This window comes from Panulirus ornatus, chromosome 14 (assembly GCF_036320965.1).
Source record: "Panulirus ornatus isolate Po-2019 chromosome 14, ASM3632096v1, whole genome shotgun sequence".
In the NCBI taxonomy this organism is placed as follows: Eukaryota; Metazoa; Arthropoda; class Malacostraca; order Decapoda; family Palinuridae; genus Panulirus; species Panulirus ornatus.
The window spans coordinates 58,008,027-58,080,115 of NC_092237.1; the positions used below are offsets into that span (position 1 = coordinate 58,008,027).

Sequence of the window (72,089 nt, forward strand, 5' to 3'; positions counted from 1 at the left end):
TTCGTCTAGCAGCACACCAGACGGATTCTTTATCTCTCAAACATACATTTTTGGCTTACATTTTTATCATTTTTTTATATTTCTTTTTCACTTTTAGCTAAAAAAAAATGAAGTTGAAGTGTTGTCAGAGGAGGTGTTCATATTCTTGGGGAAATGTTGTGTGTGTGTGTGTGTGTGTGTGTGTGTGTGTGTGTGTGTGTGTGATGTGGTGTGGTGTGGTGTGTGTGTGTGTGGTGTATGTGTGTGTGTGTGTGTGTGTGTGTGTGTGTGTGTGTGTGTGTGTGTGTATGTGTGGTGTGGTGCGGTGTGGTGTCTGTGTGTGTGTGTAAGTGTTCGTTCGTTCATCTGTCTGGCTCTGTCCTCTGTCTACTGCCGTCCCCCCATCACATTCCTCCGTCTGTCCCCACACATATCCGAGACGTGTGAGGACTGGCCTAGCGTACGAGGTCTTCATCACAGTGTCAACAACACAGGTACATAGGAGTGACCTTATCAAACACACACACCTCACCTCCACCTCCCTCCTCACCTCACCCACCTTCCCCTTCCCCACCCAAATCCACGTTACCTCGTGAGGTCAAAAGGTCAGAGGTCAAGGTCCACTGTCTCAGAGAGAGAGAGAGAGAGAGAGAGAGAGAGAGAGAGAGAGAGAGAGAGAGAGAGAGAGAGAGAGAGAGAGAGAGAGACGCCCCCAGAGTTTGGGGAAAGGCACCAATGAGGTCAATGTCCACTGTCTCAGAGAGAGAGAGAGAGAGAGAGAGAGAGAGAGAGAGAGAGAGAGAGAGAGAGAGAGAGAGAGAGAGAGAGAGAGATAGAGAGATAGAGAGAGAGAGAGAGAGAGAGAGAGAGAGAGAGAGAGAGAGAGAGAGAGAGAGAGAGAGAGAGAGAGAGAGAAACCCACCTCCCCCCCAGAGTTTGGGGGAAGACACCAATGGGATCCAGCCACCAGCAGAGGTTCAGCTTAAATGGTAACCACAAAGATACCTCAACTCCTGTCATCCTCTTGATGGCTATGGCTCATCCATTGTAGGTAAGCGGATGCAGGCGCTTCACTAATCTAACGTCAGTAGGTAGATGCAAAAAAAAAAAAAAAAAAAAAAAAAACCCTCGGCTCATCCATCTCAGTAAGCGGATGCAAATACTTTGCAGCTCATCCAACTACCAATGTGTAACTCCATGGCCCCTGACACGCGTGTCTATCCCAACAGAATGCAATCCTCTTATCACTGTCTGTGTACACACTGGAAATAGTGACTTTCGGCCGTTGAATAGAATTCGAACCAAAGTTCATATCGAAAATATAAAAAAGAAATATTTTCTTTTTTTTTCCTTACATTACTGACAAAGGTTCGTGTCTAACAAACTTCACGTAAAGGCAATGCGCTCAGCTGGATTCCTTTGACGTGAATAGGAAAAAGACACATGCAATATGGGGGGAAAAAAATTCTTTATCCCTAAGGGGATACAAGGAGATATATAGATAGATAGATAGATAGATGGAGAGAGAGAGAGAGAGAGAGAGAGAGAGAGAGAGAGAGAGAGAGAGAGAGAGAGAGAGAGAGAGAGAGAGAGAGAGAGAGAAATGTTGTGTGTGTGTGTGTGTGTGTGTGTGTGTGTGTGTGTGTGTGTGTGTTTGGTGTATGTGTGTGTGTGTGTGTGTGTGTGTGTGTGTGTGTGTGTGTGTGTGTGTGTGTGTGTGTGTGTGTCTGTTTACAACTCACCAGTGGTGCTTACAACCCAACCTTTGTGCTTACAACACACCAGTGGTTCACACAACCCAACAATAAGTTCACTAAACCTACAAATGACATCGAACAACCCTACCAATTGGGCTCAGACACCCTTCTTCTCCACTTAAGATCTTGAGCTAGTCACGCGTTCGATCCCCTATTACGCCACACACACAGACACACAGACACACACACACACTCACACACACACACACACACACACACACAAACCTTTCAGTTGCTCAGGTCACGCTAAACTCATCTCTTGCGTCACTCGGCCTCTTGCGCAATACCCCAACTCGTCCGTAACGGCAGAGTCAATACATAACTTGGCACGATGGATGGACGCGGGAAGCCCTTTGGAGATAATGGGTCTGCAACCTTTCTGTATCCCATCTTGCCACAGCTTAAGACCTCATCTGTCACAGTAAGCGGTGTAGGAGGGGGCGCCAGCACGCTCCTAGCGGTAAGGGAGGGGTGAATGGAGCCGTGGGAAGGGTAGGAGAAGAGAGTAGACATGGGGAAATGAAGGATGGGGAAGACATGGGGAAGACATGGGGAAATGAAGGGATGTCATAAGCCCCTTCACTGCTGCCATACAACTCTATATCCAGGCTAAAGATCACCCCAAGCAGTACTATCCTCCATGCTCTGTATCCCAAAACGAAAGAGCATGAGCAGCAGAAGGGAGGGGCAGCAGCAGCAGCAGCAGCAGCAGGGGCAGGACCAGCAGCAGGGGCAACAGCAGGAGGAGCAACGTGCTAACATTTTACCCCACCGCCGCTGGCCTTTAGATCAGAGCCGTTGTTTTTAGTTGCACGGAGGGGATCAAGAGCGTCCTCTGATGTCTCCATAGTTCACATTCCTCGTAGCTCAGACACTGAGCAAGTGTGTGTTTCAGCGCGTCCGCGAAACAGGAAGGAAGGCCCCCGAGCTAACTACCACGACCAAGCATGTTCTACTTGCTCGTTTTCCTCCTTTTAATGCCCAGCGATGGGGCCTCGGTCGGCCACTCTCTTCTCAGCGACAGGAGGGAGCAGGGTTAACCTCCACACAATGATAGACAGAGGGTCTTCAATAGCAGGAAAGTTTGCTTGATTAATTACTGTACGCTTACAGTCTAATGCCCAGTTGTACATGGAATTTAATGGACATATACGATCATTATATAATGTAATTCATTGATTATATCATCAGCCAATCATCAAATTCCTCCTTACGCACTCACAGCCAATACCTGATTTCCGAAAGGTGACGTCATTCTATTCATTCCATCGTGCCACGAATCACAGACAGATTAGGGGATTGGTGGGAAGTTCGTATCCCGAAGCGATTATCATCTCTCGCTCGATTTGAAACAAGAGACGAAACACCAAGTCTGGTCGTCTTCCACGATCACAAACACCTTCGAGAGCACCCGGTAGTCTGCTGCTCTTTGCATGCCTTTGTGTTCCTTTACAACAGTAACCACGACACAGCCGAAGCTACAAGTGTAGTCGACGTGATCATAGCACCCACACAACCTCCTCATATTGTGAACATCTGTCTTGAAGTCCATAGAGAGACAGATATACCCACTGTTGTATCATCTAATCAACAGAGCTCAAAGCTATTTGACTGCATTTTGTAACGTTGTATTACACAGAGTCTGAACTCTATCTCTTCAGGCCGTTTAGTTATACGACACTGGGGATGTTTTTTGATTCAGCGAGTAGACGTCTTAATAGATCTTATATATCTTATATAACACATAGTTCAGTCAAAACAGGGGTAATCTACCTGGATCTACAACTTAAGTCATGAAGCCCGTAACGGCGAGGTTGTACATATTTAGTTCACATAACCTGCGGTTGTATAACGTAGGACATACAATGTTGTATAATATAGGTCATACAATTACTATATCTTCATTAATCTTCTTGTTCAACACGGAGGAGGAGGAGAGGTAAAACAATCGTAGCCCAGCTTCTAAATCCTCGAGTGTACCGAAGCATTGGATACCAGACGCGCAACTTGACTTGAAGCTTCCTCATTAATCTTCTACACTCGGAAAACAAAGCGAGTTCTCCCTCTCTCTCCTTCTCTCTTTCTCCTTCCCTCTCTCTCTCTCTCTCTCTCTCTCTCTCTCTCTCTCTCTCTCTCTCTCTCTCTCTCTCTCTCTCTCCCTCTCTCTCTCTCTCTCCATCTACCTCTCTTCCTCGCAATCCCTTCCTTGTTATACAATGGAAGCCTCGCAGTCTTCCGAGCATGAACAGCTGTAGTTTGAAAATAACTCTGGGGGAGGGAAGTGTCCTTCCGGCAGCAGGACTGTTGTCAAGGTAAGTCTCTTGCTGTGGCCACCGCTGGCTGGCTGGCTGGCTGGCTGCAGGTGCCACGCCAACATCAGCGCTGGCACCGGCAAGGAGTGGACCCCTTAGTGCACAGCCTCACTGCCAGTTTACTGGAATGGTTGGGAAGTTTTGTGGTGCAAGGTCACCGGTGGTTTGTTTCCTATTCCCTCTGCCGACTTTGTCGTTGCTTTAATTAAGTGTGTGGAAGAAGTGCCTCTTGGTTTTTCCCGTGGTGCTATTTACAGGTCTTGTGAGACGGGCGTCCAACACTTGCTTTCACAGATGCTTAGCTCCCTTGACTCCAGCGGTACGTTGGGCCACTTGATAACGACGGTGCGTTGACTAACAACGATGGTACAATCCTTAGCCATGTTGGTACCAGTGAGGGACGACGGTACGTACCCTTGAGCACGACTGTACCGCGGCCTTTCACCCTGACGTGTAAATGGTCAGGTCAAAAAGCCAGGTCATCCTACCCAAGGAGAGTAACCCACCATGTTCGAGGGTGGTACTGATGGCCCCGTGTGGGGAAGACTCTGAATTATAATTAGATAAATTCTGGCTGACAGCACGTGTAAGACTAGAAGACCAAGTAGCGGTCTGGACAAGGCAAAACATGTGATTAAAGTTAGGGAAAAAAGTACTCTTTCTCTCTCGGTAGGGAGGAGGTAAGTAGGTAGATAGGGAGGTAGGAAGGAGGTAAACAGGTGGATAGGTAGGTAAGCGGAAGGTTTTAGGTAAATAGGTTGGTAGGGAGGAGGTAAGTTGGTAGACTGGTTGAGAGGGAGGAGGTAAGTTGGTAAGGAGGAGGTACGGAGGTAGATAGGTAGGTAGGGAAGAGGTAAACTGGTAGATAAGTTGGTAGGCAGCTACCGACCAGGGAGGAGGAGGAGGAGGTCCATTACCGGTACTACCCCGCCTGGGTATCCGGGAGGTTTAGTGACGGCAGCGAAGTGAGCCAGCAACTTCAATTGCTGTCAAGTTACACTCCTCTGGCCCAGATTGCTGTCTTTTTTCTGCCTCACCCCACACGTGGGCAGCCGGCTCTCGCTCCACAAACAACCAATCCCTCCTTCTCACACTTCACACTTGACAACATGTAACCGAGACGACTCCTTCCTGACTATATTTTTCCTGCAAGCGAGCGGTGAGTTCCACGCCCCACCGGTAGCCCCACGCTCCGCCCCGCTCGCCCCCGCCTGCTCTTCAACGAGATGTCGCCTTCGGCAAATACTTCCCAGAACCTGAGAGACGATCTTTTCACCCACAACCAAAAAACTATAACGAATCATATTCTTAACATTTCCTCCAAGTAAACCGTAATTAAACGCTGGTGTCTGTTTGTACAAACACTCACATGATTGTCTATAGTACCAAGGAAGGAAGGAAAACACATCTTCTCGCAGACTGTAACACTTTTCGGTCTCGCTTCTCAACATAAAAGAGGTATAAATCTGGCAGAGGATCAACTCTAGCAAGTCTGGTATTCCTTCCCATTTGTCTGTGGCTTTAATTTGAATATGCAAATTCTTCAGATATACGGTGTAATCTTAGTTTATTTTCGTAGTGACCTACGCATTCTACTGGTTAAGAATAGATGTCAGAATCTCTACCATCTTATTGGGGTCTAGTTTTGCAAAAGTCGTCAACAGCATTGATGACAGCTTTTTATACATATATTTTCTGGAACTTAAGCTTTGGCCAAGTTGAGCATTTGTTAAGCTTCAAGTCTGTTAGGTTGAAGTGTCGGCATAGACTAAAACTTTGTGAATAAAAGATCCGATTGAGTTAAAAATCTAAATTGAATTTCTATTGCCTGTCATCTTAATTTGTAGAGTACTGAATATCTTTGTTCTTTTTTCTCTTTGTTAATTTGGGATTTTCAAAGATAGATTTCTTTGGAATTTTCGTTTCTATTTTCAACGTGTGTCTTCATACTCATACATTTAACTGGTAAGAATAAGTATCCATGCGCATTTATCTTATGAAATGAGCCACACGCTCAACCCCCAGATATAACTGCACAGTAACAGAGATTTCCGCACATTGCTAGCCACACCTGCACAGTACCAGAGACCACTGCACAGCCTTAGACACACCAGCACAGTACCAGAGACTCGTCTTAGCCACACCTGCACAGTGTCAGACACGTCTAGACACACCTACAAAAATCCGAAGACAAATGCACGGTTGTAGACGCCTGCACAACCAGAGAAACATGTCCTACCCCAGATGTGCATGTGCAAATCTCAGACACGCCCAGAAGGTCGTAAACACATCAGCCAGCGTTGGTCAGGTGTGCGGATAAAGGAGTTCGTCCACAGATCCAATGATGGAGAGGCAATAAGATAGATTTTACTCATGACAAAACTGGTGTGATCCCACGGCAAAATAGACTCACGTGGAACCTCGACAAGGAAGTATAATCCAGTAGGAATACAAGCACTGTGTGTACTTTGAGACGTATTGTTTGAGTATTCTTTTGAGACATTGATACTCCGTGATTTTGAGTAGCATCGAACGGTTCGTCCTTGTCCCACAATCACAGTTGAGAACTAAGGCCAATCAAGATCCATTCAATGAATGCCTGGTAGGCGTGCACTGCAGAGCAAACCTGCTTCAAAATAAGGTTTAATTCTTGGTGATCTGTTCCTCCTTTATTATCCACATCGGAATTACTCGTATGCATTTTTTTTTTTTTTAGAAATCTCTTTTATCCTTCCTTTTAGTCAGAGTTGATCCACGACAGCCCCGTGTTCACTGACTTCTCTGACGTACCTTACCGTTCTCAGGTACACAGTGTAAGTAGATGTTTCCCCACCTCCCTCCCTCGTCCTCTAGCATTTACGTGGCACATCCCAACTTAGAAGGGTTACCCACGTCCCGGCTCTGGGCGTTACGAGAGTCGTCGACCAGGTGGGGGGGGTCTAATCACACTACCATACCAACCAGCTCCCCTGTAATCCAAGACCCCCCCTCCTTTCCTTCCTCTGTTATGTAATCACCTCTGAGTCTCGTGGACTGCTGCATAATTGCTTCCCGTTATCCCTCCCTCCACCCACTCCACCTTTTTCACGACTCTTTGCAATGGAGATATGTTCAAATAGATAGATAGATAGATAGAGAGAGAGAGAGAGAGAGAGAGAGAGAGAGAGAGAGAGAGAGAGAGAGAGAGAGAGAGAGAGAGAGAGAGAATAAGAGAGAGAGAGAATAAAGAAAGAAATGAGACGTGTGACAGACATTACTATAAATATCTCGCATGAATTTGGCGAAGTGTCGGATGGTCTCCGAGGAGGAGGAGGAGAAAGAGCCGTCCACAGATATTGAGAATAATACATACACATGGGTCAGGGAAGGCGGCCCCGGGCTGTTCCTTCGACTGCAACGTCCTCTGGTCTCCAGGGATGGAGGACACGAAGCAGAGATGAACATTGTTGTATCTAATGCTGGGGTAAGAATCCCTCCCTCCCTCCTTCCTTCTCTCCCTTCCTCTTTCCCTCTGTCTCTTCCTCCTTCTCTCCATTCCTCTTCTCTCTCTCTCTCTCTCTCTCTCTCTCTCTCTCTCTCTCTCTCTCTCTCTCCCCCTCCACATCACCGTCATCCTGCCTCCCAGGACCTCTGGTCGAGTCGAATTGTCCCTCTTAATATGGAGAGTTTCCCGTTCATAGTGGCAGCTGAGGAACTTACTTACACACACACACACAAACACACACACACACACACACACACACACACACACACACACACACACACACTCATTTACCTATGGGTCCCTCATGAAAAAGTAGTTCCCTGGAAGAACGTGTTTTAAGAGAAAGACATACACACACCCCCCAAAAAGTAGACGACAAAGCATCAAGAAGGAAAATCATCAAAGCTGGAACACCTACATCAAGGTGGCAGATTGTGAGATGGAATTCCATAATTTGGGTATAGGGGAAGGTATCAAAACCCTATAAATCGACTACGTAACGAGCAGATAGAAATGTTCTCGACCGACGTAAGATATCATAGCAGGAGACTTACAGATATTCACAATGAACAAGATCATGTGAGACGAATATACTGGACTTGTATGACAAAGTATGAAGTAGTTCTCCAGGAAACAAAAGAATGTTTACATCAGTCTACTTTACCCACTTTGGAAGCAAGAAGAGCAAGGGTTGACATGATAACACATGATAAAGATACGATATTAAAGAGGCCATGAAAACGTTCACACAAAACAGTTCTTTGATATTAAGAGGGAGTTTAGGACATGAGATCACAACGTGAGTTTGATCAAGAGACGTGTACGTGGGGGATGTGAGGAAGCAGTTCTCCAGCATTAGGCCAAGCGGAGAAGTAAATTGCGATAACGATCAAATAAAAATACTGTAATGATACAAAATGCAAGGGTAAAAGGCGGGAACCCACGAGTGTCAAGTTCTCTCCCCGCATAGCAAATAGGCAATCACACACACACACACACACACACACACACACACACACACACACAACTATATATCAAGCAGCCATGTTCAAAGACGTGATAAAATCAGTATCCAGCGAACAACAAGAAAACGAGAGTCGGCAGCCAGGAGAAGGAGAAGGAGGAGGCGGAGGAGGAGGAGGAGGAGGAGGAGGAGGAGGAGGAGGAGGAGGAGTACTTGTGATGAGGTAGCCAAAGGCAGCTGTAAGCGTGTTGCTGTGGTCTTGGCAACGGGGTAGGGTTGGTCAGTTGCCAGGCCAATACCGGCCAGTACCAGCGACACTGGCAGGAGAGTGTCCTATTCCGCTGTAGTCGCCAGAAACTACCTATCTACCTACCTACCTACCTCCGCCTCCTCCTCTCCCTACCTACATCTACCCCGCCCTCCATCTCCCGCTCCCTCCCTCCCCTTCTCCTTCATTCCCCACCATTCCTCTCCCCACAACCACAAACCGACTATTCCTCTAACCTATCCATCTCCCTATCCCATCCCATCAATCCTCTTCTTTACAACCTATATTTCCAACCATTACATTCTACTTATCTTTCATTTTCCTTCTCCATTTCTACACCTTAAATTTTTAGCATCAACTTTCTACATTATATCTTAGAATTTTGGTTCTTTCTCTTAGTTTTTTTTTTCTTATGTTAGATGATCGATCAACCCCTAGGGGTGGATGAACAGCTGGTTTGACTTTGGACCGACTACCGTAACCAGGATTCGAACCTATGCGCTCGACCCTGGGCGGCCCGTGAATGCGCCAGGGTCAGGAACGCTAAACGCTCTTAATTTACTACCTACGCTGTCGCTTCTATATTCTTTATTTTCCACGTCTAGATTTTTATATTTTTGCTTACGATCGTTTAATTTACAGTCTTTTACTTTACCCTAAGAAAGCAGTCTATCACTGAGTCTAGGGCCTATGCCTAGGCCTAGTGCCTATACCCAGGGTCACTGTCCATACCTAGGCCCTATACCCAAGCCTACTTCTCTCTATTTGTCCATAGATGACAGTCACACTCACAGAGAGGCACAGACAGACAGCCACAAGCCATAGAGAGACACAGACATACACAGAGCACAGCCACAAGCGGGTTTAAACTAACGCAAGGATATATGTGTGATGAGAAAATATGAGAGGAGGTGAAAGATAAGTTTAAGAGTGTTTTCACAGTGGAGGACAATACTGCCCTTAATCATCAGGAAGGTGGGAGCAGAAAGAAGTCTTGGGAAACAACAAAGTCATCATGTTACAAAATAACTTGACCCCCTATAAGCCCCATGGCTCCTAAGACGTTTCCCCTAGTATCCTGCAGGAACCTGCAGGATACTAGGTAAACTACCTGAAATATTCTTCAATAGGTCACTAAAGGAAGATGCTGCTGATGTGGAAGAGGGCAAATGTCGTGCCTGTTTTAAAGAAAGGTGGTAGGGAAATCGTGCTGAATTACAGGCCAGTCTACCTAACAAGTATGGTCAGTAAAACACTGGAAAAGATAAAGTAACAGCAAAAGGATGGCTATATTTGCAGAGGAAAAGCTGTCCAGTTGGGTATCTACACATAGTGACAGAAAGGGGGTCATGCACTACGTCTTACTGTGCCAGTGTTAAGGTTCATCTATGACCAAAGAGATGGACGGGTGGACTGAGTGTGTAATCCTGGACTGCCGGATATTCTTTGACGCTGTACACCATCGGATATTGGCAAAGAAACCAGAGCCACAGGATGAAATGAAGGATAGACTCCCTCATGGGACAGAAGAGATTATCTTAGTGGAAGTGGAGCAGAAGGACGTAGGTTGAGAGGAGAAGTCCCAAAATGGGCTGAAGTCACTGCTGGTGTGCCACAAGGCTTGGTTTGGGGCCCACTTTTCTTTATAGTGCACGTAGATGGCTTTCCTGATAGACTACACTCTTACATGAACGTACTTGCGGATGATGTTAAGGTCATTAAAGTAATAATAAAAAGAAATGACAGGGACTGCATTTGCTTACAAAGGGACCTGGACAAACTTCCAATGTGTGTGAAAAATTGGTTGATGAGACTCGGTCCAAATACGTTCAAGATAATGAGTATGGGACACGGTGAAAGAAGGGCTTGGGGTGATTACTCTCCAGCGGACAACAAACTACAGGAATCTATGTGTGAAAGAGAACTAGAAACTGACGGTGAGCCGAACTTGTCACCAAAGATACATATTAGACGAATTTTGAAGAAAAGGGCAAACTGTTTTGCTGACAAATATTAGGATCATCTTCAAGTATATGGATACAGAAATAAGAAAGCTATTTACAACATAGCGACCAAAATTGGATGATTCATCTCAAGTGTCTGTACTTAAAGATGCGTAAAGATTTGAGTGAAGGAGGCCAGAGATGACCAACTAAGACCGTGCCACAATTAAGAACAGATGAGCTACCGTCAGAGATGAAGGCTACACAGATTTGCTCACTATGGAGGAGAGAAGAGTTATAGATGACTTGATCACAACCTTCGAGTTTGTAGATTAGCTAAACAACTTCGACACTGATGAGTTACCAACGTAACCAGAAGCCATGACACGTAACTAGGCAGTTGGCTTGTTAGAAAGGACGTAAAGATGTATGACTTCAGTGTGATGATGGTGGATGGTTGGAGAGGATCAAACAAGGGAACTGTCAATGCCCGCAGTGTGCAGAAGCTCGAAGGCCTTCTTGACGATAGGGGTAGTGTGCAACTCTCTCTCTCTCTCTCTCTCTCTCTCTCTCTCTCTCTCTCTCTCTCTCTCTCTCTCTCTCTCTTTCTTCTCTCTCTCCGGCACGCACGGTACAAACAGGTAAATACCATAGTCACGAGGGGAACAGACACAGACGACGGCCGGGGGGCGCGCGCGCACACACACACACACACACACACACACACACACACACACACACACACACACACACGCACGCCACCTGTCGCACCAGCGACAGCAACAGTTAATGCCGGGTGCTTGTAAGAGCTCCGTGACTTCGAAGCTCAGGGAAAATGGCCCAAAATTCGAGATAATTGGCCAATAAAACGCTGGAGATTTGTCGTGAAGGCTAGCGGCAGCCTCCCCCCTCCATCCCTCCTCCTGGCCAGACCTGGCATTCTTACCTGCTGCTGGAGTACGATCTCTCTCTCCCTCCCTCCCTCCCTCCCTCCTCTCTCTCTCTCTCTCTCTCTCTCTCTCTCTCTCTCTCTCTCTCTCTCTCTCTCTCTCTCCTCCACATTCTTACCTGCTGCTGGAGTACGATCTCTCCCTCCCTCCCTCTCTCTCTCTCTCTCTCTCTCTCTCTCTCTCTCTACTCCACATTCTTACCTGCTGCTGGAGTACGATCTCTCCCTCCCTCCCTCCCTCCCTCCCTCCCTCTCTCTCTCTCTCTCTCTCTCTCTCTCTCTCTCTCTCTCTCTCTCTCTCTCTCTCTCTCTCTACTCCACATTCTTACCTGCTGCTGGAGTACGATCTCTCCCTCCCTCCCTCCCTCCCTCCCTCTCTCTCTCTCTCTCTACTCCACATTCTTACCTGCTGCTGGAGTACGATCTCTCTCTCCCTCCCTCCCTCCCTCCCTCTCTCTCTCTCTCTCTCTCTCTCTCTCTCTCTCTCTCTCTCTCTCTCTCTCTCTCTCTACTCCACATTCTTACCTGCTGCTGGAGTACGATCTATCCCTCCCTCCCTCCCTCCCCCTCTCTCTCTCTCTCTCTCTCTCTCTCTCTCTCTCTCTCTCTCTCTCTCTCTCTCTCTCCTCAACATTCTTACCTGGAGCTGGAGTACGATCTCTCTCTCTCTCTCTCTCTCTCTCTCTCTCTCTCTCTCTCTCTCTCTCCCTCTCTCTCTCTCTCTCTCTCTCTCTCTCTCTCTCTCTCTCTCTCTCTCTACTCCACATTCTTACCTGGTGCTGGAGTACGATCTCTCTCTCTCCCTCCCTCCCTCTCTCTCACTCTCTCTCTCTCTCTCTCTCTCTCTCTCTCTCTCTCTCTCTCTACTCCACATTCTTACCTGATGCTGGAGTACGATCTCTACCTCCCTTCATCCCTCCCTCCCTCCCTCCCTCCCTCCCTCTCTCTCTCTCTCTCTCTCTCTCTCTCTCTCTCTCTCTCTCTCTCTCTCTCTCTCTCTCCTCCACTTTTTGTCACGACTCCGAACAACGATGCAGCATCACTGTGTGTCTATACATCACTCTGAACCCCTTGACTGCCCTGTGGATCCCGTCCTCCAAATCACTGATACAGATAAGGAGGAGAAAGAGGAGGAGGGGTCCCAGGAGTGGCGTCGTGTGGTACAGCCCACATCCACTATGGCTCAGCATCACTTGTCTAGCCGCCCCAGCTTCCCCGTATTCTGTTCATACACACACACACACACACACACACACACACACAGTCGATGACCTATGCCTTTTTATGTGATACTTTAACGAAAGCCTTTTTGGAAGGTCAAGTGTAAAAACATCTGATGGTATTTTGAAATTCCAATCCTTATATATATATATATATATATATATATATATATATATATATATATATATATATATATATATATATATATATATAAATATATATATATGACCGGAGAAATCCGCCCAGTTTATTAATCATGATCTTTTATAATGGAATCTATATTGATAATTCTTAACTCATTTCTCTCCCTAAGGTCAGATGATGTCGTCCCTGATCGCTGCTCTGTTCTTTCTTTTTCTTTTACCTCGAACTGAAATTAGACTGATGGACCGGTAATCTGAAATGCATACTCTATCTTCTCTTCAAGTACTGTGGTGCTTCATTCGTCAGCTGACAGAGTCATTCGGCATTTTCCCTTCTTGTAGCGAATATCACATACTAAGCTGTGGTCTTGTAGGAAGACATGACACTAAAGAGCGAGACTTGACCTCCTGGAGGTCTTGTACGCAGTCATGACTTGCTATGGCAAGACAGCGCGCCCCTTCTGCCATCTTCATGTGGCTCTGGGAGTTAGGGTAGGTTCCCTCAGCGTGGCGTAGATAGGGTCTCTTACCTAATTTATCTTCCTGTGGCAAAGAATAAGGCCTTGTAGTTAAGCCCGGGCTGATGTAGTAGTGGATAAAGCTATACAGATAAGGCAAGGGCTCTGTAGTAATGAGTGGAGTGTACAGCAGTGTCTGATGAACTGCTGTGGAGTTCCACAGTAAAGTGCAGAGCCCGGAAGGGCCCCAAAAGAAAAGATGGGTCACCGTTGCTGGACGCAAAACCCCTTTTAAAGAAGCATTGTTCGCTGTAAATAAAATGCGTTGGACCTACAGCAAGGCGTAGGCCACTGCTGCAGAAATGCGTGGTATCCTGTCGTTGGCGCCATCAGAAATGCATAGAGTCCTGTAGCAAAGGTAGGTGGTCACTGGAGGAAAGGAGAGGTGCTCATTACCTAGAAGGAGGGGAGATGGTGGGTCTCTGCACCACGGCGAGGACCCCCAGCAGCAAGACAAGGGTCGCTAAGCGAGGGTGTCCAGGTAAAGGCGAGGTCGGTTTGAGAACGATGTGGCACCAGCCAAAACACCCCTATTTTCCCCCAGACGTGTCAAAACGATCTTGTACCTCGCTAGTCATGGACAGTGTCCCTCCCTCGTCTCGATACTGCCTCCCATGACACGATAGATCTCTTCATTATCATCAGTTTCACTAAACTTCATATATAAACTTCATATCTAAACTTCAATATCCGAGTTTCCACATCGGCCACATCGCCATACCCTGAGTACCTCCCTATGACCAAAGTTTGGCCGCGCGCGTGTATAGCGTTCACCTCATATCCTTCTGGTGTTGTTAGGGCGTTTTCCTCCCTGCCGATATACAACCTCTGTTGGCATCACCAGTTTGTGGCTGATCTGGCGCGTGACTTAATAATTCCCTCTTTCACTGAGCAAAATATTCAATAGCCTCTCTATTTTTTCTCGCAGGTGCATTCACGTAATATTCTATTCCTCCAGAATCTTTTTTTTTTCTAGTCTGTTTTCAGGTATTCTTGCGGATTTGATCGCTCTGTTTCTCCCCATCTGTGGTGAGGTTTATGATTCTAATACATGAGTTTTTCGTCCCTCTGTCTACTGCAGCGACGCAGGAGTTATCGTATAACCATCTTGTCTTCTCGCCGGAGGGCACGACGATGTCATTACAGGAGTGGTGAAGGAGACGGTCTCTGGCGGAGAGAAGATCCTTCAGGAGGAGAGAGAGAGAGAGAGAGAGAGAGAGAGAGAGAGAGAGAGAGAGAGAGAGAGAGAGAGAGAGAGAGAGAGAGAGATCACCTCTCTCTAATCACCTACTTGCACTGTACGTGGAGGCAGTTCTAAACGAGAGGAGGCGTCCCCAGCCCTTGGATGATCTCTGCTATCGTTAAAGCCTTTCAAACCTCTGTATGCTGTCTGCATTTACCACGTCCTCGTTCAGTGTGTGTGTGTGTGTGTGTGTGTGTGTGTGTGTGTGTGTGTGTGTGTGTTGTGCGAGAATAGACGCGAGGCAGGAACGAGGTAGAACAGGTGTGCTGTGAACGACCTTCTTCTTCTCTTTTTACGAGTTGGTATCGAGGTAGGGTACAACAGGTGCCCCAACACACGAAGTGATATATAGACAGTGCTTCCCCGCACGCATACACACGCTACCTTGATCTTTGTGGGGACTAAGATTAATAGATACGTCTCTTTGTCTGTCCGAACTGTTCTACTTTTCAAAAGCAATAGATCATGTTCAGGTGGGAGAGAGGTAGAGAGAGAGGGGGGGAAAGAGAGAGAGAGAGAGAGAGAGAGAGAGAGAGAGAGAGAGAGAGAGAGAGAGAGAGAGAGAGAGAGAGAGAGAGAGAGAAATAGGGAGCTCTGTATTTGGGAAGCTGAGAGATCTATATGATGAGTGAGAGAGAGAGAGAGAGAGAGAGAGAGAGAGAGAGAGAGAGAGAGAGAGAGAGAGAGAGAGAGAGATAGAAAAAAGAGGAGGATTATATCTGTAGGTTACAGCAGAGTCCTTGAGACCAGAGATGGTGTGGTAGCGAACATTAATCAAATGACTCTGGGATCTATGTCTCTCCTATCAACCATTACCTTCTTCAATACTTCTCCTGCTGTGTCCCCATCCACCATCCTTTTTCAATCCTCATTGATCCCCATCCTTATCACTCCCGCCATCCTTTCTATATTTGAGGACTTTTATCTTCGTCCTTGTTTCTACCGCCTCCACAACCCTTGCCAGCCCTTCAACTGAGGGACGGTTATGTACAACAACGAGAGATAAAAACAACCACACAATCAGAAGTGCTACTGGAAATGTATCGTTCTCGAGCACATCCACTCTTGGGTCATCCTCCCATCCCTCTCTAAACACGGGATCAGGAACTACCCCCCATCTCATTCTCCCCAACAGGAAACAAGACCTTAATGGAGTCAGGTCCTATGAACAGACGAATGTAAGTACGTACAAACCATCTCTTTTCTGTCCACATCCGAGGACCCCTGCCAATCTAGATGAGTGTGGAGGAGGAATGCTTAAATGAACATATAAATTCACCTCGGTACCTTGATACCGGTACAACACGTTAGGCGGAGTACGCATAAAGATCCTGTTGTGACTCGTCTTTTTTGAGGTCTGAGACACAGAAGAGGAAAGAAAATGATAAACCGAGGGTTTCTGGGCTAAGGTTACAGCCCTTTGCTGAAGACAGAGTGAGGAAAAGATCTTTAGGACCTTCCCCTGATGTACAGTAAGGGTGAAAGTGAAAATCTGGTGCAAACATGATAACAATACGGTCTATATATACATATATATTGGAAAGGATTACAATTTTGCGCGTGATCAAGATATTCCTATGAGTCCACATGTTTACCAAATGGCGTCCTAGCTTCGTCTCTTCGATGTATATCAACTGACTGTTATATTTCTCTCTTGTGTCTCCCCTGATGATGTGATTATTACACGAAAGTGCACTTGGGAACTTTTCGTGTTTCATTTTCCCCGTGGACTCATAGGAATATATATATATATATATATATATATATATATATATATATATATATATATATATATATATATATATATATATATATATCCTATGTGAGGCTGCAGGGAAAATTCTGTTATGGTATTTCCTTCATGTCTACTTTCGTCTAAAGGGTGGCTATCAATGCCTCCCTCCCACCTCCCTTCCATTCCATCTTCCACCCCCACCGTAGACTCTCCCTTTTCCGTCCCCTTCCCTCCCTCCCTTCTCTCCCCTACCACCCCACTTTCTCTCTCTCTCTCTCTCTCTCTCTCTCTCTCTCTCTCTCTCTCTCTCTCTCACCAACGCCTTGATTGTCATACGCCACGTAATAAAGACGATGGGTCGTTACATACAGCGGCTGTTTCGCCTTACTTGTATCCATGTGGTACTGTATCTGCCTCACTGCATCACTGTATAAGGAACCATCTGTGTCACAACGGGCTTTCTGTGTCACTGCCTCTCTGTCTCACTGTTTCTCTCTATCACTGACAATCTTTGTCTCTGGCTGTCTGTACCATTGTCTCTTTGTGTCACTGTCTTTGTATATCAGTGATTATCTGTGTCACTAGCGATCTCTACCACTGTCTATGTTTCACCGCCTCTCTGCCACTATCTATAGGTATCATTGCCTTATCTGTGTCAACAGGTGTGTCATAGAGTCGAGGCTTCTGTGTCCAACTGCCTCACTGGATCTATCTATCCCTACGAATGACGACGTAACCTCTGACCTGACCCTTAAGGCATAGAAGGCCAGGGAGAGAGAGAGAGAGAGAGAGAGAGAGAGAGAGAGAGAGAGAGAGAGAGAGAGAGAGAGAGAGAGAGAGAGAGAGGGGAAGGGGGTGTGGCAGGCGAATGAAACCTACCCTCCCTCCTCATACTCTCTCCTTAAGCCCTTCGCTGTGCACCACAGAAGGGAAAAAAAAAGAAAAGAAAAGAAAAACAAACATCTGACAACACCCATCCTCCATTACCACGACAGTGGCTTTGGAAAACCACCATACATCACGGAGAGGAAATCCAAAAACCTCTGAGGAGCCTTGGGTGCATTTATTATGCAATTTGCATCTGAAGTAATATAAAACAGTTAACGTCAAAGCTAATAATTTAGAGTCTCAACCTTCGCTCGCGGGGGTAAACAGATAATTCACCTGAAAAAAAAAGAAAAAAGAAATAATCTTGGTATGGAGAGGAGTGGACCAATAGGAATTAGCTAGGAGGAGATTGATGATTCTCATTGGTTCAGCTGGAATTTTATTTACAGAAAGAGAGAGAGAGACGGCGTTTTTTGTAATAATCAATGACACTGTTTTTGATCAGGTCTTTGGGGGATATGTACGCATATATTACTCTAGATACGTGATCGCTGCTCTCATAACCTGGTATACCAAGTGCTATAAGGGTTATAAGACTCTGTGGAGGTCGTCCTTCAAGATTACAGCCTTGAGGCCTCATGTGAGAATGCTAATGGCCTGTTCTTAAAATGTCTGGATTGGAATTCAGAACATTTTTCTTCGATGGTCATGAATACAAGTCATATTTCGTGATTATCTATCTATTTATCTATCTATCTATCTATCTATCTATCTATCTATCTATCTATATATATATATATATATATATATATATATATATATATATATATATATATTTTTTTTTTTTTTTTTTTTTTTTTTTATACTTTGTCGCTGTCTCCCGCGTTTGCGAGGTAGCGCGAGGAAACAGACGAAAGAAATGGCCCAACCCCCATACACACGTACATACACACGTCCACACACGCAAATATACATACCTACACAGCTTTCCATGGTTTACCCCAGACGCTTCACATGCCTTGATTCAATCCACTGACAGCACGTCAACCCCTGTATACCACATCGCTCCAATTCACTCTATTCCTTGCCCTCCTTTCACCCTCCTGCATGTTCAGGCCCCGATCACACAAAATCTTTTTCACTCCATCTTTCCACCTCCAATTTGGTCTCCCTCTTCTCCTCGTTCCCTCCACCTCCGACACATATATCCTCTTGGTCAATCTTTCCTCACTCATTCTCTCCATGTGCCCAAACCATTTCAAAACACCCTCTTCTGCTCTCTCAACCACGCTCTTTTTATTTCCACACATCTCTCTTACCCTTACGTTACTTACTCGATCAAACCACCTCACACCACACATTGTCCTCAAACATCTCATTTCCAGCACATCCATCCTCCTGCGCACAACTCTATCCATAGCCCACGCCTCGCAACCATACAACATTGTTGGAACCACTATTCCTTCAAACATACCCATTTTTGCTTTCCGAGATAATGTTCTCGACTTCCACACATTTTTCAAGGCTCCCAAAATTTTCGCCCCCTCCCCCACCCTATGATCCACTTCCGCTTCCATGGTTCCATCCGCTGACAGATCCACTCCCAGATATCTAAAACACTTCACTTCCTCCAGTTTTTCTCCATTCAAACTCACCTCCCAATTGACTTGACCCTCAACCCTACTGTACCTAATAACCTTGCTCTTATTCACATTTACTCTTAACTTTCTTCTTCCACACACTTTACCAAACTCAGTCACCAGCTTCTGCAGTTTCTCACATGAATCAGCCACCAGCGCTGTATCATCAGCGAACAACAACTGACTCACTTCCCAAGCTCTCTCATCCCCAACAGACTTCATACTTGCCCCTCTTTCCAGGACTCTTGCATTTACCTCCCTAACAACCCCATCCATAAACAAATTAAACAACCATGGAGACATCACACACCCCTGCCGCAAACCTACATTCACTGAGAACCAATCACTTTCCTCTCTTCCTACACGTACACATGCCTTACATCCTCGATAAAAACTTTTCACTGCTTCTAACAACTTGCCTCCCACACCATATATTCTTAATACCTTCCACAGAGCATCTCTATCAACTCTATCATATGCCTTCTCCAGATCCATAAATGCTACATACAAATCCATTTGCTTTTCTAAGTATTTCTCACATACATTCTTCAAAGCAAACACCTGATCCACACATCCTCTACCACTTCTGAAACCGCACTGCTCTTCCCCAATCTGATGCTCTGTACATGCCTTCACCCTCTCAATCAATACCCTCCCATATAGTTTACCAGGAATACTCAACAAACTTATACCTCTGTAATTTGAGCACTCACTCTTATCCCCTTTGCCTTTGTACAATGGCACTATGCACGCATTCCGCCAATCCTCAGGCACCTCACCATGAGTCATACATACATTAAATAACCTTACCAACCAGTCAACAATACAGTCACCCCCTTTTTTAATAAATTCCACTGCAATACCATCCAAACCTGCTGCCTTGCCGGCTTTCATCTTCCGCAAAGCTTTTACTACCTCTTCTCTGTTTACCAAATCATTTTCCCTAACCCTCTCACTTTGCACACCACCTCGACCAAAACACCCTATATCTGCCACTCTGTCATCAGACACATTCAACAAACCTTCAAAATACTCATTCCATCTCCTTCTCACATCACCACTACTTGTTATCACCTCCCCATTTACGCCCTTCACTGAAGTTCCCATTTGCTCCCTTGTCTTACGCACCCTATTTACCTCCTTCCAGAACATCTTTTTATTCTCCCTAAAATTTACTGATAGTCTCTCACCCCAACTCTCATTTGCCCTTTTTTTCACCTCTTGCACCTTTCTCTTGACCTCCTGTCTCTTTCTTTTATACTTCTCCCACTCAATTGCATTTTTTCCCTGCAAAAATCGTCCAAATGCCTCTCTCTTCTCTTTCACTAATACTCTTACTTCTTCATCCCACCACTCACTACCCTTTCTAAACAGCCCACCTCCCACTCTTCTCATGCCACAAGCATCTTTTGCGCAATCCATCACTGATTCCCTAAATACATCCCATTCCTCCCCCACTCCCCTTACTTCCATTGTTCCATATATATATATATATATATATATGCGTAGCTAAACAGATCTAAAATATCTCGGGCCATGACTTAAAAGATCCATACACAACATGAACACGTCAAGGCGAAGCAACAGCTGCTGCTGCTGCTGTAGCTGTTGTCGCTACAGCTGCTGCTACAGCTGTTCCCTGAGGGAAGTAGAGACAAGAGGGTGAAACGACTTGGGTGTAGGAAGCCTTTCAAGTCGGGCGCAACCTCCGTTGGGTATGGGGAAACTTGTAGGGAATAAAAGAGCTTGTAGGGGGCGTGCTGTGCAAGGCTTGTAAGGAGGTTCGGAAGGCTTGTAGAGGTATGGGAGCTTGTAGAAGAGAGCTTGGAGGGTGTGTGAAAGCCCTGTAAAGGGCGTGAAAACCTTGGAGGGGATAAGACACCCGATAAGGGTGTTAAAGCCTTAGAAAATCTTTGAGAAAGCGAAAATATATATAGGAAATAATGAATTTGAGTGGGTTGAATATACGGTTAGGTGGTGAGAAAAATCCTTAAAGGCCACGGAAAAAAAGATTCGAGGAAATAAGGAAAGCTTAAGATGATAAGAGAGACCTGAAAGGGTGAGAAATATTCTAAGCTGGTGGAAAACCCATGAGGGAAATACGAGAGCCATGAGCGAGCAATTGCACATGAGGAAGTAAATAGTTCATGAAAAGGTGAGAAAACTTTTTTTTTTCTTTTTAGGAATCGTATACCAAAGGAAAAAGCTTTCTCACTAGACTTAGAAGGGAGTTTAGAAAGATGTGGCTGAAGGGTAAAATGACCTCTTCTTGGTGTCGTCTGGAAGTCGGTGAAAGAATGAGGAAAACCTTGAACTGGGTCGAAAGAGCGGGCCTTCATGGGAGTAAGGAGGTATTGATGAGTGAGTTAAGAAACGCTCGAAGGGGCTATGAGAAAGACATGAGAGTGTGAGAAAGAAATACATGTATATAGGGAAGAGGACTGAATCTTATGGTGGAGTTGGGTGACATACGAAAGACGAAGTGAAGATAATTAACTCGAATGTAAAAAAAAAAAAAAGACAAGAAATAAGGTGCATGAATTTTATATTCCTATCTCTGACACGTCTCAAGTCAATGATAGTGATGAATGCCCTCTGACTCAAGTCAATGATAGTGATGAATGCCCTCTGACTCAAGTCAATGATAGTGATGAATGCCTTCTGACTCAAGTCAATGATAGTGATGAATGTCTTCTGACTCAAGTCAATGATAGTGATGAGTATTAAATGACTTTACGACTATAAGATTTGTAAAATGCTTTCTGGTACCTTTCCCTTGCACTTGAAAAACACCCCCAACCCCCGCGCCCCAGTCTCCTCTCCCCACCTTACCCTGAGAGCGGTTGAAATTCAGATGAAGGTTGTGATACAAGGCGAAGGAACATGGCCCACGGTTGTCGACCTTGGTCATCTGACCTTGTGTCTCCTGAAGGACCTGACGACACGACGGTGCGACTCGAGGTGTTTGAGGGCAAAGTGGTGGACATGGGGCAGGTACCTTCTGTTGACCGATGGGTGGTGTCTGAGGGTGATTCCGTATGCCGACTACGGTGGAGTCATACACACCCCTTCTCTCTCTCTCTCTCTCTCTCTCTCTCTCTCTCTCTCTCTCTCTCTCTCTCTCTCTCTCTCCTTCTCTCTCTCTTCCTCTCTCTACACCTTCCAGGCTCTCCTCCTTGCCACTAATATTACCCGGACATAAATAATGACTTCCGTAAAGGTGCTACGCTTCCTCCCTCACCCTGGAGCTGAGGCGAACACCCTCTCTCCCTCCCTTCCTCTCCCCACTCCACCATTCCTCTCTCTCTCTCTCTCTCTCTCTCTCTCTCTCTCTCTCTCTCACACTCACACACACACACACACACACACACACACACACACACATTCATGCATACATTAGCCATGCATGGTGTCCATCACTCGTTTTCCGGTAGAATAATCCCCAAAATGTTTTATATATCATGTTAAGTCCCAGTGTTGCTAAGGCCTCTTCGCCTCGCCAGTTCCTCTCACTACGTATAACTCCATTTCCTCCCTGCCCCCGCCGCCGTGTGCACCTATACAACACATAACACCCTTCTGAAAGAGCCCTACCACACTCATAGGTACACACGGACCGACCTACCTGTGTTGATACTGAAACACTCCTAGAACACACAGCCAAACCTATGCCAGTAATGACACCCCTCAAAGAAGGGACTGACATTGGCAAGAACCCATGCCAGGCTTGACCTGGTTGATCATGACACACACACACATACACACACACACACACACTCTCTCTCTCTCTCTCTCTCTCTCTCTCTCTCTCTCTCTCTCTCTCTCTCTCTCTCTCTCTCTCTCTCTCTCTCTCTCTCTCTCCTTCGACTAAACCAACTCAAAAAAAGTGACAGGAGTATCAACGACCATTGAATTAAGAAAAAAAAAAAACTGCTAAAACGACTCAAAAGAGCAGATCTAAGCCACTGTCATCTCAATCAAGACATAAAACACCTGCGACATCTTCAAAGAAACTAAAGTCCTTATGGTGAAGGTTTTCTGCATCAACCTGTTTTATGGTTCATGTTTGCCACCGTTGAAATAATGTCCCCCCCCTCCCATCTCAAGCTTTCCCCCATGATAAACCTCGAAGAGAAATGGTCTACAGCTTCCCCTTGTGATAAACCTAGAAGAAAAACAAACCCGCGGTTCCCTACCTTCCTTTATGATTAACCATGAAAAGTATATAATTCTAAGCTTTTCCCCATGATAAACCATGAATATAAAAGTTTTCTCAGATTTCTCCCATGATAAACCATGAATATGATATATCTATCAGCTTAACTAGTGATAAACCTAGAATATACTATGTCTATCAGCTTTCCCCTCATGATAAACCATAAAGAAAACATCTATCAGCTTTACCCATAATTCATCACAAAACAGATATTAAAAACTGGTCCCCGTTTTCCCCTGAACGAAAAAGGATAGCCTTTCCAACCCTTGGTAATATGAGAGCCTGGTTAAAAAAGGTCGTCTAATAGAGGTAATTACCTTTAATTTGGGTAATTATCTGCAAGACTAATTGACAAACCCACACACTGCTCTCCAGTTTACCGACCAGGGGGTTAAAGGTCAAAATCAGAGACTCTGTATGTTTATGATCTTATTTTTTTTTCCCTTCTTTTTTTGTGTTTCACTAAAAATCATAGATGGTTAGAAGCTTGAGTCTGGCGACCATCCATAGTGGTACCAAATACCATACTTTGGATCGAATTCCTTACGTGTTCTAATGTCTTTACAACACCTTTTACCCAACAACTTTGAGGCAATGGTATCAAACTCTAACAACCTTATAAGCTCCAATAAATGTGGGGGTCTCTGGCAATAGACTGGGGTCCCATACTTAAGTCCCCCAATACAAGAAAATTCCTGTAAATAATCGCCCTGAAAGGTAATTCCCTCGTGAATTACATTTATCAATTTCCATTTGGTTATCTCGAAACCATTCCTCGAGCCAATGAGGATCTTGATTCTTTTCTTTGTGATTCTAAGTTGTCTTTAGGATCTGATTCTTTTCTTTGCGAACTGTCTTGATATGAAAATTGTTTCGACTGTCTTCAACCCTGTTCCCTACCCGCTGGTACATGAGACTTGATTATATCTATCATATTAAACGATTTAGTTCATGTTTCTAAGTAAGGATCATGTGTAACAACAAGTGGCGTCAGAATTCATCTCAGAAAGTGTTAGAGATTCGAACATTTATCTCATAGAATATTGCTTTAGAATAATCTAATGTAATTTTCATTCCGCGTACTTCGGTCAGATTACATTTGTTTGCGTTTTACGGATTTAAAATGTTCTACACAACTCCCGGAGGCATCATAGAACCGTCAGTGCCCAGGAATTTATTCCACTGAAATATGTACATGTTTGAGAGAGAGAGAGAGAGAGAGAGAGAGAGAGAGAGAGAGAGAGAGAGAGAGAGAGAGAGAGAGAGAGAGAGAGAGAGAGAGAGAGTATAGAGAGTATACGAGGTTAAATTTTTCCATCCGACAGGGCTAGCTTGTGGCGCACATGGAGAGAGAAAGAGAGAGTCTCACCGCGCACCAACACCCGGAAGTAACCAGCCACCCCGTGGTTCCAGTATAATATATCAGGCAAGAGGTGAGTTGGAGGCTATTGCGGAATTAGTGAAGCCCAGGTACTGGCGGTTGGCAAGAGGCGAGTCGGAGACTGTCCTGGGATTTGCGAGGCCCATTTGCAGGTGGTGGTAAGAGTCGATTTCTGGATAATCCTGGAACTGGCTCAGCTTAGCTACTGGTGGTAAGAGGTGAGTCAGATGCTGTCCTGGGATGAACGAAAGCCACAGGTGCTTGATGGTGCTACGAAAGGAGTCGGAGGCTCTCCTGGGATTAGTGAAGCCCAGCTACTGGTGATGGTAAGAAGGGAGTCGGAGACTATCCTGGGATTAATGAGGCCGAGGTACTCTTGGGTGGTGTATCGTAACTTGCCATATCTGCCGATACTGACAATTATAATTATGTTTCTGCTGTTGTTACTGATTATGTTGCTTCCTCTGCTGCTACTGCTACTGTTCCTGTTATAATTGCTGCTACTGTCACTACAAGTAATGCTTCTACTGCTGCTGCTACTGCCACTACTACTATTACTGCTGCTGCTATTGCTGCTGCCTTTATTGCTCTCGCTGGTAACTGCTGTTTCAGCTGTTTCTGCTTACTGCTGACGTTGTTGCTGGTGCTACTGTTGCTGCTGTTACTGCTTCTGCTCTGCTGACGTTACTTTACAACCTGTCAGCGACTATGACCTCCGCTGTTCAACCTCCATCATCTGCTGATAACGTATCTACCTGCTGTTACTGTTCATGTTCCTCTTTCTTCTCCGTTGTGGCTCCTGTTGATTACTACTGAGACGTTGTACCTGCTACTGCAGCCGCTCCTGTTACTGCTCCTGTGGCCTTGTTGTTACTGCTACTTTAGTTGTCTTAAAGTCTGATGTATTCCCTTCACAATCATATATATATATAGACGTATGGACAGTTACCTTACGGCATACACACCAACATACATACTCTTCCATACGTATGTATACACATTCATCAATGTATGTATACATAGAGGGAACGCCTGTGGCTCTCAGTGTTTCATACCGCCAGGAATTCATCCCACATGCTGCCCATCTACCTTCGGGGAACGTTTCTGTAAACATGGCTGGCTAGAAATAGTGGAAAAAATAACCAAATGGTACTGACTATTCCAGTGAGGGTCATAGGAATACAACTTTTTTTTCTCTCTCTCTCTATATATATTCCCTCCTCTCTCTCTCTCTCTCTCTCTCTCTCTCTCTCTCTCTCTCTCTCTCTCTCTCTCTCTCTCTCTCTCTCTCTCTCTCTCTTTCTCATCACCCGCCTCAGCACATACATCATCAGTTAAGAGCCCGTCATATAAACGCATCATGTGAGACATGGAGTATGTCAGGGGCTGAATTTAATCCCGCTCTTCTCCGGGTAGTGATTTGCGTCTCGTAAAACGACAACGCCCAGAATGTCTTTTTCCTATTGGGGTTAAGGTCCCTTTTAGAACTGTGATATTCCTAGGTACCTATTGCCTAACTCCCTCGAAGACATGACGAAAGCGAGCAGTGAACTTCCCCACCATCTTGCGCAATCTGTTCATGTGGACTCATGATGTGATGCACGCAACACAAGGGGACTCTCATGGGAAACACCGGGGTCTGTTCCGCATAGGTTCGAATCATGGGTTGGGGTAATTGGTCCACATCCAACTTAGGTGTCCATCCTCTCCTCGGGGCTAGTCGATAAAAGGATACTTTGCTTAAGCTGGTTGTGTGTGTGTGTGTGTGTGTGTGTGTGTGTGTGTGTGTGTGTGTGTGTCTGCTTACGTATATAACCACAAGAGTACATATATACAAGACTAAGAGACGGGACAAAATGAATCTAAAACTCTCTCTCTCTCTCTCTCTCTCTCTCTCTCTCTCTCTCTCTCTCTCTCTCTCTCTCTCTCTCTCTCTCTCTCTCTCTCCTTGACACACAGACAGTAATCACACGGGGTAGACAGACGGGCAGGTGCTGGGTGCGGTGGCTTCCAGTCTCAGGCTAAGACTGCTCATCCATCTTGCCTTAGTGGTTTATTAATTGAGCACACCAGAAACCCTTGCAGCCGCGCATTCACACCGAGAGTGTGTATGTCGATCTCCAACCCTTGCAAAAGGAAATGTGTGTGTGTGTGTGTGTGTGTGTGTGTGTGTGTGTGTGTGTGTGTGTGTGTGTGCCGAGGAAACGCTGATGACATTAGATTAATCTCCCACTTGCATAATTTCGCTTGACAATCACTTTTGAATATTAATCACTGATAAATTTCAAGTGGTTCTTTTAGGGTATCTCAATCTGTTAGCCTTCGCACGAAAATCCTTAAAAATGTGGTGGGTTGGACTCTATCCATTTGTACAGACAAATTACGTATTACAAACAGGTACCTGATTTTCATCATACGTCTGGCAGTGGAGTTGTCGGCTTCTGAGCCGGTATGCCCTCGCTGCCAGTCCTCTCGGGAAAAAATCTCGTACAGACCTGAACGTCATTGACAAACAGTAGGAGACGGTATTTATGATAAAGTGATATAACTTCTTTATCTTGATATCTTTATGTATTTCATATTCATATATCTCCCATTACGATCAAAATGCCAAAGCTGAAATTGTAAGAGGGCAGTAGCAGGTAGAAGTATAACTGGTTTAACTTGCTGACTAAATTCTCTTCAGACATTTATTGAAATCGATTACACAAAGAGGGACCTGTGCGGTGGTGGTGGTGGTGGTGGTGGTGAATGTAATTTGAAGATTTGTGAAGACACCTGATGCTGGTAGTGGAGATGAGACTCACCTGTGTTACCTTAGTCAACACCCACACACACACACACACACACACACACACACACACACAAAACACGCCGCTGTGGTATGGTGGTTAGCGTTAGTGATCATGGGTCAGCACGGGACTGCATGGGTTCGAATCTTGGGCACGGCAGTTGCCCCCACACCTATCCCAGGTGTTTAAATGGGCACTTGGCTTAGCCTGGGGGATATATATATATATATATATATATATATATATATATATCAGTAAAGATATGGTACATATATCCAACTTTAAGAGACGAGGCAACACGAGAGAGAAAACTCTCTTCTCGTAACACACAAATAGTAATCACACACACACACACACACACACACACACACACACACACACACACACATACACACACACACACACTGAAACGATGATAAATAACATGAAGAGGGGAGAGGAAGCTGGAGAAGCAGGTGAAAGAGGCAGTAGGAACAGTAGCAGGTGGAATTAGGGGAAACAGGAGTAGTAGTAAGTAGAAGGGGAAGCAGTAGGAGTAGTAGATGGGAGGGGTAGTAGTAGATGGGAGGGGTAGTAGTAGATGGAAGGGGTAGTAGTAGATGGGAGGGGTAGTATTAGATGGAAGGGGTAGTAGTAGATGGAAGGGGTAGTAGTAGATGGAAGGCGTAGTAGTAGATGGGAGGGGTAGTAGTAGATGGGAGGGGCAGTAGTAGATGGGAGGGGTAGTAGTAGATGGGAGCAGCAGCAGCAGCAGGTGGTGGGAGGGAAACATTGGCAGGTGGAACAGAACACCTGGAGAGGCCAGAGTGACGAGACACATCTATCTCCTTTATTCTGCTGTTCAGCGACCTGCTGATCCTGCTGACCTGCTGACCCTGCTGACCTGCTGACCCTGCTGACCTGCTGACCCTGCTGACCTGCTGACCCTGCTGACCTGCTAACCCTGCTGACCTGCTGACCTTGCTGACCCACTCTGCTGACCTGCCGACCTTGCTGATCCTGCTGACCTGCTAATCCTGCTGACCCTGCTGACCTTGTTGACCTGCTGACCTTACTGACTCACTCTGCTGACCTGCTGACCTTGATGATCCTGCTGACCTGCTGATCCTGCTGACCCTGCTGACCTGCTGACCCTACTGACCCATCCTGCTGACACTGATGAAACCACTGCTGACCTTGCTGACTCATTCTGCTGACACTGCTGCCCTATATTACTGAATGTGTAAATATATATAAATGTGTGTGTGTGTGTGTGTGTGTGTGTGTGTGTGTGTGTGTGTGTGTGTGTGTGTGTTAGAGAGGATCACAATTTTGCGCGTAATCAAGATATCCTATGAGTCCACGGGAAAATGAAACACGATAAGTTCCCAAGTGCACTTTCGTGTAATAATCACATCATCATCAGGGGAGACACAAGAGAGAAATATAAATCAGTTGATATATATCGAAGAGACGAAGCTAGGATGCCATTTGGTAAACATGTGATTGTCCAAGACAGACAACGAGCGTTGTGTGTGTGTGTGTGTGTGTGTGTGTGTGTGTGTGTGTGTGTGTGTTACTATATATTCTCTCTGCCACCTCCTTCTCTTCCACCCCCTTTCCCTCCTCCACCTCCACCTCCTCCTCCTTCATGCCATACTGAGGTATTCTCCACTATAATGATGGATGACCTGATGCAGACAATGACTCACTCACTCACTCACTCACTCACTCACTCACTCCTCAAACTCGTCTGCGAGTCTGTCACGTCTAGCTTAGTCTCCAGACTGACGGATGGAGAGGACGTGGGGAGGGAGGGGTCGGGTCGTCTACACACACTCTCTCTCTATCTTTCTCTCTCTCTCTCTCTCTCTCTCTCTCTCTCTCTCTCTCTCTCTCTCTCTCTCTCTCTCTCTCTCACGACAGACGGCAATATCTACGTCATCATCTGGCACAGTGCCTGACAACTGTCATGCACATGGCAGCAGGTGGTTGTGAGGTGGGGTGTGGTGTGGTGTGGTGTGGTGGGGTGTGGTGAGGTGTGGTGGGGTGTTGTGGGGTGGGGTGTGGTGTGGTGGGGTGTGGTGAGGTGTGGTGGGGTGTGGTGTGGTGGGGTGTGGTGAGGTGTGGTGGGGTGTTGTGGGGTGAGGTGAGGTGTGGTGGGGTGAGGTGTGGTGTGGTGGGGTGTTGTGGGGTGTGGTGTGGTGTGGTGGGGTGTGGTGAGGTGTGGTGGGGTGTTGTGGGGTGAGGTGAGGTGTGGTGGGGTGAGGTGTGGTGGGGTGTTGTGGGGTGTGGTGTGGTGGGGTGTGGTGAGGTGTGGTGGGGTGTGGTGGGGTGAGGTGAGGTGTGGTGAGGTGTGGTGGGGTGTGGTGGGGTGTGGTGGGGTGAGGTGAGGTGTGGTGAGGTGTGGTGGGGTGTGGTGGGGTGTGGTGGGGTGAGGTGAGGTGTGGTGAGGTGGGGTGAGGTGTGGTGGGGTGTGGTGAGGTGTGGTGGGGTGAGGTGGGGTGTGGTGAGGTGGGGTGGGGTGTGGTGGGGTGGTTAAGCCTCAGTAGACCTCCCGTCGCCTAACACGCTGTCAACACGCTGTCATGTCATCATGCAACTGTCACCTCGACTGTCATCAACCATACCTGTCATGCCACATTGTCATGAAGCATACCTGTCATACACCACTGTCAATCAGCGTCCATGTCATGCCACACTGTCACTGAATGTCCTTCTCGTGATGCACTGTCATTCTGTGAACCTGTCATGCTGCACATGACAGTCATGCCACATCAGTATCATCTTGATATCCAGTCATGCAAGTCTAAATACGCGACTGTTATCTCACACAACAGTCAGTTATGCTGCACGACTCGCATGCCTGACACGTGTCCGTGAGATAAGGAAAGCTTATCTTCCCTCTCTTATCATGTTAGTATCAGCCTCCCAGCTCATATCAGGGCTGGAAAGGTCATGGTAGCTCCTTAACAGGTGTTAAGATAACGATCCAGGTAATTTAAGGTCATGGTAACACCTGTACAGGTGTTCAGATAACTTTCCACGGGATTAAAGGTCATGGTAGCTCCTAAACAGGTGTTAAGATAACGATCCAGGTAATTTAAGGTCATGGTAGCACCTGTACAGGTGTTCAGATACCTTTGCACGTGGTTAAAGGTCATGGTAGCACCTGTACAGGTGTTAAGAGACCTTACCTGCTGATTCAAGGCGATGATGGCATCTGTGCAGGTGTTGACTTCTCATCTGCTGACTCAAACTTATGGTGACACCTGTACAGGTGTTAAAAGACCTTCCCTCCAGATGAGAGGTCATGACCGCATTTGTACAGATGTTAAGAGACCTTCCCTCCTAATTAAAAACCATGGTGGCATTTGTACAGGTGTTTAGAGACCTTCCCTACTGAAACCCAAGCTGACTGTGCTGTGTTCCCGCGTTATCTATATCTGTTCCGTTGTGTGTATGTGTGTGTTTGTGCATGATTTACATTTGCATTTGTCTCTTGTTTGTGCGCGCGCGCGCGCGTGTGTGTGTGTGTGTGTGTGTGTGTGTGTGTAATCACGTATTTGTACTGTACGAGGAGGGAGTTTCACACTCGTGAGGCCAACTTCTCTTGAACAATCTCTACTATCGTACAATTTCTGTGTGCTATCTGCGTGTGTGTGTGTGTGTGTGTGTGTGTGTTACGCGCAGGGGGATCATGTATGTGTGGAAGTCTCTGCAGAGAGAGAGAGGAGAGAAAGACACACACACAAAACACCAACACATCTCCAGGAACGAAAATGCTGTGGAGGCAACAGGTGGTAGTCGGGTGGCAGAATATATCTGACCATATGAATCTTGGCCAACACACAGGCCCATGGGGAGCGCGGGGTGGGGTGGAGTTGTGGGGAGGGGAAGAGCACACTGATGTAGTACCCCTGGCTAGCCTGTACAGGTTCTGGCACCCTCCTGGTGAGGCGAATACTAGCACCTAGGTAAAGGTTTTGATCCTCCCCATACCAACGTACTCCTTCAGTACCCACCACGAAGCCTCCCCTCCAAATAAACGCGTGCAGGGTGTATGACAACACACTTGGATTCCCTTACGTCGTCTCGGAACGCTGGGAGAGGCTCCAGTCACCCATGGACGTACATGATGAACAGTTACTTTCTGGCTAGTTCACCTGATTTGCTCCGTAAACCCAAAACTAACATTACTACGCACAAACACACACTATCAGGCACTAAGAAAAATACGTATCCACCCACCTACCCACCCACACACACATACACACACACACACACCATACATATGTAACTACCGTAACTACCTTCCATTTCTCGACTATATCTTTCGTTGTCCAGCCCCCTTCCTTAGCTACCCACTAACCATCCAATTAGAAGATCGCGGTGGGGATGTTTCTGATAGTCGTGGAAATGGAGGTCGTGGTGTTGGTGGAGGCGTTGATGGAGGTCGTCATAAGAAGAAAAAGACATCGACAAAAGTAGAGAACAAAGTATGATAGAGAAATCGGAGTATTGAGAGTCGAAAACCTCAATGGTTTCGAGGGGAAATGCGGTCTTCAGCCCTCAGAGAACGAGACCAGGTAGTGGAGGGGAGTTGGGAGTGTTGGGTGGAGGTTAGGATGTGACTCTTCAAGCCTGTGACTCCAGTAGATTAACCTCCAGAGATCAGAGCAAACAAGCCGGGTTCTCTCTCTCTCTCTCTCTCTCTCTCTCTCTCTCTCTCTCTCTCTCTCTCTCTCTCTCTCTCTCTCTCTCTCTATCTATCTATCTATCTATCTCTCCCTCCTTCCCTGAGAGCAGTGGCAGGTACTAAGAGAGAGAGTAGCCAGAACATTGTGACATAACAAGACTCAACCTCACCAGATAATGTTTCCCGGGGGCTATTTTCTCTCCCTGTGTACTCTCCCTAAATCCCACTACTCCCTCTCCCTCTCCTCAAACCCCCAACTACTCTCTCTCCCTCTCTCCATGTAGCCCCCACCTCTCCCTCTCTTCCCCAACATTCGTTCCCCCACCTCTCTCTCTCTCTCTCTCTCTCTCTCTCTCTCTCTCTCTCTCTCTCTCTCTCTCTCTCTCTCTCTCTCTCTTTTTGTCACACTTTCCTTACAGATTTTGTTTCTCCTCTGATGAACAAGGGTCGAGTGTAGCCATTCTCAGGTCATCTATTTTCGTACCTCATGTATATTGTACCCTGAATATCCGTCTCCAACACCTCATACTGTCGTGTGTTTCGCCTCATCTAATTTTCATTCTCCTTTCTTACGTCTCTGTGTCTTTAGCTATGATTTCGATGCCTTTTTTTTCTGTTTGTCTGTAATCCTCATTTGTTTTACATGCAGCCATTCTTTTTCTGCATCCATCTCCTCCACAATCATTTTACCATCTCACTTTCTATTCTTGTTTATAGTCACGCTTTTGTTACTTTTCATTTCTTCTCTTCCTCATTCCTTCGTTATTTTCCCTTTTCTCCTCCCTCTCCCTTCATCTTCCTTCATGTGTTCCATTCCTCAATTCCTCTTTTCATGCCCCGCTTTCCCAATGGTACGCTGAGCCTCTGTGGTTTCTTAGCACTCCTCTTTTGTCTCTTTTTACATGTCCATCATCATCTTCTGTATATCGTCATCTTCTAATGTCTCTTGCGCTGTTCTTCTCAAACTGTTCTTCTTGCCTTCGTTCTGTCAATCTTGTTCTTCGTTATCTTCCCTATTTTTCATTTGTCTTCAATTCTATGTCTCCTTTCCCCTGTCTATCCTTCGGGTCATCCCATCATTTAAGATGTCTTCATTATTCATAAGTTGACCATCACCCTTGTGTTCTACATTATTCGTTCGCCTCTTCTTAGTTATTTATGTCTACCATTATTCATCCCTTCTCCATACATGTTGCCTTCTTCATTATCTGCATCATTACTTCTTTGTGTCCTGAGATTGAGTCTCTTATCCCCGTTCTTAATTCAATATCTTCGAGAATTCCTGTATAATCTTCTCCTCACTACCTCCTTCCTTCTGCAGGAGGTAGCTCTCTGAAAATCCGTCTGCTTGCTCCTCCTCCTCCTCCTCCCTCGCAGAATTCACACCTTTACCTCCTCCCTCCTTCAGACAAGTACATCCTCCTCCAGTATATACTACCCTCATAACCTGGCTTCCGCCTTGTAATTTTCCTGTCGAAGTTCTCTTCCCCCACCCTCATTTTTCCTCACTTCTTAGTACCTCTTTAAGGCACGTTCTCATAACGTTCTCTCCCCTCCCCCCTCCTCCCCCTCTCTTTCTCTCCCTTTCACACACACACACACACACACTCTCTCTCTCTCTCTCTCTCTCTCTCTCTCTCTCTCTCTCTCTCTCTCTCTCTCTCTCTCTCTCTCGCACAGCCAGGTTTTCCTATGGAATACCTGCCACCTGCCGCTCCATCTCTGCACCGAACTCCTCTCGCGATGCCGTTGCTGTCTTCTCCTTCAGGAGGCGCGGGGGACACACACACACACACACACACACACACACACACACACACACGAGCGTCAGGAGGAGACCGTCCGAGCTGTTGGTCCGACTGAGCCATGGGTTGTGTGCCCGCGAGGGAACCTCGGACTCTCACCCAGCAGAGCGCTGATGGGGTATTTTTACAAAGTTTCCCCCTGAGCGCCAGCCAGCGAGCCAAGATTTTCACCTCACCTGCAGCTTCAACAATCAGTGACACTCCTTCATCCTGCTGCCAGGTGATCGGCCCATGGATGAGGGAGGGGGACAGGAAGGAGGATGGGGAGGAGGGCGTAGCGAGAAGGGGGGGGGGGTGTGTGTGTGTGAGAGGGAGACAGAGAGGGAGAGAGAGGGAGGGAGAGACAGAGAGGGGTTGTGGGGAGGGAGATCGCCTTCCGAGTACCGCCATTGGCAAAGGGTGTAACAGAATATGCAGGTGGTGTGTATATTTGGCACGGCTAAAAGAAGACAACTACCTGGCCCTTCCCTCGACTTTGGGGTAAAGATGGCCGTGGGGGGGGGAACCCCGGACTGACCAATCAGCGCGCAGGAGCGGCCGGCCACCCGCAGTATATAAACTGCCGACCAAGAGCCGAGAGCGGCATCGTGCGGCTACGGCTTCCGATACACAGACGGTCCTTAAAGGCTTTGACGACTTGAACTAACTAGGTGAGTTCTGGTGGCGGAGTCAGTGAACAGACTCGAGAGCGAGTGCAAGAGGAGTACAGTGCAGTGAGAGAAGGAAGATGAGGAATAGCATAAAAAAAACCCCCCCAGAGAGGGGTTGTTTTGATGATGATCCTGGAGAGGAGGAGAAGTGGTGTTAACGAAAATGCACAAGTGAAAACGCCAAGACACGATTCTCTGAGTGTTGACTAATAGTGAAAGTGAAGTGCTTATCATTATCATAATCTTTCCTTTGGTTTAACTTTAATTCTCCTATCTCCCCTACACCCCCTAACCCAACCCGACCCGACACGACCCACCTTCGTTCACTGATGATGATACGCTTCCCTCCCCCTCCTCCCCTCTAGAGAAGAAGTGATCCCGAACGGTAGATTAACATCTCATCTCTCAAGATGGAAAGAAGAAGGTGACAAAGTCTTTGATTTCTGCGTTAAACACGGACTCTCCCCACTCATGGTTTCATACACGCAACGATCGTGTCTCCTTCCTCCCTCTCCCCTTCCTAACTGTGTAGTTCACAACCCACGTCCCTCCCTCCCTCTCTCTCTCTCTCTCTCTCTCTTGGAGAACATGAAGTGCATTAGCAGTGTGGCGAGGGTTCCCATGCTCGCTGAATCAAAGTTTCAGCTTACAACAATTCAGTTCGACGACTTAAAGAAGAACGATCCACAGTTGATGTCATCTATCAGTGGCAGGGGTCCAGGGAGCCTATATCAACCTCTCTCTCTCTCTCTCTCTCTCTCTCTCTCTCTCTCTCTCTCTCTCTCTCTCTCCATCCCTTACCTTCGGTTCCATCCCTAAGAAGTCCCGCTGAGAACGAGACCAAGCGAACTGTACACTAATAAGTAATAGATAGCTTGAGCAATTAACAAATAATTGGAAATTCACAGGACAATGACAGATCATCAACTCACATGGAGAAAAGAGATATTTAGCACTTCTTTTTTTTCACGACATGATGAGGAAAAGATGATGTTCCATCGGGAGGGAAGGGAAGGGAGAGGAATGGAAGAGAAGCAAGGAGAGAATCAGGGAAGCAAGTGGTCATTGGAGTCTTCTGAAGGATCCACGAATCGCGGGTGATAAGATGGTTGGTCTCTGAAGATTAAGGTGTATGTCAGTCCTGGACTTACAGTCAGTCCCTTAGAGGCTGGAGCGATGGTAGCTACGTCAGGTAGCAAGCGATCCCCGCCAAGCTTACACCTGTGTTCCCCAGCTCACCTGTGCCCCCAGCTCACCTGTTACCTGTCCCCAAGAACCAATGCTTGCTTACACACACACACACACACACACACACACACACACACACACACACACACACACATACATACAATTACGTTACCTACATTATCAGAGGTAAACACCCCTCTTCACCTTCCCCTCAAAACCGATTAAAGTTATATGATCCTATCTTGTGAAGGTTTTGTGTATACCAATCAGTTGTTTTTCATACAAGTGTTTGTGGCCGTAAGTCCTGAGGTAATAAGTGTCTCTGTGAGCACAAACGTTTGGCAGGTGTCGATGCTGACAGTGACGGGGTACAAGGTGCGCATTACACCGGTCTACAATCACTCCTGTCTCCTCCCTTACCCTCCCCATTCTTCCTTCCTCCCTTGCTGAACAGTCTTGCCTTCCCTCCACACTAACCATTACCACACACCTCCGGTGATGTGAGGTGAGCAGGACGCCACACAGCAGGCTCTTCTTCAGTAATGTGGGCACAGGACAGAGTTAAGATCACGAGGTGTCATTGAGTCTGCGCACTGAAGGAGACTCTTGAAGTACTCGGTAGTAACAGAAGTTTGACCTGACCCCACACCCCCACACACACACACACACACACACCAACATTCCCTGAGTGTTGTCACGACACAGTCCAAAAATACTGAGGCACAGGGGGAGGGGGAAAAATCCCACCAGCGTGTACCTGGAAAGCTTGAGCAACAGTCATAAAAGTTTCAAAACGCAGCGGCAGCAGTGAGCAGGAGGCTCCTTGCGCTCGTGGAGGCTTTAGGGGCTTCAAGAAGTTTGGAGAGGAGGAGGAGGAGGAGGAGGAGAGCAAGAGAGAGAGAGAGAGAGAGAGAGAGAGAGAGAGAGAGAGAGAGAGAGAGAGAGAGATTTTCTCTGCTATCAGAGCGAGAAACAGACGCGTCCCTTACACACTTGTCGGGATCCGCTATACTCCTCCTCCTCCTCCTGCCTGCCTGTCTGTCCTAATCTTAGGTGTACAAACGTCCGAGAGCCACCTTGGCGGACTCACCTGGCCTCACCAGCAGCCATAAAGCGTCACAAAAATGGTTGATTATTTTCCTATTTTTTTTTTTTTCCACCTGGTTCTCGTCGCATCATGTACTGTTATCGTAGTCAGCATATCAACAACTTCGCCAGCCATCCAAAGCGAGACGAAAAAAATATCTGTTTCTCTGACCTTTTTCAGATAACCCTGTAGGTTGACGGTAGTCACGGCTCTTTAAGCTATACTCGACTTGCCAAGTTAGACGGTTGTCACGGCTCTGTAAGCAATATCCCCACCTTTGTCAAGTCGAACGGTTGTCACGGCTTGGTAAGACGTCCTCCTCCTCACCATGTCCCTCCCTAAGCAAGTTAACCGGTGCTGTTGCTCCGCGTTAATGGATATCTGCTCGCGATAAAAGACCATCACTCGAGAATTAGCATTTGCTAATGAGTTAGGAAATCATTTGTCTATTTCCCTAATGGAGTAACCCGGTACCCTACACTACCCCGCTCACACCCCTTCCCTTACACTCCCAAACGATGGAAGGAGACGAAGAGTATCAAACGATCCTCTTTTTTTTTATATCCATCACCCCCACCCTGAACCCCTGATAAGACGAAGTAGGGGTAGAGGAAAAGGTGTCGAGGAGCAGAGTAAGGGTAGAGGAAAAGGTGTCGAGGAGCAGAGTAGGGGTAGAGGAAAAGGTGTAGAGGAGGTGAGGGAATGTGGCTGTGGTGGTGTCACAACCACACTATAGAAAAGATCAAATGGTGTTAAATTCTGATATCGCCCACCACAGCCACCTTGACCCCTGAACTTTGATTCTGTGAGAAGGAAAGAGTTGTTATGGAGATCAAACCCCCCCCCCCCCCTCCCCCCCGCGACGCTCTCCACACAACCGCCCCCTCCCCCCCCTAACCCCCCTCACAGATTACGTCTTTAGCTTAGAGTTATTCTTAGCCAAAGTCCAGGACTTTTCCCTTCAAATCCTCACAGTGACGTATGTTCCTAGCTGGCTCAAAAGGAGTATGACGTTCGCTCGAGACTGGCTCAAACATAATAATATCCCTTCGTTGCTGGATCAACCATTGTGACAAACCTCTCGTACCCAGCTCAACAAACCAGTCACACCCTCAAAAAAAAAAAAAAGAAAATTATCTTTTCCAATGAACAGAGAGTTGTTTAAACGCCACTTGGGATAATGGTTCAGTCTACGAGTGGAACCACTTCCCTTCAAGCGACAGAACGCGTGATCCGCCGTCCGTGTCTTAGTCTTGGATGTTCCGGTCGTAAAGAGAAGGATGGTGCTAAGAATTCATGAATAATGTTTTTCATATTTCTATATGGTTAGTTATGTCGTAAACGAAAGATTCATTCGTATTCAAAGCGTCCTCCTGTGTTCAAAAGAGTTTATATATGTATATATATATATATATATATATATGTAATATATATATATATATATATATATATATATATATATATATATATATATATATATATATACATATATATTTGTGTGTGTGTGTGTGTGTGTGTGTGTGTGTGTGTGTGTGTGTGCTTTACATCAATAAAAGTTTTAAAAAGTTAGGATGAAGGTATCTAAAAAATATAGTCTGAAAATGAAATTACAACGTATAACTTTCTAAGCCAGTTCTGGTCTGCATGAGCTACAGAGATGAAGTTAAAAATTTACATTTCGGTGAGGATGAAAAAAAAAAAGGGTGAAGTTGTTAAACTCTTAACGTGTTGCCTATCTCCCTCCTAGCCTGCCACACACACACACCAGTATATGTAACATCCCCTTTCTCTTAAAATTCTCGAACTCCTGAAGATTTTCGAACCCCATGACCTGCGAAACACTACGGTATTACAACTGTAAACAAAAACTGTAATGTTATTCACATGATGGCTCAAAAATATAACGTAAATATTTTTGGTAATTGTACTGATTATGGTAATACTTCCTCTTCAGTAGACTTTTCCTGTGAACCATCCAGGGTTCTATATAGAATAGTCTCTTCACTTATCTTTTTAGCAATTTCATAAATACAACAATCGGCCCACAGTCAATCCAGCTGTTCATCAACCTCTGGGATTTGGTCGATAAGATAGGCATCATGTCTTGATAGTGTCAAAGTACTCCACCTTCATTTGTGTTTACACCGCGGGTGACAAAAAGGGCGAGGCACTCTCTCACCGTCAGCTGACGAAAGTGGAGTCGTATACAAGCCTCGTTCGAGAAACTTCCGTCGCTCCGAAAGGGGTCCTACACCTACGTCCCTTGCTTCAAGTTGGAGCGCAACCTTGAAGCTCCTGGGGTGGTGGAAGGCTTCTGAGATTGCATTATGCTCATGATATTGTTTGTTTCTCGACCTTTTATTGCTTTTTGTTTCTAACGGATCATTTCTCTTTTTTTCTTTCAGCAAAATGGCTTACTCCTGGGACAACCGCGTCAAATATGTAGTAAGGTACATGTATGGTAAGTACAAAACTTGGTGTTTTTTTTAAGATCATACGAGAATCTTTCCTTTTCTATTCTTTACATGCTTTTTTTTTTTCCTCGGCCATCTTGCTTTTGTTCCCTTTTTTTCTACAAGTTTCCTCAACCAATCAGCTTTTCTTGTGGGTCCTCAACCATCTTTTTGTATCATATCTTTTATCAATCTGCATTGCAAACCATTTTCTTTTTTCGTTCTCTAACCTCTCATTATTGGAGCTCTTTTCTCTTGCTTTTTTCTGAATGCTTGGTTTTGATTTTGTAACCTTAACTATTGAATTTGTAACCTTAACTGTCTTCCTCTTTTTTCTATTCTTGCTTTTCGATTATCTTTTCTGTTTGTCTCCTGAAGCACCTTTTTTTTCCCCTTTTTAACTTTTTTTTTGTTGTTCCCAGCGTTTTCCTTTCTTATTATATTTCAAACTTTCCTTCATTCCTATTTCCAACTTGAAAAGCAACGTGTAAATTCTAAACTTTTATTTAGTGTCTAGCAAGCTACAAAATGTTCTCCTTTGCATCTCTTTATCCCTCATCATCAGCTCTTCCAGTTTCTTATATATCGGGTGCATAGGATAGAGCAAACTGGAACAATATGGTATACAAGGAGAGACGTTTTGCAATTGGACTAAAACCAGTGCATATGAAGCAGCCGAGGGAAACCAGGGAAAGGTGTGTGGGGCCTGGCTGTTGATAAGTCGAGATAAGTCAGTCCATAATTGCTACAGGAGAACGACAGTAATCAGTAATTACTCCTCTTCCTGGTAACGATTCCCGTATCTTTCGAATTGGTCCCAGTAACAATTCCATCCTCGGCAACATGTCATTAAGTAAAATATCATTCAACCGTCTCCTGTGAACATTGATTAAAGTACTTCGTGATACATGAACGCATCTGATTTACTAATTAATAGATTATAATCGAATTCAACGTCCATTTAATCTTCTATCCATCAAAACACATCATCATTCCTTGATATATTGACTTAACGGGGAATCCCTTTCATTTCCTCCCTCCACTTGAGCTCTCGTCCTAAGGGCATAAGAAGGGCGATGGACTTCACTTCTGAAGTTCAAAGGTGGACTTTCCCTCCTTGATTTTTTGAGAGCATAAATCAGGGTCGTACAGGGGTGACTTAAACTACGGCTATGGCCATCAAGAATGGGTTCTTCTCTCTTGAGAAGATCTAAAACATGGAACACGAATATATAATAGAATAGAAAAGGAATGAATCTACTTTCATTGTCTTTATATGGAAATGATCAAAATTTTTCCCCACAGCTTCGTCTTTTCTCCTCACACTCCCCACGAAGTTCCCTAAATTTCTCCGCCAAGATTACCTTAGATAAACAAGTCCCCCTCTTTACTAAAGGGATCGCTTTCGCCTCTTAGTAACATATTTAATGAGGTAGAGCGGCAACTAAGTTTATTAGTATCGCGCCCCGCCAGCCGGAACAGCTTCTCCGCTTAGAAACAGGGGAAGAGATGGAGGAGGCGAGGGCGAAAACCGGGGAGATTTAGGGAGATTTCCCACCTGGATTATTTCCCTCAGTGCGGCCTTGGCTGTTGTGAACATCATCCTCAGAATTACATCCAGGCTAGCGAAACGCTTAGCCTGAAAGCGCAGCAACAAAAGCGGATAGAGACACAAAGAAGTTAACCTTATGAAAAGAACAATTGAAGGCTGTTATCTCGTGTCTTTTGAAGAAAACATCACGCGTCACATAAAAGGCCTTGGAGGAGGAGAAGAAAAGAGATACATCCGGAGCAAGACGTGGGTGGGTGGTGAGGATTAGTCCTCTCTAGGCTTCATTCCGGTTACCTTCCCTTCCCCCTCGAGCCTCACCCCTCCCCAGCACCACAGCCAATTAACCTATGACATTTCCCCCTTTTTGGTTAATGAAGTAAAGGAGATAATGGGAGAAGGGGAAAGGGACCGGAAAGATTGGGAGTTGATCTATTTAGAGACTCTAGCCTATGGCGTAGCGTAGCCTAGCCATATATACGCTTCGAGAGTCTATGCCGTAGCCTACTATTCCGAATGCCACACCTTTAGAATGCCTATGTCGTGGCCTAGCTCATTATTGCCAACTTTAAAGAGCCTATGTCTTAACCTAAATCAATAATGGAACAACACTAGATGTGTTCTAGAAGCCTTTGCCCAAGATCAGAAGGGGGCTCCCTGGATCTTGGTAGACTCTGTATTAGTCGTCTAGGCGGCCATCCTAGCAGTCACTTCCATTAATGTCTTCCGTTTCACTTCCTCGATCTGACAACTTGACTCAGAATTTCATAAAGAAAAAGATATTATAAGGGTTGGTCCACTCCTGCTGCTAAATGTCAGAGGTTTAGATTAAAGAGAGAAGTACGTCATTCTGAAGGATATTTCACCGTAGCTTCGCTCTCTTGCTTTTCAAGCACGATAGTTGGCGTTAACGACTACATGGGTCGTTAGGAATAACATCAATAGCATTTCGCGCTTTTCCCCCTCTGGGCATCAAGGGTTAGAATTCCTCAAACACTCTATATACTGGGGGCAAACGTATATGCTTTACTCGCCCTTTTCGCACCTGGTTACTCATCTTTCAGTGTTTAAGAAGAGTAGAAGACTTGAGGACTTCTAATACCAAATGTTTGGGTTTAGATTTCTTTAGGATTTACATAAGACTATTAGATTCCCATGAAGCCTTTCATTTCGTTTCCAGACTTTCCCTTGTGTCTTCCCTCTCATTTCCAGACTTTTCATGATGCTTTCTCTTCCGTTTTAGACTTTTCATGTAGTCTTTCCTTTCGTTTCCAGACTTTCCATGATGCTTTCTCATTCATATCTAGACTTACCATCATGGTTTCCCATTCGTTACTAGACCTTCCATGATTCCTTTCCTTTCGTTTCTAGCCTTAAACGTGGCTCAAGAAAAAGGAAGAGAAGGATAATATTGATGCTACCTTTACACACACATACTTTGGGTCGGGTCTGAGCTTGCTCGAATATCCTTTTGTAATTAGGGTGTTTATAAGTCTTCCTCATAAGAGAGACTGTGATGAGAGTGGGGAGGTGAGAGCGGCTGCGCTCGCTCGCAGAGGACTCATGATAAATTCAGAAATCCAGAATCACATCACTTTCTAAATAGAATACGTAGCCTCACCCATTCCCTGCGGGAGAAAGAAAATGGGTGATGAAGCACGTAAGTCCTATTGTGTGTCGCTTAAGCCCTCAGTCACTCGAGGTGAATCGTCAAACATGTCTCTCTCTCTGTCAACAATATGAATCATGGAGGCACGAGATGGTTGGTTGTTTTGCCAGACATCGCTTCCTGCCCACTGATTGTCAAGCGACTGAACCAAGTGGTTGGCTTAATAGGAGTGTGTTGCGACTCACTAGCCTTCTTAGTAATCATTGTTCCCTCTTGTTTATTCAGATTAACTTCTTCCTTCCTCGACATGTTTCCTCTTCTCTAGAATGACCCATCACCACAACGCCCGCCTGTCAAGATCCTTATCGTAATCTATCTTTCCCTTGACTATATGATCTTCTCAGGGTATGACGTGAGCCACCCGTCCTACAGAGAACCTCGTTGGACATAGATCACATATTTCCCATCCGTCGCCGGATCTTTTCTGATCCCCTGTAAGAAAAAAAAAAAAAAGAATGTTTTTATCTCGTTTTCCGCGGGCGACTGATGACATACAGCCCTCCCCTACACGATACCCTTCCCTCAGGCAATATCTCTTTCGTCAGTACTCGTTCCGAGTTACTCTGGACTTCCTCACTCTTTCCTCAAATAATACTGACCCTCCTGACCCTCTTTCCGTATGTCTCACTTACGTCCACAGAGATTTATAGATACGTTCCGGCCTTCTGCTGCCGCTGGTTCTTAGGAGGATAGTCCCCATCAGATACACCTGACGTATCAAAGATCAATAAGACACCTTTTCCCCTCTGAGACCACGGTGTCATGGTGCTCGTATCACAGAGAGAAGCATCGAGTCAGCAGTTGTAAGGTCGAAGTTCCCAGTCCTTTCCACGGGTACTTCTTTCCTACTAAGGGCTGCTGCTTGGCATTAACTTGGAGAGGGGAAAAACAAATATCACCTGGGGCACCTTTAGGTGATAAAGAACGATGGTATATGAGGGCAGGACCTTCCCACCGCAGCCGCTCGCCCACCCGCTGACAACACCAGATGAGTTGGACTTCCTTTGTTTTATTTCTGTGGATCAATTAGTCATCAACCATTTCTCGAGCGATTCCTTCTTAAAGGGAGATCATTAGATCTTGTTTCTTCAACTTGATAAGGGAAGGACGGGATCATTTTCCTTCACAAGTCCAGGTGGTGTGGTCCTAAGGATAATGGGTTGTCAGGGTGTGAACTAGACGAGGAGGACCTGCTAGTCCGTGGTACGGCCTCAACACTACCTTTAAGTCATCAATAAATAATACTTTACTCAGCCACGCCCACTGAAACCGGAAACCACCGGCCTGTGTCCCTCCTTCCCTCACACAGCAGGAGCGGCCCCGCCCCCCTCCGGCTCCGTCACCCATCCTATCCCCTCCCTCCCACCCTCTTCCATCTCTTATCCCTCTTCGTAACCTTTCCCTCCTCTAGTCCTCCCTCTCCTTGCCCTATCTCACTCGTCTCTCCACTCTAATCCCTCCTTTCACCTCCCCTTCACCTCGCCTCACTTTATTTCACCTTTACTCTCCCCATCCCTCACACTTTTTTTTCCTCTTTTCCTCACTTCCTCGCTCCCCAAAAATCGTCCTTCTCCACATGAAAACATATCTCCTCCTCTGGCCCGGATACGTTCCTCTTGTCTCCCGGCGCCTTCCGCTGCCCGTGGCCTTAACACAGAAATATGCCAGTGAGACAAGCAATGCCAGGGGAGACGTGTACATTAGCTCCTCAGAAGTGCCGTTGGCTGTCATCTTGACCTGCGTTCACGGCACTAAAGGAGACCCACTCTTGGATCCACCTGCCAAGCCACCTTCTCAGTCCCTTTCCTCAAATATCCTCCCTTAGGCTTCCTTCCTGTTACGTATCCTCTTCCGTCCCTTTCATCCACTTCGCACCGTCTTTGCTTGTCCTATTCCTCCTTCCTTTGCCCCACCCATTTTCCTCTTTAGTAATTTCTCTCTTCCCCCTTTCCTTTTTTTCTACTTCTAGTTTATTCCATTCCTACCATCCCCCTTCGCCCTCCTCCCTATCCTTCTCCTCCTCCTTCCCCCTGTCCTGTCCCTTTTTCGGGTTTCAGTTTTCCGGGGTAAGGAGGCCATTAGGTGGGTTAGGTGTCTAAGGCTTTAAGGCTTGTGGAAAGCCCGTCACGCTTTGGGGCCCAATTAGGCTTATTTCGCAAGTTTTGTTGCAAAACTGTTCGTTTTTTTTTTTTTTTTTTTTTTTTTTTTCCCCCCCCCTGATTCTTGCGACCGAGTCTGAAAGATATTCACGTTGCCTTAAAGCCTTTAGATTAACCATCGTTGTTATTATAAATATATAATATATAATATAATATATTAATTTTATATTAAATATTTTTAATTAATAACTTTCTAAGCCAGTTCTGGTCTGCATGAGCTACAGAGATGAAGTTAAAAATTTACATTTCGGTGAGGATGAAAAAAAAAAAGGGTGAAGTTGTTAAACTCTTAACGTGTTGCCTATCTCCCTCCTAGCCTGCCACACACACACACACACACACACACACCAGTGTATGTAACATCTCCTTTCTCTTAAAATTCTCGAACTCCTGAAGATTTTCGAACCCCATGACCTGCGAAACACTACGGTATTACAACTGTAAACAAAAACTGTAATGTTATTCACATGATGGCTCAAAAATATAACGTAAATATTTTTGGTAATTGTACTGATTATGGTAATACTTCCTCTTCAGTAGACTTTTCCTGTGAACCATCCAGGGTTCTATATAGAATAGTCTCTTCACTTATCTTTTTAGCAATTTCATAAATACAACAATCGGCCCACAGTCAATCCAGCTGTTCATCAACCTCTGGGATTTGGTCGATAAGATAGGCATCATGTCTTGATAGTGTCAAAGTACTCCACCTTCATTTGTGTTTACACCGCGGGTGACAAAAAGGGCGAGGCACTCTCTCACCGTCAGCTGACGAAAGTGGAGTCGTATACAAGCCTCGTTCGAGAAACTTCCGTCGCTCCGAAAGGGGTCCTACACCTACGTCCCTTGCTTCAAGTTGGAGCGCAACCTTGAAGCTCCTGGGGTGGTGGAAGGCTTCTGAGATTGCATTATGCTCATGATATTGTTTGTTTCTCGACCTTTTATTGCTTTTTGTTTCTAACGGATCATTTCTCTTTTTTTCTTTCAGCAAAATGGCTTACTCCTGGGACAACCGCGTCAAATATGTAGTAAGGTACATGTATGGTAAGTACAAAACTTGGTGGTTTTTTTAAGATCATACGAGAATCTTTCCTTTTCTATTCTTTACATGCTTTTTTTTTTTCCTCGGCCATCTTGCTTTTGTTCCCTTTTTTTCTACAAGTTTCCTCAACCAATCAGCTTTTCTTGTGGGTCCTCAACCATCTTTTTGTATCATATCTTTTATCAATCTGCATTGCAAACCATTTTCTTTTTTCGTTCTCTAACCTCTCATTATTGGAGCTCTTTTCTCTTGCTTTTTTCTGAATGCTTGGTTTTGATTTTGTAACCTTAACTATTGAATTTGTAACCTTAACTGTCTTCCTCTTTTTTCTATTCTTGCTTTTCGATTATCTTTTCTGTTTGTCTCCTGAAGCACCTTTTTTTCCCCTTTTTAACTTTTTTTTTGTTGTTCCCAGCGTTTTCCTTTATTATTATATTTCAAACTTTCCTTCATTCCTATTTCCAACTTGAAAAGCAACGTGTAAATTCTAAACTTTTATTTAGTGTCTAGCAAGCTACAAAATGTTCTCCTTTGCATCTCTTTATCCCTCATCATCAGCTCTTCCAGTTTCTTATATATCGGGTGCATAGGATAGAGCAAACTGGAACAATATGGTATACAAGGAGAGACGTTTTGCCATTGGACTAAAACCAGTGCATATGAAGCAGCCGAGGGAAACCAGGGAAAGGTGTGTGGGGCCTGGCTGTTGATAAGTCGAGATAAGTCAGTCCATAATTGCTACAGGAGAACGACAGTAATCAGCAATTACTCCTCTTCCTGGTAACGATTCCCGTATCTTTCGAATTGGTCCCAGTAACAATTCCATCCTCGGCAACATGTCATTAAGTAAAATATCATTCAACCATCTCCTGTGAACATTGATTAAAGTACTTCGTGATACATGAACGCATCTGATTTACTAATTAATAGATTATAATCGAATTCAACGTCCATTTAATCTTCTATCCATCAAAACACATCATCATTCCTTGATATATTGACTTAACGGGGAATCCCTTTCATTTCCTCCCTCCACTTGAGCTCTCGTCCTAAGGGCATAAGAAGGGCGATGGACTTCACTTCTGAAGTTCAAAGGTGGACTTTCCCTCCTTGATTTTTTGAGAGCATAAATCAGGGTCGTACAGGGGTGACTTAAACTACGGCTATGGCCATCAAGAATGGGTTCTTCTCTCTTGAGAAGATCTAAAACATGGAACACGAATATATAATAGAATAGAAAAGGAATGAATCTACTTTCATTGTCTTTATATGGAAATGATCAAAATTTTTCCCCACAGCTTCGTCTTTTCTCCTCACACTCCCCACGAAGTTCCCTAAATTTCTCCGCCAAGATTACCTTAGATAAACAAGTCCCCCTCTTTACTAAAGTGATCGCTTTCGCCTCTTAGTAACATATTTAATGAGGTAGAGCGGCAACTAAGTTTATTAGTATCGCGCCCCGCCAGCCGGAACAGCTTCTCCGCTTAGAAACAGGGGAAGAGATGGAGGAGGCGAGGGCGAAAACCGGGGAGATTTAGGGAGATTTCCCACCTGGATTATTTCCCTCAGTGCGGCCTTGGCTGTTGTGAACATCATCCTCAGAATTACATCCAGGCTAGCGAAACGCTTAGCCTGAAAGCGCAGCAACAAAAGCGGATAGAGAGACAAAGAAGTTAACCTTATGAAAAGAACAATTGAAGGCTGTTATCTCGTGTCTTTTGAAGAAAACATCACGCGTCACATAAAAGGCCTTGGAGGAGGAGAAGAAAAGAGATACATCCGGAGCAAGACGTGGGTGGGTGGTGAGGATTAGTCCTCTCTAGGCTTCATTCCGGTTACCTTCCCTTCCCCCTCGAGCCCCACCCCTCCCCAGCACCACAGCCAATTAACCTATGACATTTCCCCCTTTTTGGTTAATGAAGTAAAGGAGATAATGGGAGAAGGGGAAAGGGACCGGAAAGATTGGGAGTTGATCTATTTAGAGACTCTAGCCTATGGCGTAGCGTAGCCTAGCCATATATACGCTTCGAGAGTCTATGCCGTAGCCTACTATTCCGAATGCCACACCTTTAGAATGCCTATGTCGTGGCCTAGCTCATTATTGCCAACTTTAAAGAGCCTATGTCTTAACCTAAATCAATAATGGAACAACACTAGACGTGTTCTAGAAGCCTTTGCCCAAGATCAGAAGGGGGCTCCCTGGATCTTGGTAGACTCTGTATTAGTCGTCTAGGCGGCCATCCTAGCAGTCACTTCCATTAATGTCTTCCGTTTCACTTCCTCGATCTGACAACTTGACTCAGAATTTCATAAAGAAAAAGATATTATAAGGGTTGGTCCACTCCTGCTGCTAAATGTCAGAGGTTTAGATTAAAGAGAGAAGTACGTCATTCTGAAGGATATTTCACCGTAGCTTCGCTCTCTTGCTTTTCAAGCACGATAGTTGGCGTTAACGACTACATGGGTCGTTAGGAATAACATCAATAGCATTTCGCGCTTTTCCCCCTCTGGGCATCAAGGGTTAGAATTCCTCAAACACTCTATATACTGGGGGCAAACGTATATGCTTTACTCGCCCTTTTCGCACCTGGTTACTGATCTTTCAGTGTTTAAGAAGAGTAGAAGACTTGAGGACTTCTAATACCAAATGTTTGGGTTTAGATTTCTTTAGGATTTACATAAGACTATTAGATTCCCATGAAGCCTTTCATTTCGTTTCCAGACTTTCCCTTGTGTCTTCCCTCTCATTTCCAGACTTTTCATGATGCTTTCTCTTCCGTTTTAGACTTTTCATGTTGTCTTTCCTTTCGTTTCCAGACTTTCCATGATGCTTTCTCATTCATATCTAGACTTACCATCATGGTTTCCCATTCGTTACTAGACCTTCCATGATTCCTTTCCTTTCGTTTCTAGCCTTAAACGTGGCTCAAGAAAAAGGAAGAGAAGGATAATATTGATGCTACCTTTACACACACATACTTTGGGTCGGGTCTGAGCTTGCTCGAATATCCTTTTGTAATTAGGGTGTTTATAAGTCTTCCTCATAAGAGAGACTGTGATGAGAGTGGGGAGGTGAGAGCGGCTGCGCTCGCTCGCAGAGGACTCATGATAAATTCAGAAATCCAGAATCACATCACTTTCTAAATAGAATACGTAGCCTCACCCATTCCCTGCGGGAGAAAGAAAATGGGTGATGAAGCACGTAAGTCCTATTGTGTGTCGCTTAAGCCCTCAGTCACTCGAGGTGAATCGTCAAACATGTCTCTCTCTCTGTCAACAATATGAATCATGGAGGCACGAGAATGTTGGTTGTTTTGCCAGACATCGCTTCCTGCCCACTGATGTCAAGCGACTGAACCAAGTGGTTGGCTTAATAGGAGTGTGTTGCGACTCACTAGCCTTCTTAGTAATCATTGTTCCCTCTTGTTTATTCAGATTAACTTCTTCCTTCCCTCGACATGTTTCCTCTTCTCTAGAATGACCCATCACCACAACGCCCGCCTGTCAAGATCCTTATCGTAATCTATCTTTCCCTTGACTATATGATCTTCTCAGGGTATGACGTGAGACACCCGTCCTACAGAGAACCTCGTTGGACATAGATCACATATTTCCCATCCGTCGCCGGATCTTTTCTGATCCCCTGTAAGAAAAAAAAAAAAAGAATGTTTTTATCTCGTTTTCCGCGGGCGACTGATGACATACAGCCCTCCCCTACACGATACCCTTCCCTCAGGCAATATCTCTTTCGTCAGTACTCGTTCCGAGTTACTCTGGACTTCCTCACTCTTTCCTCAAATAATACTGACCCTCCTGACCCTCTTTCCGTATGTCTCACTTACGTCCACAGAGATTTATAGATACGTTCCGGCCTTCTGCTGCCGCTGGTTCTTAGGAGGATAGTCCCCATCAGATACACCTGACGTATCAAAGATCAATAAGACACCTTTTCCCCTCTGAGACCACGGTGTCATGGTGCTCGTATCACAGAGAGAAGCATCGAGTCAGCAGTTGTAAGGTCGAAGTTCCCAGTCCTTTCCACGGGTACTTCTTTCCTACTAAGGGCTGCTGCTTGGCATTAACTTGGAGAGGGGAAAAACAAATATCACCTGGGGCACCTTTAGGTGATAAAGAACGATGGTATATGAGGGCAGGACCTTCCCACCGCAGCCGCTCGCCCACCCGCTGACAACACCAGATGAGTTGGACTTCCTTTGTTTTATTTCTGTGGATCAATTAGTCATCAACCATTTCTCGAGCGATTCCTTCTTAAAGGGAGATCATTAGATCTTGTTTCTTCAACTTGATAAGGGAAGGACGGGATCATTTTCCTTCACAAGTCCAGGTGGTGTGGTCCTAAGGATAATGGGTTGTCAGGGTGTGAACTAGACGAGGAGGACCTGCTAGTCCGTGGTACGGCCTCAACACTACCTTTAAGTCATCAATAAATAATACTTTACTCAGCCACGCCCACTGAAACCGGAAACCACCGGCCTGTGTCCCTCCTTCCCTCACACAGCAGGAGCGGCCCCGCCCCCCTCCGGCTCCGTCACCCATCCTATCCCCTCCCTCCCACCCTCTTCCATCTCTTATCCCTCTTCGTAACCTTTCCCTCCTCTAGTCCTCCCTCTCCTTGCCCTATCTCACTCGTCTCTCCACTCTAATCCCTCCTTTCACCTCCCCTTCACCTCGCCTCACTTTATTTCACCTTTACTCTCCCCATCCCTCACACTTTTTTTTCCTCTTTTCCTCACTTCCTCGCTCCCCAAAAATCGTCCTTCTCCACATGAAAACATATCTCCTCCTCTGGCCCGGATACGTTCCTCTTGTCTCCCGGCGCCTTCCGCTGCCCGTGGCCTTAACACAGAAATATGCCAGTGAGACAAGCAATGCCAGGGGAGACGTGTACATTAGCTCCTCAGAAGTGCCGTTGGCTGTCATCTTGACCTGCGTTCACGGCACTAAAGGAGACCCACTCTTGGATCCACCTGCCAAGCCACCTTCTCAGTCCCCTTTCCTCAAATATCCTCCTTAGGCTTCCTTCCTGCTTACGTATCCTCTTCCGTCCCTTTCATCCACTTCGCACCGTCTTTGCTTGTCCTATTCCTCCTTCCTTTGCCCCACCCATCTCCTCTTTAGTAATTTTCTCTCTTCCCCCTTCCTTTTATTCTACTTCTAGTTTATTCCATTCCTACCCATCCCGTCGCCCTCCTCCCTATCCTTCTCCTCCTCCTTCCTCCCCTGTCCTGTCCCTTTGCGGTTGCAGTTCCGGGCTAAGGAGGCCATTAGGGTGGCTTCAGGATGTCTAAGGCTTTAAGGCTTGTGGAAAGCCCTGTCACGCTTTGGGCTCTAATTAGGCTTATTTCTGCAAGTTTTGTTGCAAATACTGTTCGTTTTTCCCCCCCCTGATTCTTGCGACCGAGTCTGAACGATATTCTACGTTGCCTTAAAGCCTTTAGATTAACCATCGTTGTTGATTATAAATATATATATATATATATATATATATATATATATATATATATATATATATATATATATATATATTCTCCATCGCTAGAGAATGACAGCAGATCGCTTTTCCGATTAGAGCGGTGGTTTCATGTCTGTTTCTCTGCAAATTCACGCAATGGTCGAATCGCTTAAACCGCTATCATGTTGTGTAGCCTAGCATGATGGAGTGCATGCCGTCCGCCCCACCCTGGGGATATTTACCCTGTGTTTCCTGTAAACATTCTCGTCATAATGTTAATGTGTCGCTCTGTGCATTCTGAAAACTTACCCTCAAGGCAAGACCGCGTAAAGTCTGTCAATATCGTCTTAATTTTCTCTCGTGTGACGTGATGGCAGGATGTGAAAAGTGCAATCAAAGGGATCAGCTTAAACGTGGGTTTAACGAAAAACCGACCAGGGAAAATCTGTTGGACAACAAGACACACACACAGTCAAGTGGCTGGCAAGCGGCGGTTTATTTTAGTGTACTGGTTTAGCGTTTCCTCAGACTATGTGGGCAAATACTGTCAGGTTGCCAAGCCCATTGTTACAGTCCTCGCGAGAGAGCTACATTCCTCCTCTCGACGTTACAAGATTTGGGCAGGGCCTACTATTTTCGGCCACCTCTGGGAAAACAAAACATGATCTCCTTTTTCATCTATTTTTACATGTTCGTGGATTCCATACATTAGTACTTTTCTCTGAATAGGGTAAACACTGTGCCAGACTAAAGAGATGTACAGGTGGTTTTGTACATAGTTATATATATATATCAGAACACAACAACGCATTCTTCTAAGGTTAAATGAGTTGAACTTCAAAACATAGTGGGGGGTTTGTGCGCTGCCAGCTACACTACGCCAACAGAGCAACAAAGACAGGTGTGGATACTAGAAAAAAAAACTGATATGAATAGATGGAAAGGGAAAGCTGGACCATGAGAACAGGAAGATTTACGCCACACTGACAACATTAAGTAGGCCAGAGGACGAACAGCCCTTCGCTAGTATACGAGACACAACTTTTCCGTGTTTATTCTGGTTCCTCAATACGCCTACCGGTATGATATCCTCGCATTCTCATCTCTTCTGATGCGGAGCCAAATAGCTGTTTTTCATTAAGTCGCTGTGCTGTACTATACATGCTACAGGAAATATGTTTTATCTTATAAATTTAAGATTTTGTCAAGCGAGTTGGAACTGTAAACAAGGCGGGGATGTCGGTGTTTTCAGTGCATCATATGTTACGCTGTTTACCCGCTTACCTCCTCAGAAGTACCTTGGCACGACACTCTGGTGCAAGATGAGGAAATGGTTTCCTCTCCCGAATATCTCAGACTTCACGGTAATATTCAGACAGCGACAACGTTACGATGTCTTTGCGAAGCAATTGCGAAGCAATCCTCATCGAGGCGTTCGCTTATTATCCCTTGCTTTCTGGCATACGAAAACCTCAAGGGCAACTAACCATATGTTCGAAGTCAGTTCCAAAATCCCATAGGGAATTAAAGAACACTGAGCTATGTTTACCTTCGAAGCCAGCAAAACGATTCTAATCAGGTTTGTGTTGTGGAAGATAATCAGGAAAAGATAACAAAGTTTAAATCAAGGTTTGACCGTATTTCCGGGTTGAGAACCACCAAACCCCTGGAGACTGTTGATGGTTTTCACTGTCTCTCCTCCTGCACATTTTCCGCTTATCACTATTTTCATTTTCGATTACCTTTCGTCGCTGAAACGACTTTCGTCCTTGTTAATTCATGAAGGCTAAACATATCAGAATTCTGATTAGCCTAATAGGCTTACATGCTTACTCACAGTCATCCTATTGCTCGGAAGAACTAGTCCTGAAACCAATTAGTCGCCAGTAACGAGCTTGTGGGCCCAGCTTTTTTCACCCCCCCTCGCTGTGACAGATCTACAAACATATCGACCGACTTCGTCCGCCTCATATTGACAGGTGGTGACTAGTGGCTTACAAAGGCTTACTGAGAGAGGATTTGTTCGTTCCTAGGAGATATTTTGTTTCTTGTACTATATAATAAAAGGTTTATATACACCTTTTGTTCCTTTGGAGCTGCACTCATGAGTCTTATGTTTGTAAATGAAAGCATGGGTTCTTCAGGCACCTGCTTCTGTGCTGATATAATGACATTCCTTTCAGAATGATTCTTAAAATCAAGCGTCAGGTCAAGCGTCATTCACACGAGAGAGAATAAAGACTTTTCAAAGTAGTGATCAACATAACTTGAATCTTTTCTCTATTTCCCGTAATGTTCTCACACGGAAAAGTATCGAGATCGACTCTTAACCCCAGATATCTCCTTCTTCCCCAGACATTGACAACAATGGCTTCCTGGACAAGAACGACTTCGAGTGCCTCGCCCTGAGGAACACTCTCATCGAAGGCCGCGGTGACTTCAAGGCTGACGCTTACGCCAACAACCAGAAGATCATGTCCAATCTCTGGAACGAGATCGCCGAACTTGCTGATTTCAACAAGGTAAAACAACGTTAAGGGTAGCCAGCTTAGGGAGACAAGAACTTCTGGGTTACCTCTGGCTGGGGAGGCTAAGGAGTTAGGGCCTCGTTCTCCTCTGAGAGGGTTAGGTTATGAGATGACTTAGTGGCCTGTTCTGAAAGGTTACCAGATCCCTGAAGGATACATTTGCTTTCCCGAGGGAGTGGAAGGGAAAATTCTTTGTGACTAACTCACAATAAGGAAGAGTTTAGGATACAGTGATGAGATGACAATTAATTTGGTGAGTCAGGATTCAAAGGTTAAAGAGATGTAGGAGGAAATACAGATGAGACAACAGGCTATCCTGAGAGAATAAATGTTAGGGAACTGGTTAGCAAATCAGATGGGCAATATACATACTAGAACTGCTAGTCTAGGTAGACAACAGAGAGAGAATCAGGAGTTAACATCTAGGTCTAGGAGGATGTGGAAATCATTTGGTGCTTCCCACTCCGGCCAGCGAAACACATTGATAACAACCATCATACAACGTAACTCTAACATTGATCAATGCCTAATTTTCACTTACTATTCAAAGTATACAATGATCTTCATTATCAGTACCTTTAATATACTCATATATAAAGACATTATGGAATTCACACTAGATTTCCATTTGAACTGCTTATCTGAGAATGTCTCGAATGTTGGAGGGCACATCCAAGTAGATTCTTAGGATCTTTAGAGGTAGAGCTCCCTAAGGTAGAGAAGAGAAAGCGTGTTTCACCACAGGACACAAAGCAGGTTGGTGTGGCTGGGAACAGGATATCTACAGGAAGGCGTGAGAAGTGACAGCAAGCTAGACTTGGGCCAAGAAGAGTGTGGCGGTTGCCGGGTAGCAACAAGCAAGGGTAGCGGTCAGTGCCAGGGAGATTAAACCGATTTGCTGGTGTGAGTGGGAGCTCGCCAGAGTGGAAGAGTGCATGAGCGGGCGTGAGTAGCAGTCAGTGTAGGAGCTCCAACTGCTGTTCACAGGACGGTGAGGTCACTGTCGACGAGTTCAAACAGGCCGTGCAGAACCTGTGCATTGGCAAGAAGTTCAGTGATTTCCCCGGGTGTTTCAAGACTGTCATTACAAGACTGTTCAACACCGTTGACATTAACGGTAGGTAGCACAGCTGGCGGAGGGAATCGCGATAAGTGCTTTTGCTGCTATGCACTCACTTGCTGGCATAACAATGTTTTGCAGGGCTGCATCGTGGCTACAGTTTTCGCAGGCTGAGTACGGCCGTAAAATGTGTACCTACATGGCCACGCTTTTTTCGCTTCCATACATTTATTCTATTTGTGTTAAGATCCTAGTATTTGCCATCACAATGTCTCATCCATTCATTAAAGCTTTTAAGTGTCTCACTTCTTGTGTTCATCGCTTCAGTCACTCGAGATATTCACAAAGTTTCACGATTCAAGAACCAGTCATACTGTTAAAGTGTTCAAGTGTAAGTGCTTCGAAGTGATCCATTTGAAGATTCGGTCTTTGGTTTGCTTCATTTAAATCTCTTACCGGTAAACTCGCTTCATAACAGGGTCCCCAGATGAAATATCTTGATCAATTCCCAGTTTTCCTGATCAAAATGAAAAACAAAAACAAAAACAAAAACATGCAGTCTTCAGAGTTGCAAAATCTTCAGCATCAAGCACCTTTAAAACTTTGAATCAGATTCGAAACTAAATATGTTACATTATTTTTTTACTTAAACTATTCCCTCCAAATCATGTTCTTGATACGATGCAAGTTCAACGCAAGTGCATAGTATTTCTGCCTTCTTACTGAAATTCTGATATTTCCTCTTCCTCTTTTATTCAAACTTCCTCAACTTTTTCCAGCAGGGACTATTATTTCTTTTTTTTTTCATCCCTGTCCTGTGGGGGGACCCTGAATCACTTTGCTCGCTTTGGATCACGGCAACAGTGTGAATACCTGCTCGCCGGAATGATACTTTCCCGTGATGAGCTGGTGGCATTAAAACGAAATGTTAGAACTTGTTAACCAGTGCTTTTACTTCGTCGAACTGATGGTATGATTAGATATGGCGGGAAAAGAATATAAAACTGCAAGTCGCGAAGGATAAATCTATATCAATAAGGTAAACATCGGCAGCATAATATGCTAAAACTGCAGGTTTGAACGTCAGGGCTAGGCTAAACTTGCCGGTAAGCGCTGACAGAGTTAAATTAGGGTAAGTCATGCTACGAGCCACTCCACGGTTGATAGGCTTGGTTTCAGTTTGCAGTGTCCCATTAGCCTTATTCTGACGTTTCCAGGACGGTGAAGTTACTGTTGACGAGTTTAAGCAGGGCGTACAGAAGAACTGCTGTGGCAAGTCTTACACCGACTTCCCCAACGCCTTCAAGTCTTTCATTGCTAACCAGTTCAAGAGTGTTGATGTGAACGGTACGTTACGTCCAGCGCTCTTTGGCGTGCAACAGATATGCATCCCTCCCAACCTTTAGATTATTTTAACACCCTCAACATCACAAATTTTTGCCTCTCGCTGACGAGGTAGTGTCTGACGCGCCTTTAGTAAAAATAAAATGTCAACCCACAGTTTGGTTTTTCCCGGACGCTGAGATTTTCGAGAACGGTCACAAAGCATAAACAAAACACAGCAGCGACAGGATGGTGGACACCTCTTAACCTTGGTGCCCTCTGAGCTTTATTTTCCACCCAGTTTAAGGCTGTTGACATGCACTGCACATTACTGTCCTCCTCTCCTTTACAGAGGGAACAAAACATCATATACCAGTAGGCACCATTTACCCCCTTAAAACTACTAATGATATCGGCTACTTCCTCACCTTATCCTAGCTAGCTTCAAGATCCATTGTTCCCAGCCTCATCTCACACCTACTTCCAGGATGGGGAAATATCCGGCGAGGAATTCAAGCAGGCAGTTAAGGACGCCTGTGTGGGCAAGAACTTCGATGAATTCCCCAATGCCTTTAGGATGTTCATTGTAAACCAGTTTAAATTGGTTGATACGAACGGTATGTGCGATACTTTACTGATTCATATCGGGTCTCTTTCTCATCTTTATAGTTGCCATCTTATATATATTTTTTTCCTTTCGCCTCATCACCTCTGTCCGAATCAGTTCATCTCCAAGACTTCAAACCAGATGCACACATCCTCGAGTCCCCTATACAGCACCACCCTTCAGAGAGAATACCTCACCTTGACCCTTTCTAAGAGACCTCCAATCAGATCTACCTGAGAGAAGTCTATCTTTGATGTTCACAGATTACCCTTATTGGTTCCAGGATGGTGAGGTGACAATTGACGAGTTCAAGCAAGCAGTACAGAACGTATGTGTGGGCAAGGCCTTTTGCACCTTCCCTTCAGCTTTCAAGTCGTTCATTGCTAACCAGTTTAAGAGCGTTGACATTAATGGTATGTTCAAAAAAGAGTAAAGATTAAGATACAGAATGACCCCATGTACATTCTTGGCTTCAGTAGCAACATATTGCATTGTACGATTTTCCTTGCTGCTGCATCTGCTATAATATCCCTACTGTGCATCCCAAAGCTTACAATGAACCAGTGCTACAATGATGAACGAGCATTTGTTGCTGAAGTATGAAAATTGGCACCACATACCTGGACCTGTAGAACCTAATTTTGTTGCTGGAGTTCCCAACGTAAGAGCATTATGCTTTTTTTTTTTATTTTCTTGCAACTGTATTTCTTTTCAGCTTACCTCTAAATGTATTCTTCTCCTCCTTTTCGAAGTTTCTTTATGTTGCTTGAAACTTTCTAGCTTTTGCGACGACCTACAAAGTTATTGAAAGAACACTTCTGTTCTCTGCTGTACCAGGCTATACTTAGTTGCATTGGAAGAAAATGCAAACCACAGTGACCTAGTTTCACACATTTTTCAACACATATTCTCAAGTCTGGGGAAACCTCGTGATTCTAAAAAAAAAAAAAAAGAAAAAAAAAAGATTTTCGATACAGCGTCATTTTTGAGTCTTAACACGACATATGCTTACTCCTTCCCTAACTAATTTTTAAGGATGACTTGCAGTCGCCATATTTTTTCCTCGTATTTTATTATATCCTGCTTCTTTCATTTTTGTCTGACAATTTTCATTTCATAATCGCCTTCCGTAACCTGCTGACTGTTAAGAGAAGAACGCCAGTGGTAATTCGAAGTCAAGGCAATACTGTTTTCCACTGGAAACTCAACACTAACGATTTTTAGCCTTTATTGCTGGCCTTCTCTGAATAATACGACCCATAGACCTGTCTAGGTTTCAGACAAGTCTCAAGTTTTCGTCTGTCATAATAACCATTTTTATCCTAATTTCATATTTTTATTTTTTCCGATCCACACGGAGGTTCAACATCATACTGTTGTTTTTTTTGGCATATTTCGGCTCGGTCTTTCCTTCTCATCAGGTACTATTTAGTTACTACAGCTTTTTATTACATGTTTGTCGCTTTTTTTATGTTCTCGTTTTTGTGGACTATGGTTTTTATTTTTTCAGCTTTATTTTCATTGTTCTTTTACGACGCTTAAGACAAAATCTAACCAACAGAAGAAACCTCGCTGTAAGCAACTATGAGAGGCTTTTTTTTTTTTTTCACTAGCATTGCAACCAACTAACTAACTCTCTTTCCCGTTTTCTCACAAGGTTTCTGAAGTATAGCTTACGCTATGTACTTTACTAATGACCACTCTCAGGGCTCCCAATGGTGTGATCACTGCCTGTGTGCTCAGTTCAGAACATATTGTTAAATATTGTTTGAAATTAACGCTTAGCTTCACTTTCTTATTAACAGCCTGTCTTTTAACTTTTTAACCTCGATTTCAGGTTCATACACAGATGTCAAATATCAGAGTAGCTGTTAGATGAAGCTCTCTTCTTCACAGTCTGTCTTCAGGCTTATATTACATGACTTAAATGAGTTCCTACAACTTATAAGGTCATTGACAACATGTCTTCGATATCTGTGTGTGGAGCTGACTGGCATCGGACTTCTTAAGTTAATTTGTACAACAAATCTAAAAGGCATTCAGTCCAATATGGGTTGGCTGTAGTGGGCAATAAGATCTAAATCGCTATCAGCCACGCCTTAACATGGAATTCCGGTGCTCATTTATATATTTCTTATCTGTATCACTTAATTGTTTTAACTGAGTCTTTTATATCCACCAGTTATTACTAAACCTATATATATGATCACTACAAGGATGTTTCTTAGGTTTAGAATTCTTAACAGAGTAATTAGACTAAATTTCCTCTTGACATAACTTGAGTGTCAGTAGTGAAATCTACTTAACAGTTTTGATCAATATTAACAAATCAATAATCAGGACCCCAGTGCTTCTAAGACCATGAGGCAGACGGGGCGTAGAGATCATCTACCGCAGTCTAACACGCTGCTTTCTCCTTTTTTTTTTTTCAAATGGCATAGCCTAGCACTTTTCAGCAACCTCAGTAACCAAATGATGCAAAATAATGTCACTTGACTGCAGCAAAAGGTTATTCACTTTAGTTCTTTTAGTTCCATGCAGGAATTGTTGCTTTGCCGCAGCAGTAGGTAATGTAGACGCAATAACATGCAGAAAACACTAAGAACTACAATTAGTTAGTGTACGTCAAGCAACACGGCTGTAAAACTGGTCAGGACCGTTTGAGAATCCATCCATAACCATCCCCTGTCAGACTCGCATAGGATGATGATCCCCTCCCTCTGCTAACTTTGCCCGCCAATGATCCCTACAGGTGATGGTCTCGTTGGTGTAGATGAGTTCAGGCTGGACTGCATCTCCAGGAGCGCCTTCTCCAACATCAAGGAGATCGACGATGCCTACAACAAGTTATGCACTGTAAGTAGCTTACTCACGTTTCTCATCCACACGATAACCATTTCATGGACTTCCTTCTTTTCTTTTATTTCTTCTGCTTCGATGACGCGATCATACTCATGATAATTTCAATCATGATTTAAAAAAGAATTCTTTGAGGGAAAATTCGTGCATCACAATTCAGTCACTGAAGTCTGGAACCTTAAAGAGTTCGATGTGTTGATCTATCTCTGGTACGTAAGTGATAATGTTTTGGCCATCACAGGATGAGGACAAGAAGGCTGGTGGCATCAGCCTCAGCCGCTACCAGGATCTGTATGCCCAGTTCATCTCCAACCCCGACGAGTCCTGCAACGCCGTCTACCTTTTCGGACCCCTGAAGGTGGTGCAGTAAAGGTGCGTTTGAGACGACCCGAGGCTGCCCACGCGCGAGGCCCGGCGCTGTGGGTGGACACCCCGCGCATGCGCAACCCGGGCCGGCCTGAGCGCCCGCCCTCTACACCCACCAGTGCCCAGTTCCTCACCACATCATTTTTATACTCATCTCCCTCTGACGCCAAGCCGCAATATCAGGCAACAACACCGCCTGCGGCAGCCGACCCCAGCCGCTGGAGTCCCTAGCCTGGGTTCCTGGAGTGGGGACTGCGCGAGCTGCCCACGGCCGCTGACCGTTACCCAGCTGGACGCATTAACATCGGGCAGGGTCGACTGCTCGTGCGATCATCTCTCTATTATTGTCCAATAAACGTTGAAATGTTTTACATTCTTGTTATATTATCCTTCCATTGCCAGTGGGGAAAGGCATGACGCTACCCACAGCTATAATGCTACACTATATAAGGTGTTTATAACGTTTTTCACAAAACTTCTCGATCAACTCTGAGCTTTGATCAATATATAAACTAAAACTTAAGAATTCAGAATTCTACAGGGATACAGGTAGAAACAATATATAATTCTATAGGTATACAAGGAGAAAAAAAGTTAGAAACATACTATTCATGAGCATAGCCAGTATTGCGAATTCTCAGCATTTTACTGTAAGCACACAGCATCAAAGCAGCTACAAAGAATCTTGAGAAGAATAAAGAGGAAACATGAGTTCGAAATACAAAAACATAACGAAAATATCTGATGCATAGTTTCCATCGTTAATCAAATCAACGTTGATTACATAGACTTACTAAAATGGAAAAGCAATTTCTTTAATCTACAGTTGATTATGTGACAGTCAAGCCTACACTGACTTGACCTTTATGATAGCAAAAGTTCCCTTAGCCTGATCTTACTACAGGGGAAGGAAGGGAGAGACCTTTGGTAGGGGGAATGAAGGGGGAAGGTCTTTGGCAAGGGAAGCAAACGAGAGATCCTTTGCAGGGGAAGCAAGGCAGAGGTCCTTGAGCATGGGATCAAGGAAAATTTCCTCGGCAGGGGAAGGAGGGGAGAGATCCTTCGCAGGGGAAGGAAAGGAATGGTTCTATGGCTGAGGGGGAACCAAGTCTTGCAGCAACTAATGAAATTTCCCCAGTGTATTCCTCCCTACCTACCTCATCCCACCCTCCCTACCTCCTCCAAACCGCACCTCCCTCTCCCTCCACCCCGACCCTGCTTCGCTTCCTCCAAACGGCGCCTCCTACCCTCCCCCTACACATCGCAGATCCCGTGGAGGACTAATTCTATTATTTTTCTTATTTCTAAGTAACATGGAGGAAGCGAACGTGACAGAGCCTGATGTAGTTTCACATATACATGCAAGTTACAAATAACATGCTCGTTCTCCTGTATCTGAATTATCAGTTGTAAATGACAAGCGAACAACAAAACCTCTGCAACTTTACAATTTGAATTGTAAATCATAAGGTCATAACATTACATGTACATCTTCACATAAATTTGTAAATTGTAAATGACAAGTTAACACATATCATATACACATCTACACATAATGCAATAAATTGTAAATGACAAATATTTCATTAGCTTTTGAATTGTAAATCACAAGGTCATATCGTTACATGTAGCCTACATCTTCACATGAATCTGTAAACTGTAAATGACTTGTGAACACCATCATGTATGCATCTTCCTATAATGATGCAAATTTTGAATGACAAACACATCATTGTCTTCATATCTTCACATAATACAAACTTTGAATTACAGGTTTACAGCATCATACATGTATCCTCACATAATGTAAACATCGAATGATAAACGTATTATTACATCCACAATATCACATAATGTAAATTGTAAATAAAGAACTCAAACAGCACTGCATCTGCATCTTCACACAACGTAAATTATACATGAAATTATCATGCCAATTCATTTGCGTTTTTATAGTATGTTTTAAACTGCAAATGAAGAGCTCACACATTTCCGTGTGCGTCTTCACATTGTAAATGACAAGCTTACACGTCTACAGCTGAATTTTCACATGATGTAAATTTCAAATGTCAAGCTCAAACACTGTTGCTCACTATTGATGTTAAATGTGTCAAGATGTAAATGCGACATGAACATTATCTGTGAATGCTGCGTCGAATACTACTACTACTACTACTATACTTCTACTACTACTACTATACTACTACTACTACTATACTTTTACTACTACTATAACGGAATACACTGTGCCATTTACTAATGAGAGATATGTAAACACGCCCAAAAGTGGCATCATACGGGCAAGTACTTTATCTGGCGAATATTTTCTCTCAGGAACTTGTTTCTAAAGCACTGGCAGATGCTCCGGCGCAAATTTGCTACGTAAAACCAAAGTCTGCTGTGCGCGTCTACTTTTGCTACGCACCGGCAAACACCACAAAGACGAAAGAGAACATTAGGATCATTCTAAATGAAAGCAATAAAATACCTATGATGAACTTCATTAATGCTGACATACATGAAATACATAGTTACATTACAAGTGTTGATTTAAATGGTGTGGAATGAATATATATATTTACATTCTGATCGCTCAAGGCTGAGATGTTAAAAGTCAGTGGAACACGGTCTCTAAATTTCTCCCGCGCAGCCAGCCATTGCCGCATCCGCTTCCACTTTTCCTCCTTCTTCCACTTGATTAAACATAAAATACCAAGTAGAGCAGCTGCCTCCTCCATATCCAAATTGGGAACCGTATTTACTGTTTGTTTTGATGAAACGGGAAATCAAGAACCGAGCAAAATTCTGTTGGCGTGGTCGAGTTCGCCGCTGCTTGGCCGATGGTGAGTCGACAAGTTCCCGGGAGAAAATTCGCCTGTGTAAAAAGTTGCCCGTAATGACACTGGCTTAAGTACAACTTAATTGACTAAAAAAAACCTTTAACGTCATGCAAAGTAATTACGTAATTAAATCTCATGTAAAATGGTCTTATTTTTTTCAATCTCTCTTGTTCTTTCTAAGGCAAGTATAAAGATTACAAGCAAAATTTCAAAATTGAAGCCTCGTAACTGATGGATTCGGCCAAAGTGAGTGCGTAGCTCATAGTAACTTATCCATCAACTTAGATCTTAGATCTCTGTCTATATCTACCTGTCTGTTTGTAAGTCTTTACTGAATGAAACTATTTCTTATATTTCTATACTTATCCTTTATACATCTATCCATCTTTAGTACGAATGCATCAATATGTCGCGTCATCAACGGCAAAATTCTTTTCTTCGTAAATCTTATTTCTTTTGTAAACTGCAAACTTGGAAGCTAATTAGACAGACATCAAAGACGCTGGAGGTGACTAAATCCGTTCCCTTCTCTCACAATGGAAAAAAAATAATAATAATAATCTCAATTAGCTGCTTTCTGAGTTATATCAACGTCTTTTGACTTCAATACATGATACGAGAAACACTGATATTAATTATATTCATAATTCTAAATTCATGATAGGATTTTTGTATTTTCTTGGAAGCATTTATTTCTCATTTGACTGAATAGACTTCATGTTTCAAACCATCTTAAATCTTTATAAGCTTTATTCACGTATAAATATGAAATGGCGCAAGAGGTTTTGACATTGGTATCCGATCTTCTCACTGGAGATTAGATCCTCTTACTGGAGATTAGATCGTGTATGACGAATCCAACACAGTATTTCCCTGCAGGGTTTACTGTGCAGTTGTTTTTATTAATCTTTATTTACCCAAGAACGCCTGAAGAGAATGGAACAGCAGATAGGAGGAAACTGCGTTACTGAGCCGTGCGTTACCTTCCAATCTCACTGTTATATTCGAAGACCTAACCTAACCTAACCTAACCTAACCTAACCTAACCTAACCCTCGGACGGTAGCTAACCGATATCGAAGCTTGATCAACCACGCATCTGAAAGCTTCATAACTAAAAATCTTAGAAAAGGATTTCGCAAGTGGGTACTTCTACTGTTAACATCCCACTTCCCATATTCTTTCTCACGGAACATAATCGAGCGTTTAATCCAGCTAATAAACCTGCTATGAAGGTGTATTCCTACTCATACGTATATGTAAAAATTGGATTAAACTTAACTCACCATGCGAGACGTTCCCTCTGCCGCCATCATCGTTTCCAGTCTGGTGCATATGATGTTCTAGTAATTGTCAACGACCACTTTCTGAAAAATGAATAAAACGTATTGTCAATTCGATATCCTTTTTTTGTTTTTAGTTTGAATTCATGAATTTCAACAACAGCTAACCCTGATTTCCGTACTCTGTGACAAACGCTTGTAGAACCAACATAACTGTCATTTCGTTTTTGTCAACATAGACAAGCAAGATGGAGTTGACTATGATGGTGGTGGTACCTTGTTCGAATCAAGTTTTTCTTTATCTAACAGTTTTCGTTCTTTATCAAATTATGTATAGAATCTGCTTTATCATATTTTTCTCTGTGATGTTTCACAGCAACATTAGTACAGTTAATGACCAAACAATTATCATTTTCACGGTTCGCGTGGGTAGTTTGATGAAATATTTCAGATAATGGCGGTTCATCTCTATTGATATATGTGCTTGTTCGCAGGTTTTCAAGATCGGACATCAGAGCTGAGCAGTGCAGTAAGAAACTTTATCGAGTCAGAAGTCTGTTAGCATCCAATCCATTGTCAATTAATCCTTAAAAATTCCTGTATCAAAAAATTACTTACATATGTATACAAGAGAAATTCTTTTACATGTATTCTATTTCTTAAAGGAGTATCAATGAATTCTAAAGTCTGAAGTGTTGACTAAACGAGGGCTAAATGCTACACTATGTTATGTAGTATAGTTTACCCACATCACTACCGTCGCTTCTTCGTTTTCTATGAAACATGAAGAGAATATAGTTTTCTTTGATGTTTATGGGGTAACCTATTCAAGTACAACTGTCTTTAAGTTTTCAAAGATTAAGATCAAGTGCAACTGACGACATATTTCTGTCGATTTATAGATAAATGATAGCGAAAGCTATTGCACAGAAATATTTCTATGAAATTAATAATCGTACAATGATAATTTATCAAATATGCATACGTTTCCTCCATATGATGGCACCGGTTGCCAAAAAGTAACTTTGACCTCTAGTGAATGTACTAAATTATCCAATTTTGGGGATATTTCTTTAGAACCTCTGACGTGGTATACATTTCTACGTAATACATCTTGTTACCTACTCTTATTATCACCCATAATGAAAAGATACATAACATACAGGTGGCGTCCTTACATATTTCCTTGAAATCCTTCCCGAACAGCGTCTGTCACTTGTTATTTGTGACCGATTCTCTTTGCATATAAATGGACATAATAATTAATGTATATAGCAAGCATATTGTCCCTCCTCACTGACGTTCTATGATGATTAGATATATAGTCAATAAACTGAAACTGGTTGAGACTGCTCGTGCTAACACCACTACACTTATGTAGAAAATTATTAATCTACATTATAGTTAGAATTCGTATATGTATCATTAAATATATCTCAATAACGAAATAATCTATGATAATTTTCTTGTCTGGCTCTCATAACTCTGTTTCGAGATAAGAGTCGAAACGAGTCGAATGAGATCAACAAATAAAGCAAAGGGAGAATAAATAGATTAAGAAATAATTTCGAGTCTTATTTAACACGATAACTTTATACCTTCGACAAAGGTGGGATGTACCAGAATTACTTTACGAATTACTCATAAAGTTAGCTGTGAAGTTAGTTTTCTAGCATATGAAAGTTAGAAATAAAGACTCAATTCCTCAGATTTTTTTTCTAATTTGCTTAAGAATCAATTTCTTACTGAGTTGGATCCTACGGAAAGGGCTTCGTGTTGGTATTCTAGAAAAAACAATCAAGGAGGACACGACGAGGTATGGTTACATGGGAACTGAAACAGAAACTAAAACTTTTACACTCTCTCGTGGTAATAATTCTTGAAATTAACATTCACAGGAATCAACTGCACGTAGACTGGAACAATGTTTGGAATCGATAGCGCGTGGAATTAACAGCGAGTAAAAATCAATAGCTTTGGGAATGACATCCGGGGTAACGGTTTGAGTCGGGCATCACAATCACTTTGACTTTACCTCCACCCCTCGTGCTAATGGCCTTGAAGGGCAGGGGATGCGGGGGTAATGTTATTTAATCCACATTGCACCAGTATATATATATATATATGATTCATGTACATAACTTGTGTATTTAACTATAATTCTGTGAGTGCTCATATCATAACATAAGAATGTTGCCACAGGGAGCATACACACTCGACCTGTGCCAATAATGGCACACTCAAGAACAGGCACTCATTGACAACGGCCGCCCGTGTCAGGGATAGTCTCAGACAATCTCTGAACACACATACACATACATACCACCACCACACGACAGGAAATCAACTCTGAGAACACACACACACACACACACACACACACACACACACACACACTGGGTAATTTGTTCTTTACGTTTAAATTTCACCCAAACGTACTTAATTGGATTCAACCCATCGCTCCTCCTGTTCATTCTCATACATGAAACCAAGTCCTAAAACCGTTATGATTCTGTTTTAGCTCATCCTCTGGACCAGCCTCTGACAACACAGATATATGGTCTCCCAGATCACCACAGGTGTTCTACTGAGAAGAAAGAGCATATTCTAACACCTGTAGACTCCGCAACGAGTTTTTTTTTTGTATAAAAATCTTGTGCTGAATAGATCTAGCGAGGGAGAGATCTATGTTGGATCCACCTTTGGATCATACAGGGTCCTGAGGATACTGAAGTGCCGAGAGAAAAAAAGATTCACAGCTAAATGTAGAGTGTTGTACCCTAATTGTTTTTTTCTGACAATAACTCGACCTCAATAGCCTTTACGATCCGTTAATTGGATAAATTAATAACTAATGAGTGCAAATGAGGCCATTGTTCGTCTGTTCTTGACGCTACCTCGCTCAGGCGTGGGAGGTAGTGGGGAATAGAAGAATAAATCAAGATATTTTGCAGCTAAATACACAAGAAATGATCCTCTAAGTGAAGATAATCTGATATTTCAAAATGATATACAGTAATCAATTTACATGACTAAATCCTGATATAATTAATCTAATCTCAATTAACTGGAATGACCTTTCGTATCAATATTTTGGTTCCCATGATTTTGATGGCCGTGTGTGAGCACAATTCTCATGTAGCAGCTCAGTGTTATCGTGGAGCAGATAACTGGGAGGAGTAAATTATTTTGGATATCTTCAAAGGCAAATACCACCACAAACTCGAACGGTCTTTTATCGACTTGGATGGTTGGTTGGTTTATTGGTTATTAGACGTATCAAATGTCAGGATAATCAAGGCCGTTAATGTTAATATATAATCAACCGAAAAATAAATAAATTGAAAACTTCCTTAGATGTTAAAGATCTTTCTAAGACGACATACACTCTCACTGAGTATATGGCCCATGGTCGCCCCCATTCTCAATTTCATCACTGACTTTCACGATAGTTTGTAAAGTCTTTTTATATATCAAAGTGTTACTTTCATGTAACGATTAGTCCAAAAGCTTGATGGTACTTCATTTGTTTGGAAATCAATGCTAACAATATTTAAGTGTACCATTTTAATTCGTTTTCTTTACTCCCAATATTCGTAAGAGAAAACAATTATTTTTATATGGGAAACTTGCAGAATTCTATACACATGCGTTTGTTTTTTTTGCAACTTCAGCTACGAAAGTACTCAAAATATAGGTTTAGAGGAAATATATTCTTTCGTACACTTTCAATAAGGAATTAGCCTGAATATAAGATAATATAATTAGATTTGTTGAACTTCGTAGTACACTATTCCACCTGGAACCATCAATTTATAGAAGGTTGGGTTAGATTAAGTTTCATTTCTCTTCTTGGACTGGGGATGTCGTCTCTTTCATATGAAGTCTATCTTTGCTTAAAGAAACATGTCTTCAAACTGTTGGCTGCTGATGGAACAGAATAGTGCGAAGATAGCTGACACACTGATACGAACAGTTCACACACACAAAAACAATAAACACGTCTTGTGCCAGCAATGATACAATAGGGTAAAGAAAAGAAAAAGATGATACGTAAGCTCCTACAGAACCAGGTGTCACTGGAAAGAGCCCGTACCAGGCTTGGACCAGTCAAATTTACACACACACACACACACACACACACACACACACATATATATGCTCCCATAAAAGTCACGACCCTCTTTCCGTACAATAAAAATAACTTGAAACCGCGAGAGCATTCTTCCTGATGAGCCATTCCAAAGTCACCAAAGACCTCGGGAACGAAACACCTTCTAATACAGCGGTCCTGGGCATTTTTGGCGAAAGCGTTTGTCGTTCTGCGAACAATATATTGCTCCATTAAGTAAAAATATTCTGCAGGACGTGGAGGATGGTATGGACGTACCTCCAGCTGCCTGCTGGTTTTTGTGGGCGGGAGGGAGGTCAACTCCCCTTTATATATATTTCTGGGACGAGAGGGAAATGGTTCTGTATTCAGTCCTAATGTAACTGTATCTTGGATGAATATACAACATTTCCATATTTCTAAAGAGTCTTATTCTTCAGCTCCCATCCCGTTCCTTCCACCCTACCACCCAATCCTTACCCCCCTTACATCCCCCTATCCTCCTACACAGATAATACCTCCTTCCCTCTCCCCGCTCTACCCAACCTCCCAGATACAGTTATATGAAAGGCAAATTCCTCTGTAACAATAAGGTGAACATATGTCGACTATTCACTGGAAAAGGTGTAAGGAAAATATCTGAATAGTCAGAGCAAATACCACAAACTCCAATATCCTAATTATCAATAAATGACATCAATAATTATTCAATAAATCTGAGGATCGCCCGCCCCCCTCGGCGCACCTATAGAAAACTGTACCATGGGCTGTTACCGTGAAAAAAAGAAAATGGACTTCATGTTCTTCTATCATGAGACGATCTCTGATCAGAATGGAGACACAGGCGACTCTTCCCGGAACCCCAACTCGAACACCTCTTCGTCAGGAGGTGGTGGTTAGGTATGCAAGTAGGGAAGGTACAGAAGAATCACCTTAACTATACAGGATAGTACACCTAACTGGGGGCTCATCAGGAACTACTACAAATGTATCCACACGAACTAACAGTTCCTCCTCCTCCTCCTTCTCCTCCTCCTCCTCCTCCTCCTCCTCCTCCTCTTCCTCAATTTCCATTGGGAAGCCTTGAGGGAAATTACAGATGATAGCTCTTCACTGTCTTCCTATTTTCTATCTCCGGGTAATATCATGGGGGGGTCGCGTGGAGACAACAGGGGTCAAGAAGAGGTACTTGCAGTAATTAGTCACACTCGCTCGTCTCGTGGGGGACGAGTGGTTCATTCATGAAGAGCAATTAGAGTTTATGAACCCGAGTGGGGAACAGAGGATGCTAACCGCGCTGGTGATTTGATGGTTTTACTTAAAACAATGAAGACATCGCAATGAGTGACAGTTGGGGGATGGGGGGTGTAAATTCTTAATGATGTACTCCTAATGATATTCATTTGCTACGCATATATATACATATATATATATATATATATATATATATATATATATATATATATATATATATATATATATATATATATATATATAATCTCCTAGAAGCAAAAACAACAGAACTACAATTTACACAAAACAAGGCTACCAAGACGGTCTCTAGCCCCCTAACAACCAATCACTCACCACTTGTACAGTGAAATAAGAACACTTACAATACAGTGGCGCTGCAATATGCTCGGCATCCACCTTTGGACTCGAGTCACACGGAGAGACAATTACCTCATTCTTTGAAGCGGTGGACGTGGCCAACTTCCCCTGCACTGCTGGAGCTCCTCGGAAGGGACATGGTTCCTGGGGTTTAGAAAAAGAAAGGACGTAAATATCACGTAAGATAGTCACATTACGATGTCAGCGCATGTAGTTCAGAGATGACTAAATTCTCCCGCTTTTAATGAGGTTAAGATGTGGCTGTGTGAAGTGAAGCCTTTGTTTGGCTATTAAGAAGGATTAATCTCCTCCACAAACGCACTTGGGGTACCACGAAAGGAGTTCTTGTCTGGGAGATTTAACACTCGGTGGCTCTTCAAGCAGATCGGGGGAAATTGGCTATACTTTGATTCAAAGAAATTGGCGATGCGTTGTGTCAGATAAACACCCCCCACTGTTTGTTCTGGCAAATGAACTGGTGGAGTCTCGACAAAGAAACTAGTCGGGGTAATTAGAGCGAGGAAGGAGCAGGGTGGGGTAGGGTGGGGAGGTTTAGTTCCTCCTGAAGGAGGAGGTAGAAGTAGAAGTGAAAGAAGGAGGAGGAGGAGGAGGAGGAGGAGGAGGAGGAGGAGGAGGATGATGACGAAGTGGGTGAACGAAGGAATCTTGGGAGAAGGGCTAATAGGGTCCACAGGCACTGGGGTCCTTCCCACCTCGACTCACACGTGAATCAAAGGAAAGATATTTGCTCTGTTCAACTGCAGATCTATTTCTTATATAGCTTCATCGAAGGATTGCGTCATTGTCATCTCCACCTATCATCTTCCCTATTTTCCCAGCTAATGCATACCTCCCCTCCCATATTTCACTCCCCTTTCCTTCCCTCTTTCTCTCCATTACATTCCTCTCTCCCACTCATTCTCCTACCCTCCTAAAACAACCATTCCCTACCATACTGTCTCTTCCCGTCCAGTGATACTCATTGCATCCTATTACACCCATTCCATCCCATTCCATTAACCTCCCGTCCCATTATACCCATCCCCTCCCATTATGTCTCCTCCCGTCCCATTATATCCCAGGGACATGGACCCCACAGTAGATCAATACGCAGTAATGCTCTCTGGCGAGCAAAATACCAATTGCAGATATATGATGGTCGGTAAAGCCATTACCACATGAATAAAAAACGACCTCTATGTGATAATCACGATGACATAAAATTTGCCAAGCAACATTCGGCTGCATATAGTAATGCAAAGAAAACGTTAGGCTTCATAGAATCAGACAGCAGAATGGAAAACGAGGGACCCAGTTATCACTCATTCTTTCCACCTCAGTAAGACCTTAATCAAAAATGTACTATTCAGTTCTGGCCACCAAAAATTGATCAAAGATGAAAACAAAACTAGAGTGGATACAAAGAAGAGCAACATAAAGAATTCCGCCCCTTAGAAATAAGCCTTACAAATAGAGACTGGGAGATCTGAACTTATTATATCCACCGAAGGCATCAAATACATCCCGACTCCAGAAACAGTGAACAACGTCAACACTCAGACGTACTTTGTGAAAGTGTATGTGGATCTAGAATGATCCTTTGCACTTGGAAGGTATTAGATTTTTGGTTGGTGGATGTAGAGCTTAACTCTGACGGCCTTTTAATAACCCGAGGGCAGTTCATAGACTTCAAATCCAAACAGTGAAGTTGCTAACTCGAGAACCAAATGTGACATTGAATTAAAATTGAGGAAGCGTGATACTAAAGGAGGCGAGAGGTTCTTTAGTGGTAAAGTTGTACAACACTAATAAAAACCACAACCAGAAGTTGTGAAAGAGAGGACTACATTTAAAATCACCGCTAAACAAATACTTACTTCATATTACTAAATAAGCTTCATTAAGATGGTACTATACTCATGAATATTCCGTAATCACAAAATCAATTACTCCTTCGTTTTCTACAAGGTTTTAGCCTCGTCCATAGAGTGCGCTACTGCAGCAATACTTTAGGTCAAAATTTCCAAGCCACACTTTCCTATAAACTTCCCAAGGCAGTATAACTTGTATACAATTCATGGTGATCCTCTTATAATTTTTTTTCTTTCATTCCCGCTGCTGTTCCTGGCGAGATGGGTGTTAGGTGGAGGGGGGTTCGATACCCTTTGCATTCCTACTTTGTCCCTATAGGCTATACGTCTATGGGGAAACAACCTCGTCATGGATCATCAAATCTCATGTTATCTATCTATCCCATCTACTCTCCCTCTCTCTCTCTCTCCCCTACTCATTCTATTACCTCTCTTCTCCCAGTTGTACCCAAACTCCAACCACACCACCCCCTCTTCCCATTTTTTAACCTTCTATCCCATTTTC

The 72,089-nt window shown here is 44.1% G+C and overlaps 1 protein-coding gene across 3 annotated transcripts; it reads left to right on the forward strand.

Annotated features, from left to right (window-relative positions):
* Positions 1-34,403: 34,403 nt before the first annotated feature.
* Scp1 (Sarcoplasmic calcium-binding protein 1) lies at positions 34,404-60,240 on the forward strand. 3 transcript variants are annotated; one of them, XM_071670012.1, is made up of 6 exons: positions 34,404-34,506; positions 45,600-45,655; positions 53,482-53,648; positions 54,642-54,771; positions 59,397-59,500; positions 59,745-60,240. In XM_071670012.1, the coding sequence occupies exons 2-6, from the start codon at positions 45,604-45,606 to the stop codon at positions 59,871-59,873; spliced, it is 582 nt and encodes a 193-aa protein (XP_071526113.1). In that variant the 5' UTR covers positions 34,404-34,506; positions 45,600-45,603; the 3' UTR covers positions 59,874-60,240. The 3 variants fall into 3 exon arrangements, with proteins under 3 accessions (XP_071526113.1, XP_071526114.1, XP_071526115.1); XM_071670013.1 differs by lacking the exon at positions 54,642-54,771 and adding an exon at positions 55,932-56,061; XM_071670014.1 differs by lacking the exon at positions 54,642-54,771 and adding an exon at positions 56,928-57,057.
* Positions 60,241-72,089: the final 11,849 nt, after the last annotated feature.

Coding starts and splice junctions, on each gene's coding strand:
- Scp1 (XM_071670012.1), top strand. CDS start 45,604: ATGGCTTACTCCTGGGACAACCGCGTCAAATATGTAGTAAGGTACATG. Junction 53,649..54,641: donor AACTTGCTGATTTCAACAAG/GTAAAACAACGT, acceptor TGCTGTTCACAG/GACGGTGAGGTCACTGTCGA. Junction 54,772..59,396: donor CAACACCGTTGACATTAACG/GTAGGTAGCACA, acceptor TGATCCCTACAG/GTGATGGTCTCGTTGGTGTA.